This window comes from Aplidium turbinatum, chromosome 1 (assembly GCF_918807975.1).
Source record: "Aplidium turbinatum chromosome 1, kaAplTurb1.1, whole genome shotgun sequence".
NCBI lineage: Eukaryota > Metazoa > Chordata > Ascidiacea > Aplousobranchia > Polyclinidae > Aplidium > Aplidium turbinatum.
The window spans coordinates 58,778,345-58,844,722 of NC_137472.1; the positions used below are offsets into that span (position 1 = coordinate 58,778,345).

At 39.3% G+C, this 66,378-nt stretch overlaps 2 protein-coding genes across 2 annotated transcripts; both read left to right on the forward strand.

Annotated features, from left to right (window-relative positions):
- The first annotated feature begins 2,054 nt into the window (after positions 1-2,054).
- LOC145773827 (uncharacterized) lies at positions 2,055-29,456 on the forward strand. The gene is made up of 6 exons (XM_082584957.1): positions 2,055-2,303; positions 8,191-8,425; positions 15,565-15,893; positions 22,209-22,328; positions 22,759-23,003; positions 28,386-29,456. The coding sequence occupies exons 1-6, from the start codon at positions 2,096-2,098 to the stop codon at positions 28,530-28,532; spliced, it is 1,284 nt and encodes a 427-aa protein (XP_082441083.1). The 5' UTR covers positions 2,055-2,095; the 3' UTR covers positions 28,533-29,456.
- Positions 29,457-37,130: 7,674 nt separating this feature from the next.
- On the forward strand, positions 37,131-57,598 carry LOC145776592 (uncharacterized). The gene is made up of 6 exons (XM_082587828.1): positions 37,131-37,383; positions 45,828-46,062; positions 52,366-52,598; positions 55,476-55,595; positions 56,011-56,255; positions 56,902-57,598. Exons 1-6 carry the CDS (start codon positions 37,179-37,181, stop codon positions 57,013-57,015), a joined length of 1,152 nt encoding a protein of 383 aa, XP_082443954.1. The 5' UTR covers positions 37,131-37,178; the 3' UTR covers positions 57,016-57,598.
- The last annotated feature ends 8,780 nt before the right edge of the window (positions 57,599-66,378 follow it).

Here is a 66,378-nt window from a genome sequence, read left to right on the forward strand (position 1 = left end):
AACTGTAGTGCTTGATCTATGTAGCCTATTCAGAATGTTAGCCTAACCACTTCTGTTACAGATCTTTTCAGTGTTTTTTCGTGTTTCTTCTGCTGTGTTGTTGGTTTTAATTTGATTAATATATTCCGTATGTCGACTATTGTGTTTTCAAGTCTTTAAAATGTTTAGATTAATATTTCTGCACTAAATAAATAAGAATTAGGAAAATTGCGGATCCGGTGGTAACTAATATTGTCCTATGGATCAACATCGCTTTTGCGATCCATTACGCCAAGGTTTGGTGCCTTTTTTCAGATGAAACTATCTAAAAATAATCAGTATAGGTATGCAGGAGCTAACCATGTCAAATGTAATTAAATTTATTTCAAAATAAACATGCAATTGAACGATTTGTTGTATCCACGAGTTTCCCAACTGTGCAATTTAGAATTAGTTATTTTTTTGTAAACCGCGAAATCCTTGCTCTCAATCACGATTTTCGTCGGTATGTTACAAGTTGTTGCAGTTTTCAGCTGAAACTAATTTTTTGTAAAGTAGACGCAAGTAGCTAGAAGCGATTACCCCTAAAATATATATATTAAGAATTAAAGAGTGGGTGAAGAAAAATATTTCGTGTTTATGAAAAAAAAATCGTGGTTAGGGAAATCACTAATAAGTTACTGTAAAATGGTGCTGTCCGGTGGCATAGCAAAAGGATAAGATGATGCTTTCTTTGGCATGTTTCGGATTACTGCATTTTAATGCATTTTCTGAGTAAATTAAGGGCCCCCTAATTTGTGGGCCCTGTGCGATCGCACAGTTTGCACACCCCAAAGACCGGCACTGATGCAGAGACATTGGATTAAAATTTTGCAACAGTTTTCCAAAATAAAGCATGTAGGGGAAGGTTTAGTTAGTTGAGCCAGAAATCGATTTTTCTGCAATAAAAATTTAACGACAAACTTTACCAAAAATCCAAATCCATCATGATAAATTTCAGTCTTATGCGGTTCTTGTGAACATGTTTGTGTTTGCGACTGACCCCGATTTATATCATTTATCGGCATTTTAAAATTGAAATTTAGCCGGCTCAAATGATACCCTAAATTTCACGGTTGAGCCACCCGTTGTTCACGGTTGATCCACTATTATTTCACTTCCAAAAGATATCCCAAAACAGAGCTCAATCTGCATCAAACACAATAAACTCTTCTCTTGAACATCTTGCAAATAAACAATCAAAAAAAGTTTAAACGGTGTATTGTGTCTGGTGTCTTAAAATGAAAGAACAGTGAACACTGAACGAACAGAAATTTATATTTCTGAAAACACTGAGAACCATTGAATAGGAAACTTTGCACGAAGGTGTTTTTACCTTTCTGAAACGATTTTGCGAGGTTTGTGAAGAAAACGAACATTAGCAACCAGTGGCGTTGCTATCGAGAAAAATATAAGGGGGGTAGTGCTAAAAAAATTACCCTCAAACTGGCGCATTACAAAAAAAAACTACTCTTATGGAAGTTTAAGGGGGGCAGTGGACCGCCCCCGGCTAGGACACCAGTTCTACGCATCAATTACAGTACGGTACAACAAAATTAAGGCAATACGTAAGGACCATCGGCTCATAAACTACATTCCTTATGATAAAGGCATGGCTCAACCGTGAACATTGCAAGTGGCTCAACTGTTAACATCGCCGCCATTTTCAAAATTCATGAAAAATTGCCAAGAACCAACTGGCTAATCAAGCAACGAGAACTACTAAAACAAAGAGTAAGTTACCCTCACCTATCCCAGTATTTCCATTAAGACAACGATGAAACATCGTAGGAAAAAATAACACATTTCTTATTTTTCTCAAAACTACTTTTACCTACCATTTTACATTTAACTGCTTCACAATTTTTCTGCTTGTAGAAAATCCCTAAAACTACATGTGCTGATGGACTTCAAGTTTTTCCATATTTTTGTTATGAAACGGTTGACTAATCATGCACGACGTTGCGATAAAACCGGATGGATCAACCGTTACCCGGCTCAACTAACCAAACCTTCCCCTATTCCAATAGGTACCATTTACTAACGGTTAACCAATAGCACAAGAAATCATAAAGGGATGGTTTGTGCTTTCATTAATGCGCTGTTTGTTGCATCTGTGAGTCTGCTATTGCATCATAACGCTCATGGATTTCCATCTGGACCACCTACAGGAGTTTGTGGATCTTTATCTCCTGCAGGACATCTCAGGGCAGGCGCAATTCCACAAAATTTGAATTTTGTTATTTCAGCTCCCGATTCGTTTTCGCCTGGAGAAGAAGTTACAAGTGGGTAGAAATTATTCTATTTTAATAATAACACACGTTAGCAAAATAACTTTTTGTCCTGTTGTTTGGACTACAACAACTGATATCTATGCTAATGTTAGCTGAATCTGACTCCACGATTTTTTCTACGGTAAAGATTTTGATATTTCATGACAAAAACGTACGATAGTTTATGTAGTTGTAATGGAAGGGAGAATTGAGCCATGGTCTTATACTTACCTCAAAACTTTTAACCAGTGTTGTACGTTGACGGCGTCAACTTTTTGTTGACGCTGAGGCTAGCGCCGTCAATTTATTTTTCAGTTGACGGAAGTGATAGCGCCGTCAACTATTTTGCCGATTTTAAGCGTCAAGCGCTAAGCGTCATGTTTTGTTTTCATGGAAAATTTCGTTTCACAATAAGAGTTTCACAATGTATTCTGGCCAGCGCGACTCATCCGAATTACCATTTTTTGCGTTGGTTGGAATGGCTCCCTGGAATACATGCGGAAGAAGTTCGCCAAATGGTGATCACCATGTATTGAGAACGAGGGATCAGAGACAGAAAGCGAAAAATCCATGAATGGCATCGCGGACGTTGAATATACTTTATTTCAAGAGCTCTATGCCCCTGAAAAGAGCGGTGTTGGTGCAGTGGACCTCGTTAAAAGATTTATACATGCTAAACTATCACAGCACGCTTGGAACAGTGATACCTTTCCGACTAAACGTTTTCAACTTGTTTTTGATATACAACACACCAATACCAACCAGCGCTAGTGTGGAACGCATGTTTTCACTTGAAAAGGACAATATGCGCAGGGGCGCCAGAACCGGGGGTGGAGCAGGGGGAGCAGATGCCCCCCTGCCCTCATATTTCTTTGGATGGGGAGGAAAGAGGGAGCAATGGTGCCCTTTTAAGGTGATGTAAGCTACTGCACACTTTGCAATATAACAATTTATGCTATTCGCTTTTAGCCTAATTATAATGTTCTATTTTTGCCTCAAAATAATATTCAAGACACAAAATTCTCCATCACAGTAAGTTATAGCCTATTACATGATTATAAAATAGCATGATGCCCTTCCGTGCCATTGTTCTTTGTATAGTTGATACTTGTATCATTACTCGATAATGAGCTAATAGATGAGCATTATCGCTATATCTTATCTTAAAACTTAAAAAAAAAAATTGGCCTTTCAGCAACAAAAGTGCCCTTATTTCATATTCCTGCCCCTCCAATCAAAAATCGCTTCGGCGCCCCTGAATATGCGTCCCAAACGCAGCAGATTGTCAGACAACCGTTTTAAAATGCTTGTTTTTCTGCAAGGAAATAACTAATAGGCTGAGCAGCTAATTACAATACAGTCTCAAAACATAATACCTGCTCTTTATTTATAGCTATTGTTAGCCTGAACTTGGTTGAAATATTTGCGTTTTATGTGACGCTGGCAAAAAATAGCGCTAGAAATTAGCGCTGACGCTGACGCCGTCAATTTCTTTAAGAGCTTACGCAGTCCTTTACGCCGTAAAGTTTTTAGGCAATTTGCGCTGACGCTGACGCCGTCAAATTATTTCAATGACGCGTACAACACTGCTTTTAACGATAAAAATGTAATCGATCGATTTGACTTGTTCTTGGTTAGCAGCCAGTGGCGTAAGCAAAAGGATGAAACCGTGGCTCAATGTCACTAGATCTTTCATACAAAGTCATCAAATCACACCAACCAACAAAAAAGAACTTGTTTAAGTACGGTACCTAAAATTTTAAACTAATATTTTGATATATTAAAATCATTTTTTTCGTATCAGCTCTAGTTTTCGAGATATGGTGGATATCTGTAACGCTAGATTTCGTTTAGTTTTCACATATCTCATCAAGATAAGGATGAATTCAAACTTTTTTACGACATATCGCGGACTGGGAAGGCTTCTTGTAGAGCTTAATCCCGGCATCAGTTTCGCATATTTGTAGAATCTTTGAATCACTGACACAGGCCGGTCACCGAGATTGACATATTGAAGTCTCTAATTGTTGAAGTATTGTTGCCGGGGAATTATTTAATCCATCAGATGCCGCTGGATGGAGAGCAGTCCTTGACATGCGTTGCTCAAGCGCACACCCTGAGAGTCAAACCATCGCCGCTTGATCTTGAAGCTTCTTCGTTGCAGAAGTCACGTGCTTTTTATCTTTGATCACTCGTGTATTGCTCCCGTTCACAGTCACGGAACAAAACGCAGACATCTTGAGTGGTTCAATCAACACCACATGGCCTGTCTGACTTGCACAAACATCCTACACAACTAAGCCTAGTGTAAGTGGTACCAGTAGGGTACCAGCACGAACCAACGTTAAAAGGCATCAGTGGAACAGGATATTTAAAGAAGGTGATACGCAGGCTCGCAGCGATTGCCTTATTCTAGCGACACTGGGCGGTAGTTTGTAGAGCGTAAACATGCGGTTCGTTTTAAAATTGCAGAAAGTTTTGTAATGCTTCTGGTAGCCTACAGTTAGCAAATGTTACTTAGAGCATATTAAGTCTGTAAACTTGTAACAGTAGATAGCCTATTTATTGAGATTTTGTGCATTTGCAGTTTGTGTATTATTTTGTTATTTTTTGATGTTATTTCGTTGTTGTTGTTCGTTATTTGTGCATTTGCAGTTTGTGTATTATTTTGTTGTTTTGTTTTGGATATGGACAGCTTTGTCTGATGCAAATAAATTATTATTATTATATTATTATAAAATACTTTTTTGGAAAAACAGTTGAAAAGTTACCAGTAAGCTGTTTTTCTTAAAAAAGTCTTTGCAGTATAGGCTAGCTAGATGTACAGCAGTCAGCAAGTAGACTATAGCCTATGGGTAGTTGAATTAACAAGTAACCATAAAGCAGTGGCTCCGAGAGGGGGGGGAAGTCGGGCCAGTTTCCCCCCTAGCAAAATATTGTAAAGGAAAAACGAGTAGTTTTTTGCTTTTGCACTTTTGAGGGGGGCCCATTTTTAGTACTAAAGTAAAAATGTACCAACTAAATAATCAACAAATTCTTAAATGAAGTGCGTAGTTCCAAGTATTTCTCAATCATTGTAAATGTCACTCTCGATGTTTCTCATCAAGAACAAATCATTTTCGTGTTAAGGTGGGCGATGTTGAACAGATTCAAGACGTAAAATCTGAAGCTGAAATGATTTCTGTATCACTGAACGGTTTCGATTGTATTGATAGTGTCAACTTGAAAACTGGTGCTGTCTTAGCTAAGCGGGAACTATTTTTGCTTGACAACTGAACGTTAACTTCAAAATCTGCGTTGGCCAGGCATAGGATGTTGTATCCAACATAAGTTATCTGGGAAAGTTAAAGGTAGGCTATCAGTCCAAGCACGATTAAAGAAAGTAAATTCTGTATATTTTTTGTTTATGGATCATCATCAGTCATCATCTCCGCACTCCGCCTGCAGCAGATTGCGCATCATGAGTTATTTGCTTCCAAGAGTGGCGATTTTGAGCCAGCTCGCCTTGTGTCGCCAAGTTGAGTCCGGTCCATGATTGGATGTTGTCTTGCCATCGTTTTGGTTGTCTGCCACGTTTTCTTTTTTCTTCTACTTTGCCTTCTGTGCAAACTTTGCTGATTCCGAATTGTGATCTTTTAGTGTGGCCGAACAGTTTTAAAACTTTTCATTTTATTAACTTATTGCTGCAATTGGATGTAATTTTGTCATAGTTAAAAGATCTTCTGTTTTCGTGTGGTCAAGTAGCCTTCTGTTGGTCATGCTTCTCATGATGTGATTTTGGAAGGTATAGTGAGTTTTTTCTTTATTTGAGTGTTTTGTTTATGGATGTTGTTGCTTAAATCTAGTTGGAATTCATAATGTTGCCTACAGACTGCGTTGTTGAAATATTTTATCATTTTGGAGTAATTGATTATCTGTAAGCTAGTGGCATCTTTAAAGTTATAGCCCAGTCAGAGGAAAAATTCTGAAAAATCTAAAGAATCTGCTGTCCTATCATCTTGCAAAGAAAATTGATTTCGAGAGGGTAATCAAGGCGTGGTGCAGTCAAAGCCAATGCTTTACAATACCCTTTTGCAATTGAAGCTCTAAAGACGTTTCTTAAATGCATCGAGTTGGAACCAACAAGAGCTTGATCGGAAGCTGAGTCAATGGTAAAGTAGCCTACAACTAGCAGTTTTAAATTTGTGACTGCTTTTCGTTGTGTGGATTACCGAACGGTCCTAAACAAGATTCACTGATGAATTTAATGAAATTAAAGGAAGATGTAATCTAAGTAAGAGAAAGCTGAGAAGAGTATAGGCTACTACTCGCAAGCTAAAGTTGCAGTGGCAATTATAAATTTAAAAGAAAATGATTTTTTTTCCGAGGACAGAACGCTTTTATAACTCCACTTAACTAGCTGAATCATTCGAAGGAAATGTATTCTACCGTAGGCTACATTGCAAAAGATTCGATAGTTGTTGGAATTGGCAAACGTATCAACTAACTCAAACATATCTTCGATGAGTTTGAAGTTCCATGAAAATTTCATCGTATGTCTGTTGTGCATTTGCGGGCATGTGGGACAAGTTTAAACCATTTGTAGGCTACAACAATGACATTTTTCAAGACATTTTGGATGAGTTGGTAGGCTACTTTTGACAGAAAGCCACACAGCAAACTTCACCTGCAAACCACAAGGAACCACCCCATAATCTCTACACAAGGAATCATTGATTGCAACTTTCGAAAGGTTTTTTCAAATAGTTTTGTGATGACTTTTTTGTGTTCCGGTAGCTACCTCCAATTTTGTGATGACTTTTTTGTGTTCCGGTAGCTACCTCACTAAAGCCACGTTCTCAAAGTTGCGCTTTGAGAACGTGGCTTTAGCAATTACTGAAATTTGTAAAGAATTGTTTGCGCTCCGGTAGGCCTATGACTCAAAACCGATTGAAAAACCTAACTAGGCTTATACACGTTGTGCATCAATTCAGACGTCGCAAAATTTTATCATTTGATGCTGTGATCCGTAACTTTGCATTGCAAAAAGTCCAGAAAGGGTTGAATTAAATCAGGGATGTCCAAGGTCTGAAAGTGAGAGCCCTGAAACGTTTTTGTACGTTTTTGTATGGCCCGCGCCTGTTGTTGTACAATGTGTTATTTTGGCCTGCAGACACACAAAAATCATATAAATTCAACTTGCAGTTTTCAGAAAAATTATTGTGGCTGTTGGCCCGCGAAGATTTATTATCAAATCTGGCTCGCGTGGAAAAAAGTTTGGACACTCCTGAATTAAATGCTTGGTTGAACTATTTTCGTTGCCTGTAGGTTATAGGCCTATTGTGTGTTTACCAAGCTTTCTAGACAAAATAGTTAGCCTCAATGGCATTTTTGCTGCAAGTGTAATCCAGTGATTATTATGATTGTTACATTGAAGGAAGTTCTTTTCATGCTGAAGAAAGTAGGCTAATTTCAGCTTAACACGAACATGCAACGCAATATTTGCTAACAAATATTATGGGGCCCATTTTTCGTATTGTTTCCCGACCAGTGCTGAATTCTCTCGGAGGCCCTGACCATAAGCATGTAGTGAATATCCAAGCCTGATGGCTACTAACAGCGCAATGCAGGTTATTATAACAATGTTTGTTAAACTACTATCGGTGCCAATTATCATTTTACAATAAACATAGATTCTTTACGATAAACAAAAGCCCCTTTATTGCCAGACGTCATAAAAGCTTTCGCATCACCTTTTTTAGATATCTCTGCAGTGGAATACCACTTATTAAACCAGGTTGAGGCAAGTGGGGTACCAGTTACACACTAATGCCAATCAGTTACCTCTTCAAAATACTTGTAGGCTACAATTTGTTTCAATCAAAAACCAAACGTTTCTAGAAAAATTACTTTGTTTCAGTACGCATTGGTGGGAATAACCAGCTGCGAGGTCTCATAATGCAAGTACGCCTACAGGCACAACCAAGTGGGCGTTTTGAAGATCTCCCCGATGGCTTCAAAATAATTGGCTGCAGGCAGGGATCACCGGACAGCACAGTTGGTCATTCTAACGGAAGAGACAAAAATACAGCAGAGTCAGCTTTTACCTGGACGGCGCCCGACGTCTGCAGCGGTGGAGGTATTTACGTCATCAGGTAATGCCCTCTGCCTTGACATTCAATAGTCCTACTTGTGAGCCACTAAAATTTTGTACACAGCATTCATTCATCCTTCATTTTCCTTTCCAGACTACATTGGCAATAAGCCTAATTTCAAACGATTTGCTTGCAATAACCAATGCCCTATAAAGCCTAAGCTATTTGTCTTAGATAGCCTACTACTTCGTGTTGTGTATAGGGGAAAGTCGTGACCCCTCGGACAGGAGGAGACCTCGAGACCACTTTTGGATTGCCATGAAATTACAACTATGAAACTAACACCATGAAATTACAACTGGTTCACAATCTTTTTTCGACAGCCGTTTTGAAAACCTAGCGGTCAGCAGCGAAAGGGAGGCTAGATCAAGAAAAGTTATTTTTTGAACAAAAGTAAATTTAATCATTGTAGAGCTGGAAGGTGCAGTTTAAGACATGGTCCAAGAAAAGAAGGGTCTTGTGTGGTGGTTAAAATGTTATTACAAGCCCTTCTTGTTCCATAGAGTCTTTAGAGATGAGATATCTTTTCAGTATTTGCCTGACACAGTTAGTTTTTGCAATGGCTGCTTTTTGGGAATCTTCGGACTTCTGTTCGACGTTTCCCACGCATGGCATATTATGTTACTGGGAGAAAGTTATTAATTTTTTTTTTTTTAATTTAGATATAAAAGGGGTAGAAAATATCTTCGTCAGAAACAAGTTGCAAACGTCAGCGCAGATGTCATCATCACGTCATCAAGCGTCAGCGCAACCGTCATCACAAAATTTCGATTTTTGATGCTGTCAGTATGTTTGGTCTGAACCGATCGATCGACAGTTTCAGATTAGCCTACGTACAATGGTACAAGGAAAGCGGCATGTCCATGGACACAAATCAATTTCGACCAAATTCCAAAAAAAGTCAAGTGTTCAGTGAACATGAAAAAAAATTACTGGCAGAATACTTTATTCAATGCAGTAGGATGTTTTATGGTCTCCAAAAAAGTAGCAAGAAAAATGGCATTCGAGTATGCTTGCGCAAATTCTAAAGCTGTACTTAAATCTTGGCTAGATAACAACATGGCAGGCCGTGATGGGTTTTTATGGTTGCATGGAGAGCAGTCCTACCGTGGCGCTGAAAAAAAACTGTAGCAACCAGCCTTGTTTGCATTTCCTGTTTCAACAAGAGAACTGTGAAGGAGTTCCAAGACAAGCCTGAGTCAGTGAGGGTGTGAACGACTGGATGACCTCACACTCAGGAAAAATATTTTAATTTGATATCTTTCTATATTGTGTAGTCTTGCTTGGGGCAGAGAGCGGCAACTCCAACAAACATCAAGAAAAGATTTTTCTAAACAAGCATTTTCCGTTTGATTGCAACATTTTTACTGACAATGATCGTATTGGCTGAACTGTTACTGATCGCCCTGACCATAGGCGTAGCCAGGGGGGGGCGAAAGGGGCCATGGCCCCCCCCAAATTTTCGAAGTTTGGATTCCGAAGTTGAGCCCTTTGTTGAAAATATAATCAAATTTGTAGAAATTTATAACGTTTTCCAAAACATCTGGCTATTAACACCCCAAGGACTTGTTTTAGACACACAGAAAGACACCAATAAATTTTGCAAATCGTAAATCGCGCAAAATTTACTGGATTTACGTTTCTTTTAACTAATTTGTGGAAGCAATTTCAGAATGGCTTACTCTGTTAGGTTTTTCTGTAGCTGAGTTTTTGGTGTTCTCTAATTTTAGCCGCAGATGTTGCCCGTTCGTGTGTAAGAGCTACCTTTAATAAGTTAATAGCTGTTTATCTGCTAATAAATTTCATACAAATATTACCCTAAAAGTGTTTCCAGAAAGCGCTATAATCCAATATTCAAGTGTAATTTTGCAAAAATTTTCCGGGGGGGCATGCCCCCGGACCCCCCTAGAAAACGCGTGCCTTCGGCACGCTTTAACCCCCACCAGTTTCATTGCTTCCCCTTGCTCAAGCCACCAGGATACGCTACTGCACATCAGGTGCACATACGTGCATGCGCCACTGCACATAAATCAAACACTTTGTCGTTCTCTTCAATTCATCAAATATTTGGCCCCCCCCAAATTTTTTTCCTGGCTACGCCACTGGCCCTGACCCTACAGTTGACATACCGCTGTCTAACGAGAGCAATGTAAATTATCAAAACGAGCCATCAACTTCCGGAATTACACCAGAAAGATTGTGAAGGTACCCAAAAGCTCCACCCTGGAAAACCACCTTTACTCGAAAGAGGAGTAGATGCATAATTGCCATCGATAGCCTGAAAAAGAACAAACGCAAAGCACGAAATCAAATTAAAAACCGTTTCGTTTCGTGAAGAGAAAAGTTGCAAGAGCTCTTCCTATTTTTCTGCGTCAGAGAGTAGTTCTGATAAGAGAGTTCAAAATGGAACTAGTGGACACCGACAGTGATGATGGTTCCGAAAGTGAAGAAGCTGAAAAGACCTCCAAAAGCCAACTACGAATTGTCTGTTACGTGCTTGTTCGTTTTCAGCTTCCAAAGAAAAGTGCTGTTTATTACGTAGGTCAAGTTATTTCTGACGACGCGTCTGATGATTCAGTAAAAGATAGAAGCGAAGATTTATGTGATCGAGAAGTGATTACTAATAATGGCAATGGCAGCACTCCAGAGGAATCTGAAGAATTTACACTTTTACAGTGAATTGTTACAGTGAAGTTTTTGCGTCAGCATGCCAAAGTTCCAGGTTCATTTGTCGAGCCAGGAAAAAGTGTTGCCACATGCCGTTCAGACTCATGGATCGAAGAGGCAGCAATCTGTCATAAAATTTGAGATGCGAATGTCCGTTTCTGTGCTGCGTTGACGTGAAACTTTGATTTCATGTTGTGTAATCAGGCCTGTAGCCAGAGCTCAGTTCCATAAGAATTGCGTGAATGCATGCATGTATATTTCTATAGGGAGACAAAAAATATCAGTGTTGCTTCGCTCCTTGGCTGGCTACGGGCCTGCTGCGTGTAATTTATTTACTGTCATTTACTATTCGTTCGTTAACCAGAAATTTGTTTTGTAAATACAATACTGCTATCCCTAAAGTTGTCCTTTTGTGATGCAACTTTTTTAAGTTCACTTATATTTTATTGCTCAGCTTTCCTCTTGCGGTGTATTAAATCTAAAAAGGAGGAAAGAGTTTTTCGAAACTCTCAAAAGATCAACTCAAGCTTAGCTAGACAATATCCAAGGTCACCTGTCATCATCATCATTGTCAGCCATTGTTGTTCCACTGCAGGATAAAGACCTTCCCTATATCTTTATAATTTTGTCTGTCTTTGCACGTTTGTGTCCAGTGTTTGTCGAATTGGTAGAGTTCGTCTCGCCATCTTGTTTTCTGTTTCCCTCTTTTGCGTTTATTCTCAAGCGGTATCCAGTCAGTAGCTCTTCTTGTCCATCTGTTGTCAGTTAATTGTTCGCATGATATGTCCTGCCCAATTCCACTTTAAACTTTTTATTTTTTGAATGATATCTTTGATTTGTGTTTGTTGTCGTATCCATTTGGCTAGTTTCCTGTCTTTCCATGTAATGCCCAAGAGTACTTTTTCATGTGATCTTTGCGCAGTGCGTAGTTTGAGTGTTAGTGCTTTCGTTAAGTTCCATGTTTCTGATCCGTATGTCATTGTTGAGAGAATGCATTGATTATATACTTTTCTTTTCATTGAGATCGGTAATTTACTTTTAACCCTGTTGGGCCCATTGTATCATATATGCAACATGACGTTAGGGCTCTTCCAGAGCCCCCTTGGATATCGCGAAACTTACTTTTTTTTTTATAAAAGGCTGGTGTCGCTATTGAGCTACAGTTTTTTGTTGAAAACCGATTGGTAGATGTAAGTCACGTGACTTTAGCCGGATTTGTTTTTGGCGCAATTTTGTCTGCTGAAAGTGGTTGAGAAGTACACAAAAGTTGAAGAAGATATCTTGTTTTGTAGGGTAAGTTATTTTGTTGTTTTTGTGCGAAACATGTTCCATTAGAGCTAATAATTCATTGTAAGTTCATTTTAAATAAACATTTTTGATTTTTCTTTATTTTATAAATGTTTGAAATTTGATGTTGCACGGGTGCAACATTGGGCTTTGCATGCCACTGATTCCTGATAATGATGAAGGACAAGTCATTGTTGACATACTGTGTTTATCCGAATTGTTTGATCTGCTGAGCTTGTGCATTGCTTATTCCACACTAAACTTTGTAAAAATAAGCACACAGTTCAAATTTAATCACACCTTACTAGTTGTATGTCTTTGATCAGTTTATAATACGGCTATATTAGGGTTGCCATACCGTCCGGACATGTCCGGAATTTAGTGTTAAATTTTGCGTCCGGGAGAAATTTAAAAAAATGCTCAAATGTCCGGAATTTTATGATGGGCGATTTGGGGGAATTAGAATTTTTTTTTCTAGAAAATTCGCTCAGCCAGCTCATTTTACTGCATCTGCAATCGTACTGTGCAACACTGCCATTTTTTTTACCACGAGGTTGTACGGAATTATGATGTAACAGAGCGTTTTCCTTATCAATGATGTTTACTACTTAGAACTTTCTTGAACTTATTGACCGTTGCGCTGAATCAGAATTGGTTAGATATGGATCACATGCTGCGAAAATTACTAGAACATTCCAACAGTCTATAAAAGCAGGCGATTTCGCACATATAATCAGAGATTTACTTGAAATGTCATAGAGGAGGAAGCCTAGTGAATTTTTGATATAGAATCCTTGACTAATTCTACTGTAATGGCTAATAGTTCGGTAGCGCATATATGGTCTCATGAAAATAGTCATGCACTGTCCGGAATTTTGCTTTTTCAAATATGGTAACCCTAGGCTGTATAGGCTATTGTATTTACACTAATGTTGGAAACCATATCAAATTATTGTAGCCTACTGCAAACTGAATGAACTGATGCCTTGAAAAAAGTGACAAACGCTGGAGCGTGAAAACTAGCTACAGAATACCAAGTTAGTCCAACCCTACTGCTAACCACTTTTGTATTATTTTTTTGATTTGTCTTGATCAATAATTACACCATGGTCCTTAGTCACAAATTTCAATTATTTCGACGTTTATCAGGGTGGTGATGGCACCAGAAGTGAACTCGGACAAGGAGCAGATGTGGTGCTGAAGCTAACGTCAACTTTGTCATGCAACGTAAATCATAAAATCTACGCTGACAATCTGTTTAGTAGCATTCCGCTGATCGAAAAGATGACTGAACGTGGTATGTTCTATTCTGGGACTATTCGAAAAAACAGGCTTCGTGGCTTGACTCTTATGAATGAAGGGGAACTGAAAAAGAAAGGTCGTGGCAGCTACGATCACAGAGTAGAGATATCTAACAACATTTCTGTTGTCAGATGGTTTGACAATAAGCCTGTCACACTTATCTCCTCATTATATGGTGTTGAGCCGATCCTTGAAGCTAGCCACTGGGATAAAAAAGTCAAATCGCACAATCTGTTACCTCTACCAAATGTTGTTGCTGCCTATAACAAATATATGGGTGGGGTTGACTTGCTGGACTCTTTCCTTGCACGTTTCCGCTTCAGGATGGTATCACGTCGGTGGTACATGTATCTTTTTTGGCACTTTTTGATGGTGGGACTAATCAATAGCTGGAATGTCTACCGAAGAGACCATAGATTGCTTGGCTTGCCAAAAAAAGACATGCTCAGTCGACGAAAGTTTCAGGTAAAATACAACAAAGCTATAAATATGTTTTGGATTTGTCAAAGAACTTGCTAGTATTCCACTTTGCTGGGTGTTCATAGGTTACCATGTACAAGTATATGAAGTATGATAACAATAAGTACCTTTCACATTTGCAAGAAATAAGAGCAAAGTTTTGTTGTTTTTAGAGTCATGTTGCTTCAGCCCTTACACTCGCAAATACCACTCCCAGAAACGTTGGTCGGCCTACGAGGTCTGATAATGCAAGCTATGCATCATACACCACCGCAAGAGCACGAAACAGAAGATCAGCACCAGTTGACGACGTCAGAAAAGACGGTTATGCTCACTGGCCGATCAAAGTTGAAAAGCGGGGAAGATGCAAGCATTGTCAAAACATTACGAACACTTTTTGTTCAAAATGCGAGATCCGCTTATGCTTTGTGGAAACCCGAAATTGCTTTTATGATTTTCACAATTGAAAAGTAAAATTTTTGCTATTGCGTTTTGTGGTTTGCATCATTCAGTTCCGATAGGACACTATTTTTGCTTTTCGGATGAAGCTTCATAATCTATCACTAAAGATCATTGGGGAATTTTGACCCAAATACCGATCATCGGAAAAGTTAACAGTCTTTGACAGGGTTTTTCCAAACAAAGAATTTCTATCTACATTCATCTTTGCCACTCCACCATATCAACAATGCTGTCTGCTAATTACCACTCAAGGCCCAATGTATCATATATGCAACATGGCCCAAAACTTGGCCGAAAGGGGTAGCATACCAAAAAAATATGTTTTTGGTTTAAATGAGTCACAAACAAAGTGCTGAACAGCAAAAAAAATTTTTTTGAACATGTTTTCTTAGAGTGGGCCCAACAGGGTTAAATATTGAGCTCGCTCTTCCAAATGCCTGCCAACCAAGTGCAATTCTTCTTTTAAATTCTTCTTCTTTATCAGGTGATGTGGTTACTATTTGGCCAAGGTATGTGTATTTGTTTACGTTTTGGAGACTGGCTCCATCTAACGTCACCTGTAAGCTTATCCAATTAAACTCACCCTCTGAAATATCCGAATTCACACGACGGTTGCGAAGAATTCGGACATTTCAGAGCTAATCATGTTTTTGCATACTGACGCTTATCGCACGGTGAATACTGCTGTTTTTGTTATCATTTTTTTCGCTTATAAATATCCAACGAATTGATAATTGAGCTAGCTTCCCCCAAAAATTGTTAGAAATGCGAGAAATATGAAAGTCGAAAAATTGTCCGACGTGTGACGACTTTCCCCTAATAAGCTACTTGAATTAATTTGCTAAACAGGCCACATTTAGGTTGACATAAAATGTTTCTCACAACTTATGGCAATTTGTTTTTCGTTTGGCATAAAACATCTTTAAATATTTATTTGTCTTTATGGGAACATTTTTTTATAGAGCAACAGTTGTGCAAAGCTTCTACACCTTTCAAGAATCGTTGATGAAAGAAATGATCTGCCGATCAGAACCTGTCATCATGCCACCAACTACAAAAAGTACCATGCCACCAACTACAGAAAGCACCATGGCACCAACTACAGAAAGTACCATGCCACCAACTACACAAAGTACCATGCCACCAACTACAGAAAGCACCATGGCACCAACAACACAAAGTACCATGCCACCAACTACAGAAAGTACCATGACACCAATTTCCAAAGTACCAGCTGGATCAATTTTTCCTCCTTGCGAACATTTAAACGTCACAAGAGTACCAAACGGAAGTAAGTTGTCGTATGTTCTTGTTTTCGTGCAAGTTTTTTTTTAAGCATTGGTTAGGGTAGTTTGCAAATATTCTAAGACTTCATTCGTTTGGGAAACCAGATATCTAGGCTATATATCCGAATAGGTAAATATTTTAACGTGGTGTCACGATTTCTTTCTATCTCTTACCAGGAAAAAGACTTGGAAAGGTTCAATGACGTAGTTTAATGGGTCAAACCGAAAAGCAGTCAATTAAATTCACGGATAGTTCTACTGGTGAAATGATATATAAAAACGCTTGAAGGACTCCAACGAATGGTTCACCACTTCCAACAATTAATCAAAGTAATAGTAAACAGCAATAGATTCCAATGCTTGCGACTATTGATCGAGTTTAACGTGATCCACTCACAGCTTCTCATACGATTCTAATTTCAATCAGAAATTATATTAGCATCAACTTTGCTTTACAGTACTCGTATTCAATACTTCCACTCTCGATCAACAATAATCTTTGCGTCTATTAACAACTGCTACTACTACAATAATGAACTCTCATCACCAACTCATCATAATACAACTCCCATAATAATAATCTCAGAATCTCAGAATTCTCAGAATAAACATTACACAAACTACACCACTATTTATAGTTGGCTGTTCAGTCCAATAACTTCGAGAAGGTTACATCATAAAGAACCATCGTTCGGTCACGTAGCATTTAAAAGGTAAACAACAGAAGCTTATAGAAGGTCACGTAGGGAAAATGATTCCAGAAAACACGTTACATAATACAGATTTCGTCATCAGAGGTTACTTCAGGTCATAACCGACAATAACACAACGCACCAGAATTCCATAATGAAAACAACACGCTTGTTGAAGATACAAAGCAAGCCATCGCGAAGCATTGCACCTTGATTGTGACATACGCCCCCCCTTAGAATATTGTTGCAAACAATATAACAACACAATCAATACAAAACACACCATAAAACAATTAATTACTCAATAATCAGTTCTCATAAGTCTATCGTTGCATGATCTACCAACGATAGCTTTTCTCAAAACAATAGTCACGTTTTCTGCGAAAGTCTCCAACGTCCTCAATGACTTCAGTGCATCGGCGAGCGAGATGACCCATTTTCCTACATCGGAAACATCTCCTCTCCGGACAGTCCTTGGCGAGATGACCTTCTTTGTGACAGTTGTAGCAAGCCTTTTCATCAAAAGAGCAGCTCCTGGCTATGTGTCCAATCTCCCCACATCGGTAGCAGTGGTTGTCACGGCAACGTCTATTTTCCGAATGTCCGCCGTTAGCAACGCATTCCCTGGCGAAGTGTCCGCGTCTACCGCATCTATAGCAAACTCCAAATGGTTGTCGCCCGCCTCTTCTCCTCGGTTCTTCGCGTTCGTAATATCCGTCATCGTGAGATCGTTGCTGAATATCTACAGAACAATCTCGAGCAAAGTGACCATTCTTGCCACAAGAATAACAAATAACTTCAGAATCTCTCTCAAAAACATTTCCGATTATCAGATCAACTAAAGAGTTTTGTAAACATAACGCTTTCACAGTCCCACTACAATACGGAGTTTCGATAGATATCATCGCTAACGGTCCTTGGATTGAAGTGGTATCTATTTTTGTCACATGGCCAGTTTTTCCCGTTAATTGACTGTCTTTAACCAAATCTCTCCTCACTATTATACCAGTAGAACCAGAATCACGTAAAACTTTTACCTTTTTGTCTCCAACTTTTCCATCCACTACTGGCAGGTGATCTTCAGGTATTATTTTTCCGCAAACGTCTTCATCCGGTCTCTCCTCGTCAAGCGTTGGTTTAGGAATCATTAACGCACAACCGCATCGATAAACGTCCGTATCTTCATCTTTTCTAGACTGATTGGATCGGGACAACGACTTGTCCTTGCATTCCTTCGCTTCGTGTCCTTGCCTATTGCAACGATTGCACCACTTCCTCGATTCCTGATGATTTCTGTTAGTCTTCTTCCGGCAGTTAACAGATTTATGACCTAAGCCATTACAATTAAAACAACGTACTTCTCTTGGAACCGCACCTCCTTTAAAATTATTTGTTTGCTCTTCGTCATTATCGCATGACAACGTTTCTTCAGTCGACAACTTCTCATCATGAGCAACTAAGTACTGTTCTGCCACACTGGCTATGTCTTCTAAATTCTTCGGACTTCTTTCCATTAAATAAACAGACAGATCTTTTGAACATGAATCTGTGAATTGTTCCTTAACTATAAGGTTTGCCAATCCGTCCAATGATTGATCGGCCCCCGAAAGTTCAAACCATTTTAACAAAAGGTTTCTTAAACGTTAAATAAATTGACCTGGGCTTTCGTGTTTTTCAGGCTTTGCCTCACGGAATCTTTGACGGTATCCATGCTCGGTAAAATTGTATCGCTTTAACAGAGCTAACTTCAATCTGTCGTAATTCATGGCTTCTTCTTGTGAAAGCCTTGAATATACATCAAGAGCTTGTCCCGATAATAACATGCTTAGCTGGGTAGCCCACGTCGACTTCTCTAATTTGGCTATTGTAGCATATCTTTCAAATCTTAACAAAAAGCTATCCAACTCATCTTTTTCTTCAACAAATGATGGCAAATCTGGACGTCTAACTTGCGCCACAATAACATCTCGAGCATTATCATTACTAGAATTAGATCGCTCACCAATGTCCAGCTTTTGTCTTTCTAATTCAAGTTTTAACTTTTCCAATTCATATTGCGCTCTTCTTTCTTCAGCTTCTACTTCGCGCTGCGCTTGTTTCTCTTCAGCTTCTCGTTGAGCTTGTTTCTCTTCAGCTTCTCGTTGAGCTTGTTTTTCTTCAGCTTCAGCTTCGCGCTGCGCCCGCTTCTCCTCTGCTTCGCGCTGCGCCCGCTTCTCCTCTGCTTCAGCTTCAAGTTGTGCTCGCTTTTCCTCAGCTTCAAGTTGTGCTCGCTTTTCCTCAGCTTCAAATTGTGCTCGCTTTTCCTCAGCTTCAAATTGTGCTCGCTTTTCTTCAGCTTCAAGTTCTGCTTTCCTTATTTCACGAGCAGCTCTTCTATCTTCTCTTTCGTCAGCTTCTCGCTGAGCTTTTTGGTCCATTATCTTGTGATACTCTTCCATCACAAACTGAGACTTCTCATTACCAGTCAGCCCCATTCGTTCAGCCATGCTCCCTAAGTCTTCAATCATCTCATGTTTGACAGTATCCGCCATTTTGACATTAATTTATTATTCAATAAATCTTCGGTATTATTCGGTTTTTCGGTTAAATTCCCGGACGAGCCCCCAGAATGTCACGATTTCTTTCTATCTCTTACCAGGAAAAAGACTTGGAAAGGTTCAATGACGTAGTTTAATGGGTCAAACCGAAAAGCAGTCAATTAAATTCACGGATAGTTCTACTGGTGAAATGATATATAAAAACGCTTGAAGGACTCCAACGAATGGTTCACCACTTCCAACAATTAATCAAAGTAATAGTAAACAGCAATAGATTCCAATGCTTGCGACTATTGATCGAGTTTAACGTGATCCACTCACAGCTTCTCATACGATTCTAATTTCAATCAGAAATTATATTAGCATCAACTTTGCTTTACAGTACTCGTATTCAATACTTCCACTCTCGATCAACAATAATCTTTGCGTCTATTAACAACTGCTACTACTACAATAATGAACTCTCATCACCAACTCATCATAATACAACTCCCATAATAATAATCTCAGAATCTCAGAATTCTCAGAATAAACATTACACAAACTACACCACTATTTATAGTTGGCTGTTCAGTCCAATAACTTCGAGAAGGTTACATCATAAAGAACCATCGTTCGGTCACGTAGCATTTAAAAGGTAAACAACAGAAGCTTATAGAAGGTCACGTAGGGAAAATGATTCCAGAAAACACGTTACATAATACAGATTTCGTCATCAGAGGTTACTTCAGGTCATAACCGACAATAACACAACGCACCAGAATTCCATAATGAAAACAACACGCTTGTTGAAGATACAAAGCAAGCCATCGCGAAGCATTGCACCTTGATTGTGACACGTGGTCATAGATTTAATAAAAAAAAAACAAAAAAAAAAACATGAAGAGTTGGGGGAAAACTAATGTGGTTATCAAAAACAGGACAACAAAAAAAACTCTTATAAATGTTAGTTTCTCGTTTCATTCCCTCATTTTCATAAACCATATTAGTTTTATTTAATCCTTATATTTTTTTGTTGTTAAATTTATGATCATGTTAAAGCTTTTGCCGTCCTGATTATGCTGAGCATGGTAAACTATCGACCTTTTTATTTCATCGGCAAAGTAAACATATATACAATGACGTTAAATTAATTTCCATTTTTGTATATGAAGGTACTGGTACATGGTACCTTTCAGAATACCGTACCAAACAAATTATATGTGGAACTTGAAAATTTAGATAAATATGGGCCAGAATAGAAAAACTGGCTTAACTCTCCTGGGTCTCTAATACTGTGGTAAAAAATAACAAAAGCTGTAAATAGAACTCAATATTGTAAAGTTGTTTGAATTATCTTTTAATTCTAAATTTCAATGTGAGACATTAGGCTACATTCTATCTTGCTTTAAAAAATTATTTCTCAAAACTAATAAATAGTTTACAGCCTAGCCTACTGACATCAAAACTCAGTGGCGTATTCTCCATGCATGTAAGGCATGCACTGCATGCCTTACAATTCTGATGAAATCAGAAATCTTTCAGAAACAACAAATTTTTGCGTAGAAATTGAAAATGTTAATAGCAGAACCACCTCGCTCTCTTAATTTCAATATTCGAAACAGTTATTCGTTTTCAAAATTTGGAAACTTTGCTGACCCTGGCAACTCTGCATGCTGAGACGAGCTCAGCATGCGTTGATAATACAATTTGCCTATTCGCCGCTCTTTTACCGACGCTGTGACGCAAAGGCGACCAAGGCATGCAGATTTGAAATTGCAAGCAAAACAAAAATCACGATCTTGAGACAGGGTTGCCAGATTGGTCTTTTTAACGCCAAATTTCAGAAATTCGGGGTTTTTAAAAAGTGTTTGGCCGGACTATTTTTGTTTAGACGCTTGGTCTTTTTTAATTTTCCGATTGGCATTTGTTTGGCCTTTTTTCTTTTGGTCTTCATAGTTTAAGTCCTTGCGGTTTTCTACTGTAGATAGTATGATATACTTGAAACCTAAGCACAGTACTTTAAAAGATCATCAAGAAAACGAGTCGGGTGTATGCTGAAGGCCATATACCGCTACATAGCGCTTCAACTCCGCTTTCCTGCAATGCAGGATAAAGATATAAAATTAAGACATTGGATTCATGGTGCGTTCCAAACCTCATTTTTTGCAAAACAGCTCAAACAATTATCAGCTAAGTAAGGCTCAGATTGCAAGAAAAGCTATAAAACCTCAAGCAAATTTGCAAAATTTTCCTGGGAGAGCATGCCCCCAGACCCCCCCTACACTGGCTATGGCCCTCCTTCCATTGCATGCCTACGAAAATCAACCAGGATGCGCCACTGTCAGAACTGTAGGTTAGAAGTAAAGTTTATTTTTTAAACAGAAAGACAATAAAACAGTTTGGAACAAACATTTGGTTGCGTTCTCAAAGCAAATAAATAAGCAAAGTTTTGTTTTGCCAGCAGGCTACTTCAGCTCCGTTTCAATTTTGTTTTTTCGGGTTTGATCCCCAAATATAGGCTACTGTGAAAACTGGGGCTTACCATGGCCTACTTAGCTTTACAAACTATACAAAGTTAGGAGGCCGTTATGAGGATAATTCGAACCAGGTAGGCTACCACAAAAAGCCCATGGCTTCCATACAAAACATGTTTAAAAAATGCTTCCGTAAATGGTACCTTCCAGATTAATGCAGAAAAATTAAAAGTTTAATTAACTTACAAACAGTAAAATTTTTAATCGATTAAAAATCATTGACTTCAAACGGAAACTCTTAGTGAAAAATTCAAAAGTCAACCGAGTTCGCTTCCCGACTGCCAACTATATCATCTTTTCTTTCAGCTTTCCATCTAAATAAGGAGCTTCGGATTGAGTAAATAAAGACCTATGTTTTATTTCATAAGAGAATAACACGAAGGAAATAACTTTATTTGCCAATTAAATTCTATAATAGCAAGATAGGCTAATACACTACACAATAAGCTTACATTACATAGCCTACTGTTGATAAACATAGAGCAGGAGTGTTCAAACTATTTCCCAAGCGAGCCAGATTTATTTCATGACAAATTAAGTTATAATTGCCCTTAGCCTACATCATGTGTTTGCAGAGTATACAACCAGCTTTGAAGAAGGGGAAGGATTGAATGGTTGGATCAATCAAAGAGGTTGGAGACAGAACAGTGGTTCAACCCCAACACCAGGAACTGGTCCAGATTCAGCTGCAGATGGTAAAATTATAGACTCTTTGTATTTTCGTCATTTTGGTTTTTTAAGTGTTGAGTTGCCTTTGAAGATTTCCTCTTTCTAAAATAATAGATTTTGAGATTTCTTTTCTTTTAAGTCCACTACTTAAATATGCTCGCTAACAAAGTCTCCTTGTCTTGTTGAATATCTTCTTTTTTATCAATTGCTGAACAATTTTACCTATGTGACCCTATATTTTTAATAAGGATGCTCTTTCCATTTCGGCCGTATTTCTCTGTGTATTCTCTTCGTATCCACCCCACATTCCTCCCTTCCCTCAATGCTTTGTTTCTTATCATAGGCTTCCGCGTTATATTTTTTATATTTTATGTACTGGTAGCATCCTATTCTTTATTCAATCAAGCAGTTAAAATATTAAAATAAATCTTATCAAAAACCTGTTTATGCTTTCAGGTGATAACTATTTGTATTATGAGGCCAATGTCGGCGCTGGAGATAGCCGTCGAGCGATTCTGATAAGCCGAAAAGATCTAAGAGGTTGCTTTTGCTTGTCACTGAAGCAAAATCACAATGTGCGAGACAACACTGGTCATCGCTTTTTGGTAACGGTAGCAGGCAATCCTATCTTTCGAACGATGAGAGGACAAGAAGGGTGGAGACAACTGAAGCTCCAAATTGACTTTCCATCATTTGTTCAGGTAAGAAAGCATCATTTGTTAAGAAAGTATTATTGTTCGGGTAATAAAGCATTTGTAACAATAGATTCCAACGTTGACTTTCGTAGATTGTTTATATCCCTTTCAAGCGGGGTTTGAATCCCATCTGCTGACCATATCTTTCACTAAAGCTCCATTTAGTTTGGCCGATTTGAACCGGTTTGTGCGAACCGCTTCCTAAAAAATAAAACGTTTGCAAAATTGGTTCCTGGCTAACTTTCACGAGTGGCCAATTTTCAAGGTTGCCAGATGTGGCTAATTTTAATCATAGCAATCCGGTTGCTAACTAATTTGAATCCCACCACTGAAGACACATAATGGAACGAATGGCATAACAGTACTATAACGAAGCTACACTAACCTGACATTTGTTTTGTTTGTTTTTCCAATCTTTATCCTCGGACCATATGTGTAGGAGAAGCGTATTTTTAGGGGGTGTGTTATAATATATTGTTTTACGTTATTTCTACGTACTTTGTTTCTGTACTGGTCCTTGTTCTACTGATTACTTCGTTGGCGTGTTTTGTCCTTCTGGCTGTTCTCTATTTTGTGTTGCTTGTTGTTGTGAGCTACCTGCCTTCATTTTTAGTATGTTTTAAGTTGGGGTGGCCGCATTTTAAGTTGGTTAAAACTTTATCAATGAAGTCATCTTTAGTTTCATGACAATTTAACCAACTTAAAGGAAAGGCATCAACTCCCTTTAGCCTTTGTATTTTGTCAGAGAAGCCCGGGTTGTTCGCCTATTACGCTAAGTGGGTTCCGGGCTTCTCTGACAAAATACAAAGGCTAAAGGGAGTTGATGCCTTTCCTTTAAGCAGGTTACAAATAAGCGACTTTCAATTCCTCAAAGAAGCTATTGCTAATGCATCCCTTCAAGCAATTGATGAGAACTCACCGTTTACCGTAGAATGTGACGCATCAGATGTAGCAATATCGGCTACTCTAAATCAAAGTGGGCGACCGGTAGCATTTATGTCTCGGTCATTACAAGGGAGCGAGTTACACTACCCTGCCATGGAAAAGGAGGCTACGAGTATTATTGAAGCCGTAAGAAAATGGTCCCATTTTCTGATTCGAAGGCATTTTACATTAATTACAGACCAAAAATCAGTAGCTTTCATGTTTGACAGCAAGAAGCGGACCAAAGTCAAAAACAATAAAGTGCTATGTTGGCGCCTCGAACTGGCATCCTTTTCTTATACTATTCGTTACCGTCCCGGCAAAGACAATACAGCACCCGACGCTTTATCGAGAGCATTTTGCGCAACGGTACCTGCTCGAAACATTAAAAGTTTGATGGATATTCATAAAGAATTGTGTTGCCCGGGTTTAACTCGTTTGTTGCATTATGTGCGTTCGAAAAATTTGCCTTACTCGACAACTGATGTTAAAAGAATATGTGAATCATGCAATGTATGCGCTGAAGTTAAGCCACGTTTCTTTAAACCCGTCCAGAGTAATTTAATCAAAGCGACTCAGCCCATGGAGAGGCTAAACTTAGATTTTAAGGGCCCCTTACCATCATGTTCTCGTAATATATATGTATTGTGTGTCATTGATGAGTATTCACGATTTCCGTTTTGTTTTCCCTGTGTTGATACGTCGTCTGGCACAGTAATCAAGTGCCTTTCTCAACTGTTTGCAATGTTCGGTACCTGTAGTTTTATTCATACTGATCGAGCCCAAAGTTTCATGTCTAGGGATGTTAAACAATTCTTGTTGGAAAGGGGTGTAGCTGTGAGCCATTCAACACCCTATCACCCGCAAGGCAATTCGCAAGTTGAACGTTACAACGGAGTAATATGGAAGGCGATACAATGTAACCTCAAGTCATTCGGCCTGCCTGTAAGCAAATGGGAAAATGTCCTTCCGAACGCCTTACACGCATTGAGATCGCTACTGTGTACATCAACAAACTCTACCCCGCATGAGCGATTCTTCAACTTCTCTAGACGGTCGTCACACGGGAAGTCCCTTCCTGATTGGTTAAGCACTCCTGGCCCAATCTTACTGAGAAAGTTTAACAGGTCTAGCAAACACGACGATCAAGTCACGAAAGTGTTCTTAACCGAAGCCAACCCATTATATGCTCGGATCAAATACAGCGACGGCCGAGAGTCTAACGTGTCTCTAAGAGACTTAGCCCCACATCCTGCTAATAATACCTCTTACGGGGATATTGTGGATTCTCCTCAATCATCGGACACAGAGGAAAAGTCATTCACACCGAGTGATAGGTTGCCTTGCAGTGGCGCTTCACCGGGAAATAATTTCGATCAAGTCGAAGAAGTTGTTCGCGACCAAGCGATTGACTGCGATCCAGCAATCAATCCGCAATCAACAACGACTGGTGACCTAACCCGATCAAGCCTTTCCAATGAAAATCCAAGAAGATCGTCTAGGTCCACCAAAGGGGTTCCTCCCGTTAGATATGGGGATCCCATTACCTTTTAGAGTGGGTAAATGTTATAATATATTGTTTTACGTTATTTCTACGTACTTTGTTTCTGTACTGGTCCTTGTTCTACTGATTACTTCGTTGGCGTGTTTTGTCCTTCTGGCTGTTCTCTATTTTGTGTTGCTTGTTGTTGTGAGCTACCTGCCTTCATTTTTAGTATGTTTTAAGTTGGGGTGGCCGCATTTTAAGTTGGTTAAAACTTTATCAATAAAGTCATCTTTAGTTTCATGACAGGGTGCAAAAGAAATTCTGGCCAAATATGATACATTGTGCCCGAAAAAGTTTTGCGATGAAATATGTTTCACCTTAAAACATGTCACAATCGTTTTGCACGTAGGTGCAATTAATCTTGACCGCTGACTCTAATAAACATCAAAACACACTTATTTCATGTCTCAGTTTGTCATTGAAACCCAGGAACTCAAATACAACAACATCACACCTGTGATTTCATTCTTACAGCTTCAATCTTGGATCCATTAAAGTTACATTTATCTTGCTGTAGTGCAGTAGCCTACATCTTCAAAGCGTGCAACTTACTCCAATATTGCTACTACTATATGCATGTGAAACTTACAGGAACTGTATAACAGTAATAATTGTCCAATAGCCTGGGTTAGGGGAGAGTGGGGCACAATTGGACAAAAAATAGTAAAATAGAAGTCCCGTCTATATTAAAAGTCTAACAAAATCCAACTTTTGCACAATAACAAAGTATCACACTGTTAACAAAATGAGACAATGAAACAACACTTAGGTAATGCATATTAAATACTACAGTCAATTGAAAAAAATATTGTTTTTGTCCAATTGTGCCCCGGTAATGGGGCACAATTGGACATTTGCAAATATTATCAATGGTTTAGAAACAACAGTTTAAACCAACACAAAAGTAATCAAGAAACTGACAAGGACTCTAATAAATAGATTTTACTTGTTTATTGCAGTAAAATCAGGGACGTTGCCACGGGGGAGGGGGGTATTGGAAAAGCAATTTTACCCCCCCCTAAAATTTTATCTGGTCTCCCAAAATTTTTATTTTTAATGTTATTACAACGTTTAAATGACATTGCGTTGCATGAGACCATGCAATATTAAAAGAACTACTTTTACAGTATGATCTACCATGTGTGTTGCTGTCTAATTGTACCCCAAAATTTGTGTCCAATTGTACCCCACACACCAACATCGATTTAAAGTTGGGCAGGGACAACCTGTTCTAAAAGTCAGGTCAAAGCAAAGGTAATGAAAAGATACTTTACTGTATATGGCTTGAACAGAAAAAGAAAAAATCTAAAAATCTTTACTTTACATAAAGAAATTACGATTAAAACAAAATCCGCTAAAAATACTATACAGGTGCTAAAAGACTTCCCACCGCCAAACTCAATACACGACCAACACAAACTTTTAGAACTTTCATAGTACAACGACTAATGTGAAACTAATTTTTTTGCCAAAGCAGAGACTTCCAGAGGTTCCAATTTTTTCTATAAAATGCGATGTCCAATTGTACCCCATGTCCAATTGTGCCCCACTCTCCCCTACCCTCAGCCAAAACTATAAAAAGCACTTTGCTTGATATATACTTGTAAAAAAAATCTCTAATGCAAGTTTTACGTGATGTTTCTAGTGAAATTGTTGGGTTTAAAAAAAAATTGAACTGCCACAGTTTTGACTAAAAGCTTATCATGAGCCTCTTAATGCTTAAGTATCTATTCGCAAGAAAATTTTAACATACAAGAAAGAAATAGCTTAGTTTTAAATTTGATTTATTGAATGAAAATACATGATAAATCTATAATAAGAAAAACATTCTGAGGAATGAACTAAAAAAAACTAAGCACACAACTCAAAATATAAGCATGTTTCATAAAAAAAAAGCACAGTTGTATTTTTTAAGACATTGTAGCCTACTTGAAAATGAGCATAACTTTTACTGGCATTAACCCTAAATCTTTTACCATAGTCTCGAGTATACATTCCTCAGCCTCACACTCACTGACATTCAGAAGTTGATTCTGAGATACTTTGATGGAGCCTGCGTTAAAATTTACTTCTTTATTATAACTCACAGTCGCACTTACATGTTGTTTACTAGAATGTGCTAGAAATGACAATTTTCTTTGTTTTGGATTGTTGAATCCAAATTGTTGAATTTCTTGCCAATTAACGCATTTTTTAAAATTAAAATGCAGTTTTAATAAGTTCTTTAAAGCAAGAAGCTAAAATGAAATGTAATTTTGATGAATCGACAAAATATCCAAAAAATTTCTGCCCGATTTTTGCAATTTTGCCCGAATTTTCGACAAATCAAAAGCTTGGGGGTGTGATCGCACCCCCTGCACTCCCAGCTCCTACACCTATGCCTCGGACTAACAAAGCCTTGATAGGTTATTCCTGGTAGTTTTGCATACTTGTAGAGACTTTTGACGCAGGGCCGGTTACTGAGATTTGCATAGTGAATTTTTCCGATTGTTGAAGTGTTGTTGCCGGGGAATCATTCCATTCATTAGGTGCCACTGAATAGAGAGCAGTCCCGAAATGCGTTGCTCAAGCGCACACCCCGAGAGTCGAACCAGCGCCACTTGATCTTGAAGCTTCTTCGTTCACGAAGTCACGCGCTAACCAACTGAGCTATCATCACCTGCCCTGCTTTTTTTAGTCTATATAGCAGAGAATTTATTCTTTTACTACTTACGGTTGTCAGTGTTTGTTCGGACTATACCTTGTAGGCTGCATAGCCAAGGGTGCCGGTTCGACACCGCGTAAGAGCATGAGGCGGTGTCTTTTTCAGGACACAAAGGCACACTACTTAAACTCTAGATTTTCAACCACAGGGTGTATGCCTTAGGTGCGACGACCAAGACCGTTCTTTAAAAAGTAATCATCGAAATATGTTTCAGGTGAGAATAATTGAAAGAAGAGGAAGGAATATTTTTGGTGACAGCGCGATTGATGACATTAGAGTGGAACCTGGAAGATGCCAAGAAGTGGAACCAGAGGAAGAAGATGAAGAGGAAGATAATGGAGAAGGAGGAGAAGAAGGTTAAGAGAAAAAGAAAATTGAAGATAAAAAAGAGGAAAAATACAAACTACATTGCAAAAATAAAAAATAAATTTAAAATCTCGCTCATCAGCAGTGATTTGAGTTAGCAATAGTTTTGACGCTGATATCTTGAGAGTTGGCTACGATTGTCTGTGTGTTGAATTTTGTATTTTGTTTCATTAAAAGATTTAAAATTAGTTTCTTATGCTGAAGTGAATGTCTTTTGTTACCAAATCTTTATGTCGTCTATCCCTTTGTATATGAAATCTATGTAAGACTTTTCTACTTTACCTACAACTCATGAGGATTTATAAAAACGAGTCTTCAGAATTGCTAGTGACATTTTTCAGTGCCTTTCGTTAAACAGCACTACAAGAAGCGGGCGTAGGGAGTAATAATGATGCGATTGAGCAGCAGCCTTATATCATGCATGTGGTGATAGACTGCAGAATAGAGTGCCCTCTATGTACGAGTCCGTGATGTGGTCGACGTTGATTAACATGCAGCTATAGGAAATGCTAGTTGCCAACAGTATTTCAATGAGCGGATGTCAGCCATTCACTGCCTAAAAAAGGTCATTTTCTGATCTGCCTTTCAATGTTTATCGATATCTAGGAACGCTCAAAGGTTGTTAATTTGTGAAGAAGATTGTTGTGAAAATTTGCACGTACGGTACTAAATCTGGTATCTTTGCTTGCTAAAACACATGCCTGCCAAAAAAGCGACCATCCGAAGACCAATAATGTATTTTTTTGAAGACACAGTTACTGTATACGACTATACGTAGCCGATATCGTTTAAAATAGCTTATCTACGGTACCCTCGAAATGTCCTTGTTTCAATGCTGAGTTGGTAAGATGATACAAAGGAGGCCCAATGTGTTTTAACATAATTACAGAAAAACTCAATTTACTTGCAAGACATTATGAAACAGCTATTTGCACGGCTCGGTGTTTAGTAAATTCATCTAATTACTTTCTTGTGTCATGTCAGTTTTGAAAAGCTTAAACTCATTAAACCTTGTTTAGCCTTTAGGCCATCTATGTGGGTTTATCTACGCCAAGAACTTGCATCTTAAATTCAAAGCCTTAGGCTTTTTGTTTTTTAACTAGACTGATTAAGACGGCGACGAAATTAGCATTGGTTGGTTTATCAGTGACCGCACTTTACTAAAACCATGATGGAAATTTCAGGGGGTTTTTAACAACGTTTATTCAACGTTGCAAGCGTTAAATCAATGTAACAAGGATTAATTGCGTCAGCAATGAATCTTTCAGCATAGCCCCTTTAGTTCAATGTGCAATGCCAGAAAACATGACACATCACTTCCATTTATGTTCAGTTCGGTTGTTTTTATTTCTGACCATCTTGGTGCTTTCCAGGGGTGTGCAAACCGTGGCCCGCGAGCTTAGACTTTTTAGCTCGCGGAAGGGTTGATATTTTAGAAAATGTGTGGTCGCTAGACGATTTTCATTAATGTCACGTTTGCAGCATTTTGTAAACATTACTTTTTTGTTTAGCAACCGGACAAGTTCAACCAGTGTGAAATCAAGCAAACACATTTAGCAAACATTTACAGACATCCCTTGTAACTTAGTTACATCTCTTGATTGCAGTCACATTTAGTCTGTGGTAGCGGTAGCTTAAACCTATTCGCTCGCACGTAGCGTAAAACTTAAATTAATTTTAAGTCGTCCTCACGCCGAAAAACCAGACAAATATCCGCTGCTGTTTTGCGGTTGAATAGCCTACTTGCGTGCTGTGTGTCAACATTCATCCGCAAAGCATTCCCCTTGTGGTATCCGTTTCCGTGCTCTGTCTGAAGGCGTTATTTGGCTAGCTATGGGTGAGGTAGCTGCGTAGTCATTTATTGCTTGCACAATCGTCACAATATAGTAAACAACAGATATTAAGTTACTATTTGTGGCCAGTGGTAAAACCACTGTTTTATTTGAGAAGTTATGAAGATGTTTTAAGGAGAGTGCTGGAGTTGCAAGTGGGAGGGTCGTAGAAAACAAGGAAGACCTAAGAAAACGTGGAAAAAGCAAGTTGAGGAGGAAAGCAGTAAGGTGGGCTTGACAAGAGAGGACGCGTTAGACAGATTGATGTGGAGGCAGGGTCTGAATGCGATTGTGGCACTTGGAGGTGCATCCGGCCACCCTTGGTAACGGGGACATCACCGGATTAAAACTGGACTGCTACTAGGCTACTTTATGCATGAGAAAAGTGGCAAAATACGACTGTCGAAATCGACTTTCCCAGAGTTTTAGGTACCGGTAGCCTATAGCCTACTTTTTTCCCCGGACTTCTTGTGCTAATCAAGTTGCTTTTTTTAAACAAATAAATGAAGTAAACTTTCCATGATTATTCTGTCCATGCGTAAGCTTGAAACCAAACTTTCACAACAACAGACAATAACCTAGAGTTGACATGGGAAATGGGGATAGTTTTAAGGCTGAGTCTGGAAACTAAAAAAAATGATGTGATTTTAGATTCTTCTTGTGGGTTACCGGTAGCCTACTCATATTGATAGGGATGTGTTGTTTAAAAGCATTAGGTCTACCGTTGCTACCGGACATAAATCGTTTTCTCAAAGACCCTGCACAGTAGGCTACAACTGTAGAGCTATATAACATTAGGGCACTCAGAGGTTCTCGACCTTTTTGTCTTTGAGGACCCCTTTTGGTGCCCCCAAAGGCTAAAGTGGTCACGGATAGGCCATGCCTACCTAAAAAATTATCTGAAATTTTAATATGTTGATTTGGGTCTCCTAACGAAAATAAATGTTTCATAAGTTTCATAAATTTTTTGAAAGTTAATAATTTTTTTGTGATCTATAGGCTATGTTGACAAAGAATTTTTTTCCTTTTTGAAATCACAGTCGTGGCAAAACCAAGAATGCCAATAGGCTGCTGTCTAACGTTTACATTTCTGAATTGAGTAGCTTATTGATTCAATCAAATCTGCTGTATCAAAATGAATTTAATTGAATAATGGCCTACATAACTTAGCCTTATAAAATGATTTAACGCTTTTATAACTTATGAAAGTTGTTTAATTAAGAGACCGAACTTTTCTGCGACGACCTGTAAAATTTCAAACAGCATCATCAGATCCAACACACACTTGGGGAATCACCGAAATACACATATATATATGTATATAAAGCTCAACCAACCAATTTTTAATTGTTGTAATTTATCAATAATAGGCTACTGTAGGGGAACTTTTACGGACCCCTTGCAAAATCCCGGTTAGAGAACCAATGGGCTACCTAGGGTAGGTACATGATTACACTAAAAGGCATAACATAGCTTAACAAGATTTAACAAGCTTGATTTTTATCATATTTATCGAGTCTTCTACAACTCAGCAGTTGTGAACTCAGCACATTGCAGTTGAGCAAGTGACAACTGAGCTCACAACATTTCAGCAAGTGGCTAAAATAGGTAAATGATGAACCTATAAGCAAGTAAAAACGGACAAGCCGATACATTGGCATGTAACAAGTCAACAAATTCATTGTAGCAAGTGATGACCAAGCAAGTCCAATGCTTGACGAAAATTTCATTTGCTGACTTGGCAGTAGCTGAAATGTAGCCTACTTGCTGAATTGAAGCACTTGCTGAGTTGTCGCTTGCCGAGTGGTCCGACTACCATATTTATCACTAAGACATAGGCTACAACTGGTATAATCATTAGCCTATCAAATCCTGCATTTTCTTATTACTCGAATTTTACGTGGAGACCTCACAGCCAAATAGATACAAGCGGCACAGTTGCGTGCAGCTCAGTCGTGTGCTTTTTTTGCCAGCCTTTTTAGCATTTTGCATCTTAGTTCAGGAAATCTCAGGCGTTATTTGTAATGGTTTTATGAATAAATAAACACGAGTTATCCGAGGCTGCAAAACCAGTTTGGCAAAAAAGTTTTTAGTTTATCTCGAGTTGCATGAAAAGTCTGACTTTTCTGATCTTGTTATTTTTGATCATCACGGCAAAAATAAGGCATGCCATAACGTATTCTCTTCAGGTGTTTTGTACGAATTTATAAAAAAGGATTTTATACTATTTGTTTAATTCATTTGGAGTAGTTTCAGGTGAGAAGTTAGATCAGATATAAAAACATCAAACATAACCTACAAAAATTTGAAATCAACAGACTGTGTAGGCTAACTCACGGATATGAGGTTGAGTTAATTCCTTTTTCTTTAGTTTAGTACTTAAAAAAAAAAACTATGCTTTTCCTCTATGTGAATGATGTGATTATATTATTTTATTCAAACCAAGCCTAGGGAATTGGCTACTGAAGTGAGGTAGTTAGGCTATAGCTAAGATATTGTAGCCTACAAAAAGCAGTAGGCCTACAACATAAGGTCGCGCATATTTCTCTATTCTTAAGTAATTCCTAGAAAAATTAAATGAAATCAGCAAGGTTTAGTAATTTTATAATTTAATAATAAAGCTTTCGCCACCTAAAACAGGAACTTCAGTGTCTTGAAAAGCAAGAGAAATTGAAAACAAATTATGTGAATCAATCATATCAACTAAAAGCATAGAAAAATCGTGTAATATATCATTTGATTGTAAACTTTCTAGACCTAAAAAACCACCGAAGAAGTTACTACGGTATCTCATTAAAAAGTCAATCCGTACTTATTTACTGTACAAAAGCGAATTGATAATCCACCAATTGTTCTTAAAGAAGATAACCGCAAAATATAACCTAGGCAACTTGAATCATTTCGTGGCCGTACGAAAAGATTTTGCCGCCATATTTGGCCAGGCATAGAAGAACCACGTGGGTCTTTTGGGCTTAGCCCACCCACTTTTGAAAGCCAAATTTCTTTTAATTTGCAGCGAAAACGGCAAATCAGAGAAGGAGTTCCAAAAAAAGGGGTTCACTGATTTGATACATACCACTGTAGTTTGATTATCTTTGAGTCACTAACTTATTACAATTCTTAGGCAAGCGATCGAGTAAGCTTAGTTAAAGGCAACAGTTAGCAATACCAACAACTAGGGGCGCCGGAACGATTTTTGACTGGGAGGACAGGATTATGAAAAAAGGGAACTTCTTTTACTGAAAGGCTAATTTTTTAAACTTTTAAATAAAATATAGCGATAATGCTCATCCACCAGCTCATTATCGAGTAATGACACGAGTTCGCGTTTTGTCGCTTCTACCTTTTTCTTGACCTTTGCTATGTTGACGTATTGTTTTGATATGATGGTCAGAAATAAAAAAACAACTGAACTGAACTGAACTGAAGTGTCTGGTATACAAAGAACAATGGCACCGAAGGACATCATGCTACGTTATAATGACGTTACCTACTGTGATACAGAATTTTGTGTCGTGAATATTATTTTGTTGCAGAAGTGAAAGATTATAATTAGGCTAAAAGCAAATAGCTGAAATTGTTATCGTATTGCAAAATGTGAAGTAGCTTACATGACCTTAACCCTCTGTCTACCGTGGGGTCCAATGGACCGCAAAACAAATTTTGTTCTGCGATTTCTCAGGACATATAGCAGATGCGATATTGATATACCTTGACTTTTCACAGCTTTGCTTGATCTTTAGGACAATATAATAATTATTGATCTGAAGCAAAAATTGGTAGCCTAGAAAAAAATAATAGCACCTTGTACCGTGGGGTCCAATGGACCCCAAGCCTTCTGCATTCGAAGTAATCTTGTATTACAACAGCACTAAAAGTGTAGTCGACACTATTGACAGAATGGTTAGGAAATACACTTCCAAAAGAATGACGAGAAGATGGCCGATAGCTCTATTTTACAATAGAATCGATGTCACTGCTGTCAATGCTTTGTGATGTGGCATCAATTGCAAGGCCAATATAGCAGCACAGCACTGAAGCATGCATGCATGAAAGAGAAGAAACTTTTAGATCCAACTAGGAAAAGAGCTTGCTGGATTACCAGCTTCGACTTCAATATCAACAAGACATCTAAATCCGCAACAAAATAAAAGACACAGCTGTTGAAGATCAGGCGCTAAAATCAAAGAAGGCTAGATGCTATCTTTGCGAAAGATACAAACTTCAAAAGTGCAGACAATTCTGTGCTACTTGCAAACTCAACGTTTGCCAAGAACATTCGCAATTCATTTGTAATAAATGCGATAATATATAAACTCACAATATTTCTTGTGAACTAATACGTAGGCCTAATATGCGTTTTTTTAGCCAAATCACTCAGTAGTGTGGCCATTGCTCAAGAATAGACCAATTCCGTATCAGTTTGCTTTGTGCAAGGGCTACTGTATGATTTGTTTGTTAAATTTCGAGTATTTTTGATTTTTCTACAGTGTTTATAAGTTATGATTGTTGTTGTCTGTTACGTCCTTTCCTATTGAGCTTTAATTTCACAATCAGAGCTGATTATTTTTCTTCAAAACAAGTACTTTTAAATTTGGGGTCTAATGGACCCCAACGGTAAAACTTGTATATGATTTTTTCGGTAGACAGAGGGTTAAAAGGGCACCATTGCCCCCAGCCCCACCCACCCACAGAAAAATTGAGGGCAGGGGGCGCCCCTGCCAAAAAACCTTTAACCAGGTTGCCTATAGAAAAGTTTGGGTTTTTGGCAACATCATTAAGCAAAAAAATATTTTTTAATTTTAGAAAAAGTGATCTTGATTTTCAAGACCACATATAGGCTCTGAATGGTCTTGATCTTCAAGATAACCGAAACTAGTGATTTTGCCCATCTCTGGGCACAATAGACCTACTGTATATAGCCTGTAGAAATGTTTTAAGTCATCTCAAATTGAAGTGATGATAAAATCTTAGGTAACATCTTGAATTTAAATTATCCTAATCCGGTTAAAATTGAGTTTGTGCTGAAGTGGAGGTTTGATATTGCCAAGACAATAAATTGTCTGTAGCCTATTTCTTATTAAACATAAAAGTGTTAAAGCCGTACATAGCCTAGCCCCGCCGATGGCAGCGCAGTTAGTTGGCCCATGTGTCAAAATTTGTGTAGGCTACTAAGAAACAATAAAATCAAAAACCGGTGGTTTTACTTCTTGGTTGTGTGTTTGAACAACGCGCGGATGTTTGTTTGTCGTATCCAGGCTTTCACCCGGTGGTTGAAGATTTAGATTAAGTGGACGGGAAGGCAAGGAAGCCAATCTTCGTGTCCACCTTCAGGCATGCCTTTAAGTGTCCTGCCACAGACACAGCTGCATGCTCTTGAGCGGTGTCGAACCGGCGCCCTCTCGATTGCCGTTCCAGTGTTCTCACCACTCGGCTATGCAGCCGAACGCGCGGATGAAATAATTAATCAAATGTGGGGCCAGTGTTGTACGCGTCAGTGAAATAAATTGACGGCGTCAGCGTCAGCGCGAATTGCCTAAAAACTTTACGGCATAAAATACTGCGTCAGCTCTTAAAGAAATTGACGGCGTCAACGTCAGCGCTATTTTAGCCAGGGTCTCACAAAACGGAATAGGCTATTTCAACCAAGTTTAGGCTAACAATAGCTATAAAAAGAGAGTAGGTTTTATGTTTTGAGACTGTATTGTAATTAGCTGCTTTAGCTTATTAGTTATTTCCTTGTAGAAACACAAGCATTTCAAGACATTTATCTGACAATCTGCTGCGTTTGAGACGCATAATGTCCTTTCCAAGTGAAAACATGCGTTCCACAGCAGCGCTGAATGATATTGGTGTGTTGTATTTCAAAAACAAGTCTTGAAAACGTTTACTCGGAAAGGTAGGCTATCAATGTTCCAAGCGTGCTGTGATGGCTTAGCATATATAAATCTTTTAACGAGGTCCACTGCACCAACATAGCTTTTTTCAGAGGCATAAAGCTCTTGAAATAAAGTATCTTCAACCTCTGCGATGACATTCATGGATTTTTCGCTTTCTCTCTCTGATCCCTCGTTCTCGATACTGCTCACGCTAATGAGTGATCACCATTTGGCCTCTTCCTCCTCCTGTGAATGTGGTGCCGAGAAACAGACCGCAGACCACATCATCAATGACTGCTCCATGTTCAAGCCACCTAACAGAGTGGAAGGTCTGCGTGTCATGGATGATGAAACCAAAGACTGGCTGCTCTCTACTAGCCTTCCAGTGTAGTCCGGGAACATCGTGAATCTGGGGTGGTAAAAGGATAAACCCTCGGCCCCAGACGCTCACACGACGACCATTTGGCGAACTTCTTCCGCTTGTATTCCAGGTAGCCATTCCAATCAACGCGAAAGCGGGTAATTCGGATGAGTCGTGCTGGCCGGAATACATTGTGAAACTCTCATTGTGAAACGAGATTTTCCATAAAAACAAAAAATGACGCATAGCGCATGACGCTTAAAATCGGCAAAATAATTGACGGCGCTATCACTTCCGTCAACTAGAAAATAAAATGACGACGCTAGCTTCAGCGTCAACAAAAAGTTGACGCCGTCAAAGTACAACACTGTGTAGGTCTATATTCCAATTAACTTGATTAATTGGGTCTGCCAGATTCTCTTGAGAATGTGTCCAGGACTTCTGAATCTGCTCCATGCAGAGATATTGAATTAAATTTTTGCAACAGTTTTTTAAAATAAAGCATGTATTCCCATAGGTAGGCTACCATTTACTAACGGTTAACCAATAGCACAAGAAATCATAAAGGAATGGTTTGTGCTTTCATCAATGCTTTGTTTGTTGCATCTGTAAGTCTGCTATTGCATCATAACGCTCATGGATTTCCAACTGGACCACCCCCATCAGTTTGTGGATCTTTATCTCCATTAGGACATCTCAGGGCAGGCCGTTCACAAAATTTGAATTATGTTATTTCAGCACCCGATTCGTTTTCACCTGGAGAAGAAGTTACAAGTGAGTAGAAATTATTTCATTTTAGTAATAACACACGCTAGCAAAATGTCTTCTTACCTTGTGATTTAAACTACAAGAACTGATCTATGTTAATGTTAAGATGCTGAATCTGACTTCACAATTTTTTCTACGGTATAAGATTTTAATATTTCATAACTATTGTGTTTCTAACTCATTCGACCAGAGTCGTATTGGAGTTCTGTTTTAGTATATAATTGCACAACCAAGATATAGTGTGAAACCTACAAAGTAAGCCCAAAACGAGAAGTGCCAATTATTATGACCACTCATAACGAAAAGGGTGGTTGGCGTCTTCTCCTTGATCGCCTTAATGTTTGTTCTTGATGCGATGACGATTATGGATCCTCGGTCGCAATCGGCGTCGATGGATCCTCGGTCGCAATCGGCGTCGATGGATCCTCGGTCGCAATCAGCGTCGATGAATCCTCGGTCGCAATCGGCGTTGTGGCGTTGATGAATCCTCGGTTGCTATCGATGAATACGTGAAAGTAGTCTCCTCTGGGTCCCCGTCTTCCGGCGAGATGTACCTCGGACGTAGCTGGTCGACGTGGCGTCTCCATATTGAACCTCGAGGGTCCACTCGAACCTGCAAACTCCGACTCCCGTTTCGCTTCACCACGACGGCAGGAACCCAACGAGGACTTCGGCTTTGCCTGGACCCAAAGTATAAAGCGTAACACGGATCACCAACGTCGAAATTAATTGTTTTCCGGTTTTGTTTCCGGGACGGAGGTCTCGTCGACGTTTTCCTGATTTGAGCTGAGGAAGAAAGTAAAATGTATAATTTAGTACGTAATTGGCGGTGCTTTAATAACTCACTGGGAGAGTAACCACTAGCATTAGGCGTACGGCGAAACTGCATCAAGAATTGAGTAGTCGCACTTTTAGGCAGTAACAACGATTTTCTCAGCGCCTGCTTGAAATTGCGCACCAAACGCTCGGCAGCACCATTTGTAGCTGGATGGTATCGTGCTCCAGTGATGCGTATTATCCCCTAGTTTTACAATAATTCTTGAAGTCTTTTGGCTAAGAAAACGTAGTCGCATTGTCTGAGACAATGGAGTGGGGGTATCCAAAATGGGCAAAATCCTGCTCTAAAAGATCAATAGTAGCAGAAGTCGATACGGAAGAAGTTGGGTGAATAGAAGGGTACTTTAATACTATAAGCATCGGTAACAATAAGTCAATTAGAACCTAAACAATTAATAGCGTGATCGACATGAATTCGACTCCAAGGCTTCTCTGGAGCTAACCATGGGTGGATAGGAGCCTTGCTTGGTGCAGCTTGATGCTCACCACATGTAGTACATGTGTAGTACATGTGTAGTACATGTGTAGTACATGTGTAGTACATGTGTAGTACATGTGTAGTACATGTGTAGTACATGTGTAGTACATGTGTAGTACATGTGTAGTACATGTGTAGTACATGTGTAGTACATGTGTAGTACATGTTCGGCAGAGGTCGACAATGTCCGCATCGATATTGGGCCAGTAGACTGCTGTCCTAGCCAGCTGTTTCATGCGCTGCATGCCGAAATGACCTTCGTGTAAAAGTGAAAGAATATCATTGCGGAGTTTAAAAGGAATAACTACTCTAGAACCATATAATAAACAACCATAACATGTTGTTAGAGAATCAGCAACTCTTCTAAACTGTTCGATTGGATCGTTAGCATTTGATTTCGCAGGCCATCCTTCTTGTGTAAAGCGAATGATTTTAGACAAGACTGGATCCTTGGAAGTTTCCTTGCGCAAAATAGAAGAATTGGAATGACTAACCTGCGAATCCAACGTATCAATTACGCAGACAATATCAACATCATCTGCACTTTCCTCCCCATCAAAGATTGTGTCACCGTTGGACTGAAGACGGCTCAAAGCGTTAGCATTTTGGAGATGCGTTGTTTTGCGATACTCTATAGTGGTACGCGTACCACAGGTTGGGAACCCCTGCTCTATAGTATAACTAAACTGACTCAAAAACAATGCCCAGCGTGCTAACCGGTTGGCCGCCAGCGAAGGGGTAGGTTTATCTGGACCAAAAAGTGAAAGCAAAGGCTTATAATCCGTTACCAAAATAAAATTCCTACCGTAGAGGTATTGGTAGAATTTCTTCAAAGCGAAGATGATGGACAAAGCCTCTTTTTGGATTTGGCTGTAGTTTCTTTGAGATTTTGTCAAGATTTTCGACACATTGGCTATTGGCCTCTCGCTTTCGTCCTGGGAGCGGTGAAACAGTGTGGCGCCAATGCCCACGCTTGATGCGTCGCATGCAATTTCTAAAGGAAGCAACGGGTTAAAGTGTACAAAAACATCTTCTGCGGAAAGAAACGTTTTAAATTTGCAAAAGCGCATTTTTCTTTGTGTTCCCATCTCCGAGGAACACCGCTCTTGGTTAAATGATATAACGGTTGCGCTACCGTAGAAGAATCTGGGGGCATAAACTTAGAATAAAATTGAAATTACCCCAGAAAAGAACGTAAGGTGCCAACGTTGGAAGGAGCAGGCATGTTCAGTACAGCATCGACTTTAGGACCCTTTGAAATCCTCTCTTTAGAAAGAACATGGCCTAAGTACTCGACATTTGCCTGGGCAAATCTACATTTTTCCTTCCTACATCTAAGACCTTTCGAAGATAAACGATCGAGTAGTCGTTTAAGGTTCTGGAAATGCTCTTCTGCTTTAGCTCCACTTATCAAAATGTCATCCAGGTAGACTGCTACACCTGGAAGGTCACTAGTTAGATCATCCATTATCTTTTGGAAATGGCCTGGGGCAGAAGAGATGCCACCTTCCGTCCTGGGAGCGGTGAAACAGTGTGGTGCCAATGCCCACGCTTGATGCGTCGCATGCAATTTCTAAAGGAAGCAACGGGTTAAAGTGTACAAAAACATCTTCTGCGGAAAGAAACGTTTTTAATTTTGCAAAAGCGCATTTTTCTTTGTGTTCCCATCTCCAAGGAACACCGCTCTTGGTTAAATGATATAACGGTTGCGCTACCGTAGAAGAATCTGGGGGCATAAACTTAGAATAAATCAATCAATCAATCAATCAATGTTTTATTTGTCAGTAACAGGAACATAGGTACATGTTTGAAATATGCAATATACACAATACAAAAGTTACACAAGTTCCCATACCGACAGGGAGACAACGAGACGACCATACGGTCTATTAGTCAATTGCCACCCTACGGAAATTACGATTTTGCCATTTAAAATAAGCTTACAAGAGAAAAAATAAAATAATTGAAACGTTCCCGCGCTTCAACAACAACATACGCACAAAAAAAACATATTGATGATAACGTAGGCCTAAACACAAAATTCCATGAAGCAAGCAGAGAATAATCAAGTTTCCGAAGAAACTGACAAGTTGGTTTCCATAACATATCACTTACGATGCACTGTAGCTTTGTAAAATTAACGTTTTGATCTCTTTTTTGAAACAATGAAATGATAAGTTTTTTAGCCTACTTGGAACCTCTGACCAGAGCATTGGTCCCAATACCTGCATGGACTTTTTGCCAAATTCTGTATTTGATCTATTTATAAAATAGTTGTTGCTTGTTTGATATCTTGTGTTATGCTGATGAATAGATGAAGCATTTGTAAATAAATCACAATACGTAGACGGATACTCATTCATAGGAACTTTGTACATATAAATATATAAGTGGGGGTCGCGATATCTACGAATTTTTTTAAAAGGGGTCACCAAGACAAAAAGGTTGGGAACCACTGCGTCTACAAGTATGCGAATCTATCAGGAATAACCTATCAAGGCTTTGTCAGTCCGAGAAATAAAATTGAATAAAATTAGAATAAAATTAGAATAAATTAGAATAAAATTGAAATGACCCCAGAAAAGAACGTAAGGTGCCAACGTTGGAAGGAGCAGGCATGTTCAGTACAGCATCGACTTTAGGACCCTTTGAAATCCTCTTTTTAGAAAGAACATGGCCTAAGTACTCGACATTTGCCTGGGCAAATCTACATTTTTCCTTCCTACATCTAAGACATTTCGAAGATAAACGATCGAGTAGTCGTTTAAGGTTCTGGAAATGCTCTTCTGCTTTAGCTCCGCTTATCAAAATGTCATCCAGGTAGTTTCGATTCTTTGGAACAAACCTAATCTGGTTATAAGCATCTGCCAGGTCAATCTTTGTGAATCCATGGCCACCCCTAGTTTACGCATTAAATCTTCTGGAAGAGGCAAAGGGTGCCTGTGAGTTTTAAGTTGTGGATTAACCGTCGAGCAGTGCCGGTCTTTGGGGTGTGCAAACCGTGCGATCGCACAGGGCCCGCAAATTAGGGGGGCCCGCAATTTACTCACAAAATTCAGTAATTTGGCATTTCCAATAGAAAAATTCAACAACGGAATTAGCAACAAGAAAATATAGACTCAATGGGTGCAACCTATTTCGTCTCCTGAACATTTCGTACCCTGAAAAGATTGAGAAAAAAAAACAACAGAGCCGAAGTCGCTGATCGGAGTTGCAGCAAACATTTCAAAATTTCTCTCGATCTTTTCAGGGGACGAAATAGGTCGAAATTTGATTTTGTTACACGATTTCAGGATACGAAATAGGTTGCATCCAGACTCAACATAGAGACATAGCTTTATTTTCAAAAAATGCCGAAGAAAGCATGATGTTATCCTTTTGTTATGCCACCGGACAGCACCATTTTACAGTAATATTCATACCCAAATTTTTGTTGAACATGCTCTCAAAATGCCCCAAATTCAAAGCAAATTTTCAAAATTTTCTGGGGGAGGCCTCCCAGACCCCCACCGCTAGGTGTCGCCTTCCGCTGACCGTAAAACCACCCCCATCCCCTTTCAAAATACCTAGCTACGCTACTGAATTGGATCATTGTCATTGGGGCCCGCAAAGCATATTCTGCACAGGGCCCGAAATACCCTAAGACCGCACTGCGTCGAGGAATAGTCACCACAAACTCTTAATTTGGATTTCTTACCTTCGGTAGAAGCCTTGCGAACTGGTACTACAGGAGTTCCCCAGTCGCAAAAATTGTACAGGTGTCCAGATACCTTTTTCTATGCCGGCGTCATAGGCAAGAGCTAAGTCTTCTTGAATGGCGAAAGGCACTGGTCTGGGCTTTGAAAACACTGGTTTACAATCAGAGTTAAACTCGATCTCTAATTCGTAATCCTGAAGACAACCTAACTCAGGTTTAAATAAGTCTTCGTATTGGTCACATAACTCGGATTTTTGCAAGTTAAAATCTATGTCGTTGTGAGTTGTGACGATGAATAGCATGTAAAGATGAAGAAAAGAACTTATCTACCGAAATATCTAGTGCTTGAATATCATTACGCCCTAATAAGTTAAGTTTAGGGATTTCACATACCATAAATTGAACTGTGGTTGTCTTTCCCGATTTGTTGCAGCTCGCTTCGGCAGTGAAAAATCCAATTTATTATAGGCATCGAGTGCTTACTTGCCGACTGAAAACGTAGCTGCGGAGTCTGCAAGATAAGTTTGCCTAGCTGCGACCAAATTTCAGAAGAGATGAAATTTCCCCCTGTAGCTGTATCAAGTTCCATTAAGACGGAAAAAGACTTAATAAAAATTCGAACCTCGAGTTTAGGAACTTTACTCGACGAATTATGAACAGTATTTACCTCCTGTATGCAGTTGACCTTAGAAGCCACACCGATAGATTTTACTTTGCTTGTTCGCATTAGCACTCACCACTGCAGCTTTCTTGAAAGAATATCGTCTATCGGTGCCTTTAACTTTATGTACCACCGACGGTTCAGTGCCAAACACCGTCTCCTTAGCCACTTTTGCAGCATCTTCAGTTTCTATGGCTATTTTAAGAGCACGTGAAAAAGTAAGACCGTCAGGTTTAATTTTAAAGAGAGCTTTAAGAACTGCTTCGTTTCCTACCGAGCACATAAAACAAGTACGCAAAGCTTCATCTAAAGGATTAGTAATGGAAAAAAAGTCGCATGTGGCAGCGGCTTGCCTTATTCGTGCACCAAATTCTGGAACAGTCTCACCTGGTTTCCGCTTCAAGTTGCTCCAGAAGCGAAATCGTTCACGAATAACGAAGCGCTTAGGGTCGAACTGTGCCTTCATGTAATTCGAAATTTCCTCCATTGTAAGTTCATTGATTGGCTTTGCTGTAGACTCTTGAGCGGCTACATTGAGGATCATCTTGTAGATGCTGGCTGACTGGTTAGTGAGGAAAACTTGAGCCTTCTTATCATCAGGAACGGACTGTGCTTTTACAAATGTGCAAAAACGGGACCAATGATCAGACCAAAGTTCTAAAGTTAAATCAAACTCACAAAATTTAGGAATAGCTTGAGGTACCCGATTTTGGTTTTCCTATTCGCCAGGAATTTTGAGGGCTGAAATTAACTCCTTCAGTTGTTCTTCATGATGACGTTCTTGCTGCCGCATTTATTGTCGCATCTGTTCTTCTTGCTGCTGCCTTTGTTGTCGCATATGTTCTAGCTGCGACTGGATTAATTCCACCACCTTTTCCATCTTGTAAATAATCGTAAAAAAAATAAAACTTGTAGAAATTAAAACTTGTATAGGAACTAAAACTGTACGCTCTGCGTAGCACTGTAGTTTCTCGTTCAGACGTTTAGCATCCCATCCTCGTCGCCGAATAACTCTGTTGTGTTTCTAACTCATTCAACCAGAGTCGTATTGGAGTTCTGTTCTATTATAAAATTGCACAACCAAGATATAGTGTGAAACCTGCAAAGTAAGCCCAAAAACGATAAGTGCCAATTAACAAAAGCAGGCGGATGAATACAAAGCAAAAGAAAAGACCTGGGGGAAACGAAAACAAAAGTACATCGTTTCAATGCAAATAAACTAAAATACATAACAATAACAAAACTGTACGATGGTTTATGTAATTGTAATAGATGGGAGAATTGAGCCATGGTCTTATACGTACGTCAAAACTTTTAACGATAAAAATGTAATCGATTTGACTTGTTCTTGGCTAGCAGCCAGTGGCGTAAACAAAAGGATGAAACGGTGGCTCAATGGCTCAATGTCCACGACTCTTTCATTCATGGTTATCAAATCACACCGATCAACAAAAAAGGAACTTGTTTAAGTACGGTACCTAAAATTTCAGAGTAATTTTTTTGATATATTAAAATCAGTTTTTTCTTATCAGTTTTAATTTTTGAGATATAGTGGATTCTCTGTAACGCTAGATTTTGTTTAGTTTTCGCATATCTCATCAAGATAAGGATGTATTCAAACTTTTTTAAGACATATCATCTGCAGAAAATCAACATAGTTGTATGCTAAACATCACAAAGGCAAGAAATGTGTAAAAATATCATTCCATAAGATGTGTAGGCCTATACACACTTTACACAGTGTACAGTACCAACATTTTATTGTTTTGGGAACTTTTTCTGACATGCAAAGTTCAGATCGACGATAAAAGGTCATCTTCTGATCAAAAACCAATATAATGACAGTTATGCATATTAACACCAAATCAATGAGTCTTAACAACACAGAATAAACGTAACATAACGAAAAATAGACATAATTTGACTTTATATAATGAAGAAAGGCAAAAAAACATAAATTTTCTTGCCGCCTACAATAAATGCGAATTCATGGTTTTTATACTCTACGACCTACGTAGAGTAAAATATTTTGCAATATATGCAGTTATGTAGGCTAAATTGATGAAAACTTCAATTCATTTTAACTAAAAAAATTGTAATAAATGGAGAAAACTGTTTATTTTTAGCTCTGACATCAGGAATTTTTAAATCTGGTATCTCTGTCTAAAATATAAAGTCTGGCAAGCTCTATCGATACCGCCGAGAAAACTAGACAGGTCGATAAGAATACTGAAAATTTTGGGTGTTCATCGGGATTATTATCTTTTCTATCAGTAGCTGAAGATGAATATTTAATCTGCAGTTGATCATTATCATAATGTGCGAAACGTCAGTGAAGCAATGAAACAACACTTATGTTTCTGTTTTACTTTCTCATTTATAAGATGAACGTTGCAACGAATGTTAGAAATGAAGCTTTGATCTGCTGTTTAACCAAAAAGTAAACTTTGTCAGAACAACTCCATCAACAATAATAATTTACTGAAATTTAATACAAGCAGGGGTGCAGCAGCTGCATAAACTATGAGATAAAGTGACCACAAATGACAAATCTTTATCGTCTTACTCCTACCAAGAACCTTTCTATTGTCAGGCGTAATAAAAGCTTTCGTATCTCCTTCTTTAGATATGCCTGCGGTAGAATAGGCTGGGCCTACCACTTATCAAACCAGGCTGTGGCAAATGGAGTACCATTTACCCACAATTGCCAATCAGTTATCTCTTCAAAATACTTTGAATCAAAAGTCAACCTTTCTAGAAAAATTATTCTATTTCAGTACGCATTGGTGGGAATGACCAGCTCAAAGGTCTCATTATGCAAGTTCGCCTACAGGCACGACCAAGTGGGCGTTTTGGAGATCTCCCCGATGGCTTCAAAATAATTGGCTGCAGGCAGGGATCACCGGACAGCACAGTTGGTCATTCTAACGGAAGAGACAAAAATGCAGCAGAGTCAGCTTTTACTTGGACGGCGCCTGACGTCTGTAGCGGTGGAGGTATTTACGTCATCAGGTAATACTATCTCCCTTGACATTCAATAGTCCTACTTGTGAAAGACTAAAACTTGGTAGCCTACACAGCGTTCATTCATCCTTCAATATCCTTTACACTACATTGGCAATAAGCCTGATTTCAAACGATTTTCTTGCAATAACCAATGCCCTATAAAACCTAAGCTATTTGTCTTAGATAAGTACTATTTCGTGTGTATAGGGGAAAGTCGTGACCCCTCGGACAGGAGGAGACCTCGAGACAACTTTTGGATTGCACAATATCATGAAATCACAACTTGTTTACGTGGCCCGTCAGCAGCGAAATGGAAGTTAGATCAAGAAAAGTTATTTTTTGAAAAAAAGTAAAATTAATCTTTGTAGAGTCGGAAGGAGCAGTTTACAGCATGGTCCAAAAAACGAAGCATCTTGTGTGGTGTTTAAAATGTTATTACAAGCCCTTCTTGTTTCATAGATTCTTCAGAGATATCTTTTCAGTATTTGCGTGGCAGAGTTAGTTTTGTTGCAATGGCTGCTATTTGGGCGTTCAGTTTAGTTTATTTTGTTTTGTTGGCGAAAAAGAAAGAAAAAAACAACAATATACAAAAAACACAATAAACACAAATAATTCGCACAACAAGGATCGCAGCGAAAGACCAAAGGTCACCAAAGTCATCTGCCACCCAAACATTTAAACATAGGACCCAAAATTAAGACTTTGGACAAGACTTGGGAGACTTCGGACTTCTGTCCGACGTCTCCCACACATGGCATATTATGTTACTGAGAGAAAGTTATAAATTTTTTTTTTAGTTTTAGATATAAAATGGGTAGAAAATATTTTCGTAAGAAGCAAGTTACTAATGTCAGCGCAGATGCAATGAAATCTGAAACGGAAGAAGTTGTAAAATTTTGATTCGTGATGCTGCCAGTATGTTTGGTCTAAACCGATAGGCACTTTCAGATTACGCACAAAAGTACAAGAAAAGCGGCATGTCCATGGACACAAATCAATTTCGATCAAATTTCAGAAAAATCAAGTGTTCAGTGAACAAGAAAAAAAATTACTGGCAGAATACTTTATCCAATGCAGTAGGATATTTTATGGTCTTCAGAAAAGTAGAATAAAAAAAACATTCGAGTATGCTGGCACAAATTCTAAAGTTGTCCTTAAATCTTGGGTAGATAACGAAATGGCAGGCCGTGATGGGTTCGATGGTTTCATGGAAAGCAATCCTTCCGTGGCGTTGAAAAATCCTGTAGCAACCAGCCTTGCTCGCATTTCCTGTTTCAACAAGAGAACTGTGAAGGAGTTTCAAGACAAGCTTGAGTCAGTAAAGGTGTGAACGACTGGATGATCTTACACCCAGGAAAAACATTTTAATTTATTGTCTTTCTTTATGGTGTAGTCTTACTTGGGGAAGAGCGGCAACTCCAATAAACATCAAGAAAAGATTTTCCTGCACAAGCATTTTCCGTTTGATTGCAGCATTTTCACTGACGATGATCTTATTGGCTGAACTGTTATTGATCGCCCTGACCCTACAGTTGACACACTGCTGTCTAACGAGAGCAACGCAAATCATCAAAGCGAGCCATCAACTTCAGATATTACCCCAGAAAGATTGTGAAAGTACCCAAAAGCTCCATCCCTGGAAAACCACCTCTACTCGAAAGAGGGGTAGATAAATGATTACCATCGATAGCCTGAAAAAGAACAAATGCAAAGCACGAAATCAAATTCAAAACCGTTTCGTTTCGTGAAGAGAAAAGTTGCAAGACCTCTTCCTCTTTTTACTGCGCCAGAGAGTAGTCCTGATATAGATAAAGAGAGTTCAAATAAAACTAGTGGACACCGACAACGATGATGGTTCCAAAAGTGAAGAAGCTGAAAATACCTCCAAAAGCCAACTACAAATTGGCTGTTACTTGCTTGTTCATTTCAGCTCCCAAAGAAAAGTACTGTTTATTACGCAGGTCGAGTTATTTCTGACGACGGGTCTGATGATTCAGAAAAAGATGGAAGCGAAGATTTAGGTGATCGAGAAGTTATTACTAATAATGGCAATGGCAGCACTCGAGATGAATCTGAAAAATTTACACTGTAAATTTTACAGTAAAGGTTTTGCGTCAGCATGTTACTGTAAAGTTCCAGATTCATTTGTCGAGCTAGGAAAAGGTGTTGCCAGATCCTGTTCAGACTCATGGTTCAAAGAGGCAGCAATCTGTCATAAAATTTGAGATGCAAATGTCCGTTTATGTGCTGCGTTGACGTGAAACTTTCATTTTAGGCACATAGCTGGTGCTAAGTGCCATAGGGGACTAACCAATTTCTAGGGTGGGAGAACTAAAAATTACGTGAATGCATGCATGTGTATTTCTAGGGAGACAAAAATTATCAGAGTACCTTCGCTTCTTGGCTGGCTACGGGCCTGCTGCGTGTAATTCGTTTACTTTCATTTGCTTTTCGTTCATTAACCATATATTTGATTTGTAAATACAACCTTCTACCATTCCTGAAGTTCTCCTTTTGTGATGCAACTTTTTAAGTTGCATTACTCATCATCACTTATCACATCACTTTACTGCTCAGCTTTCCTCTTGCGGTGTATTAAATCTAAAAAGTAGGAAACATTTTTTCGAAACTTTCAAAGGATCAACTCAAGCTTAGCTAGACAATGTCCGAGGTCACCTGTAAGCTTCTTCGTCGTATGAGCTGTTCTTCCGGACTATATGTTTGGGCATGATGTCATCAGCCACTCGACAGTCTCGTCATTCAGGGCCTTCAGTCCAAGCGTTCCATGTGGTGGTTGATGGATTGGGCAGTCATGGACGACATGATCTATTGTCTGGTCTGTGGCGCCACACTCGCATCCCGGTGAGGGAGCCAGGCCCCATCTGCACATGTCTGAACGAAAGCGACCGACGTCGGTTCGTAGGCGGTTAAGCCGGACCCACGCAAGTCTTGCGAGGGACATTCCCGGAGGGTGGGGATCGACGTCGGGTAGGAAATCACGGAGTCGGGAGGTGTTGTTTTGCTACTCCATGTTCCATGTGTAGTTCGTCCAGTGTGCCGCACCTATTCCAAGATCTTCAACGTTGTTCAGAAGCTGTCGTGCGGCGGGCAGAAATGGGCGTCTTGATTTCAGTCGCTGCTGTCCTCCAGGTAGGCGCTGGAGTGTACTGTGGAGGAGATGGCCGGGGTCCAGCGCGCGACGAGCAAGGGAAATCATGGCTCCTTTACGGCGAAGCTCAGCAGGTTGGATGCCTGCAAGGATGGGAAGGCAGTCCGTTGGAGTGGGACGCAGGCATCCAGTCACAGTGCGTAGTGCGTCATTGATAGCGGTGTTAATGTGGCGGGTGTGAGAGCTGCGGCACCACACTGGTGCGCAGTACTCGGCGGTAAAATGGACGAGGGCCAAGGTAGCTGTGCGAAGGGTTTTCACATCAGCTCCCCAGCCGGAACCCGCCAGCCACCTCAAAAGTGCAACGCGCGCAGATAGTTTTTTGCGCAGTGACTCCAGGTGTCGTCGGTACGTGAGTAACCTGTCCACTGTCCAGGGTTACGCCGAGGTAGGTGTGTTCGGCGCAGTAGGGGAGGTGTTCGTCATCGGTGGTAACGTTGATCTCACGTTTTTCTTCCTTGTTGTTTAGATGGAAGGCCGCCGACACTGTCTTTGCCTTGCTGAGCTGTAGCTTCCATTTCTGGAGATATGTTGATATAGTTGACATGTGCTGGCTTAGGTTCCTCTCCATTGACTGCCAATCTCCGGCTGGATGCAGGAGAGCCAGATCGTCTGCGTACGCATACTTCCTGGAGATGGTGTCAGGCAGGTCATAGATGTAAGTGTTAAAGAGGAGGGAAGCCAGGACAGAGCCCTGTGTGACGCCGTTCCTGAGTCGACGTAGTCTACTTCGTCGGCCGCTACCGATGGAAAGGGTAAAGCTGCGGTTTTGCACAAGTTCCATAATCATATGGACCATGTGCCTGTCAGGAAGGAGACGGAGTAGTTTGCAGGTAAGGCCGCTGTGCCATACAGTGACGTAGGCAGCCGTGAGATCGACAAACACGGCGCCAGCCTTCTTTTTTGCCGAGAAGCTGTCCTCGATGTCTTGGGTCATCAGAGTAACCTGGTCTACGGTTGATCTTCCGTGGCGAAAGCCGGCTTGTTCCCGAGGGAGCTGACGGTCTATTATCGGTTCGACACGGGCGTAGATAAGTCTCTCGAGTATCTTGAAGGGGATACAGAGCAGAGAGATGGGGCGGTAGCTCTTCGGATCCCCCGGGGGCTCTTTCGGCTTTGGGACTGCAACCACTAGGGCTTTTCTCCAGATTCTTGGGATGCGCAGGTGACGCAAGCAGCAGGAAAGGAAGTCTTTTAACCAGGACCTCATAGAGGGGGCAGCTTGGAGTATTAGTTCCGGGCATAGGTGGTCAAGGCCCGGGGATTTGCCTGGCTTTAGGTGCTGGAGGGCGGAGGCAAATTCTTCTGGGGTAAACTCACCAGAGATGTTGCCCTCGACAGGTGTTGGGACCTTCCAGAGGTCCGTCATTTCTTTGAGGACGGACTTGTCTGATTCACGGTCTCTCGTTCTGTGCACTCCATTTTTCACAAGTTGTGTGGCGATGGCATTTGCTGAAATGGGGCATTGGCGACGAGAGGCACGTGATCTGCCAGTGAGGTTATTGAGTGTACTCCATGCTGTGCGGCTGGAGTGCGTGAAGTCGATTGAGTCTATGGCTTCTGTCCAGCGCTTCTTCCTCTTTGAATCCAATCTTGCCAGAAGGGCTGTTGCTGAGTTGGTGGTGGCGGTGCCCTGGGGGGAACGGAGGAAGTCGCGGTAGAGCCTGTCGCACTCCACATCCCAGCAAGGTATGTAGTTTTTCCGTCGACCTCGCGGGATGGAGTCTTTTGACTCAGATATGATTGCATCACAGAAGTCCTGGTAAGCTTCATCCACTTTGATGGTGTGTGGGGATGGGAGGTACTGCGTAACTTCGTTTGTGAGGAAGCTGTAGTATTCCCAATCGGCCTTTCTGAAGTTCCATCGCTTGACAGGCTTGCTCGGAATAGGTGTGGCAAGCAAGGGGGCCGTGATTAGCGAGGGTCGGTGTTGAGAGCTTGGGAACTTCTCTAGCACACGTCTGTCCGGCTGGCGATCATCGAGGTCATCACTTGCGAAAGCCAGGTCTGAGTTCGTGCCAGTGTTCCAACGACCGGATTGGAAGCTCGGTGCGCCCTTAGGATCGTATAAAAGGGCGAGGTTGTTGTTGGTTGCCCAAGCGGCCAGACTTTCTCCGTCGTTGTTGATGGAGTTGTAGCCCCAGTCATTGTGGTGGCAGTTAAAATCGCCAGCGTAGAGGCTGGGGTGGGGGAACACTTGGATGGCTGTTGATGTTATCCGCGAAGGTGGGGGTTTGTAGACATTGACGATGTTGTAGCCTGCTACATCTACACAAAGCCACTCGATCTCCGATTGAGCTTGGGATTGGTCAACCAAGGACCAGCTCACCCGGTCATGGACAAACGTGGCGAGGCCGTGTTTCCTGCTGCAGGTTGCGCCTGCGAGTGTGAAGTTGGTTATTACCAACTTATCCACAGATGTACAGTGAGTCTCCTGGAGGAGGATGATGAGGGCTTGATGCTTGGTGGCCAGATGCTCGATGATGTTGAGCTTGCTGGCCGTGATGCCCTCGGTGTTCAGCTGCAGTACGGTGGGTCGTCGGTACTTTTCGACAGTGCGAGCACTGCCGTGCCCTGAAAAGGGCATTTCCCTACCCACCCTGCGCTAAACAGTCTCATTAGCTCTTGTTTGACAAGCTTCGTTTCGCATACGTATTTTGTATAATTTCGTATGTTACTGACGGGGGGACCACGTGAAGGTGCTTGTCTTCCTCACCTTGTCTTTCCTAACCTGTAAGCTTATCCGAACTCACCCGACGGTTAAGGAGAATTCAGACATTTCAGAGCCAGACATATTTTTGCATACTGTCTGCTTATCTTACGGTGAATACGGTATCTCCTTCTGTTATTGCTATCATTTATTTTTGCTTATAAATATCCAATAAATTGATAACTGAGCTTTCCTCCGAAAATTGTTAGAAATGCGAGAAATATGAAAAAAGCGAAAAATTGTTTGACGTGTGAGGACTTTCCCCTAATAAGCTACTTGAATTTAGATACGGTACCCTAGATAGTTTGCTAAACAGGCCACATTCAGGTTGACATAAAATGTTTCTCACAACTTATAGTAATTTGTTTTTTGTTTGGCATAAAACATATTTAAATATTTATTCGTCTTTATTGGAACATTTTTTTTATAGAGCAACAGTTGTGCAAAGCTTTAGCACCTTTCAAGAATCGTTGATGAAAGAAATGATCTGCCGGCCAAAACCTGTCATCATGCCACCAACAACAGAAAGCACCATGGCACCAACAACAGAAAGCACCATGGCACCAACAACAGAAAGTACCATGGCACCAATTTCTAAAGTACCAGCTGGATCAATTTTTCTTCCCTGCGAACATTTAAACGTCACAAGAGTACCAAGCGGAAGTAAGTTGTCGTACGTTCTTGTTTTCGTGCAAGTTTCTTTTTAAAGCATTTGTTAGGGTAGTTAGCAAACTTTCTAAGACTTTATTCGTTTGGGAAACCAGATATCTAGGCCAGGGGTGTGCAACGTGCGGCCCGCGGGCCAAATACGGCCCGCGAAGAAAAATTATGTGGCCCGCGAAGATGTGCCAATTTTGAATTCTGTGCGCCCCCCGAAACGTGTTTATAATTTAGTTTAGTCTGGTACGTGTGAACAATTCATTGTGGAGTGGATTATTGCAGATTTCGCACCTTCTGTTAACCATTTTAGAAGTCTCCCACCGGCCACCGCTAATCCATTGTATTTAATTATTTGAAACGTAAAAATGTATGGTCACATAAAAGGCATTATGAACAAAGTACGACTTTGAAAAGCTCACGTACAGACAGGAAATCTTTTCCACTTTCCAACTTTAAGAGACTATGGAATGCATCCTGAGAAGAAAACTGAATTTGCGGACCAACTTGAAAAATTGTTGTATGAATTTTTGGCTCGTTTCAAGGACTTCAAATCTCATGAACATTTGTTTGGTATATTCGCTTCGCCATTCAACACAGACATTAACAAAGCACCAGAAGATATAACTTGAACTGATTGATCTTCAAGAGAAAACGGATTTGAAAGCAAAGTATTTAGAAATGAATCTTGGCTATTTTTACCGAAAGCATTTCAACTAAGATGACTTTCCACATTTGAAAAATCCATGGCTTCAAAAATGGCACTTTTTGGCTCAACGTATTTGTGCGAACATTTTTTTCTAAAACGGGCGTCATGAAATCTCCCTATTAATCGGTTCTGACAGACGAACACTTGGAAAATGGACTTCGAATTGCGATCATTAAAGTAAAGTATAGTATCCATTAAAGTAAATTTGGAAAAAGCCGTCGGGAAAAGAAGCCAGCTGCAAACTTCTCACTGAGCTCGTTTAAAGACGGTGTGACAATAAATTTGAATAGCAGTTTTCTTCAGAAATGTATGCGTCCTAACTTATTATTTCTGGAAGGAGATAACTCCTAATATAAGAATAATATGAATAACAAAAAAATACTCTTTTGTGCCTGCAACTACTAAAAATCATATGTTAAATAAACGTGCGGCCCGTGGTTTCACCTAGTTATTCATATCTGGCCCTCTTGTAATAAAGGTTGCACACCCCTGATCTAGGCTATATATCCGAATAGGTAAATGCTTTAACGTGGCCATAGATTTAATAAAAAAAAACAAAAAAAACATAAAGAGTGGGGGAAAAACTAATGTGGTTATCAAAAACAGGACAACAAAAAAAACTCTTATAAATGCTAGTTTCTCGTTTCATATCCCCGTTTTCATAAACCATATCAATTTTTTTACTCCTTATGTTTGTTTTTTTTGTTAAATCTATGACCATGTTAAAGCTTTTGCCGTCCTGATTATGCTGAGCATGGTAAACAATCGACTTTTTATTTCATCGGCAAAGTAAACATATATACAATGGAACGTTAAATTAATTTCCATTTTTGTGTATGAAGGTATGCATGGTACCCTTCAGATTACCAAACAAATTATATGCCTTAGTTAGCTCCGATAGCTCAGTGGTTTACGCGCCTGGCTCAAGATCACGCGGCGCTGGTTCGACTCTTGGGGTGTGCGCTTGAGCAACGCATTTCAGGACTGCTCTCCATTCAGCGGCACCTAGTGAATGGAAAAATTCCTTGGCAACAACACTTCAACAATCGGAAAACTTCACTCTGTCCATCTCGGTAACCGGCCCTGTGTCAAAAGCCTCTACAAGTATTCGAAACTGCCAGGAATAACCTATAAAGGCTTTGTCAGTCCGAGGATAAAAATTCAAAACCAACCAACCATATGTGCAACTCGAAAATTTAGATAAATATCGGCCAAAGTAGAAAAATTGGCTTAACTCTCCTGGGTTTCTCTTACTGCAGTATTAAATAACAAAAGCTGTAAATAGAACTCAATATTGTAAAGTTGTTTGAATTATCTTTTAATTCTAAATTTCAATGTGAGGCATTACATTCTATCTTGCTTTAAAAAAAATTATTTCTCAAAACTAATAAATAGTTTACTTTACAGCCTAGCCTATTGACATCAGAACTATAGGTTAGAAGTAAAGTTTATTTTTTAAACAGAAAGACAATAAAACAGTTTGGAACAAACATTCGGTTGCGTTCTCAAAGCAAATCAATAAGCAAAGTTTTGTTTTGCCAGCAGGCTACTTCAGCTCCGTTTCAATTTTGTTCTTTCGGGTTTGGTCCCCCAAATAGGCTACTGTGAAAACTGGTGCTTACCATGGCCTATTAAGCTTTACAAACTATACAAAGTTAGAAGACCGTTATGAGGAGAATTTGAACCCGGTACCAAATAGAGCCCCTGGCTCCCATACGAAACATGTTTAAAAAAAATATCTTCATAAAATGCTTCCGAAAATGGTACCTTCAAGATTGCAGAAAAGTTAAAAGTTTAATTACAAAGAATAAAATTTTAAATCGATCGAAAAGCATTGACTTCAAATGTAAACTCTTAGTGAAAAAAGGAAAAGTCAACCGAGTTCGCTTCCCTACTGCATACTATACACCATCCTTTCTTTCAGCTTTCCATCTAAATATGAAGCTTCGGATTGAGTAAAGACCTATGTTTTATTTTAAAAGAGAAAAAAAATAACTTTATTTGCCAATTAAATTCTATGATAATAAGGTAGGCTACACAATAAGCTTACATTACAATAACATAGCCTACTAATACTATCGATAAACATAAAGCAAGAGTGTGCATACTATTTCCCAAGCGAGCAAGATTTTTTCATGACAAATTATAGTTGCCCTTACTTTATGTGCTTGCAGAGTATACAACAAGCTTTGAAGAAGGGGAAGGATTGAATGGTTGGATCGATCAAAGAGGTTGGAGACAGAACAGTGGTTCAACCCCAACACCAGGAACTGGTCCAGATTCAGCTGCAAATGGTAAAATTATAGACTCTTTGTATTTTCGTCATTTTGGTTTTATCCCAAGGTGTGGAGTTGCCTTTGAAGATTTCCTCTTTCTAAAATAATAAATTATGAGATTTATTTTCTTTTAAGTCCACCACTTAAATATGCTCGCTAACAAAGTCTCATGGATCTTTGTCTTGTTGAATGTCTTATTTTTTATAAATCGCTGAACAATTTTACCTATGTCACCCTGTATTTTTTTTAATATGCTAAGATTCTCTTCCACATCCACCCCACATTATTCTCTTCCCCCAATGCTTTGTTTCTTATCATAGGCTTCCGCGTTATATTTTTTATATTTTATGTACCGGTAGCATCCTATTCTTTATTCAATCAAGCAGTTAAAATATTAAAATAAATCTTATCAAAAACCTGTTTATGCTTTCAGGTGATAACTATTTGTATTATGAGGCCAATGTCGGCGCTGGAGATAGCCGTCGAGCGCTTCTGATAAGCCGAAAAGATCTAAGAGGTTGCTTTTGCTTGTCACTGAAGCAAAATCACAATGTGCGAGACAACACTGGTCATCGCTTTTTGGTAACGGTAGCAGGCAATCCTATCTTTCGAACGATGAGAGGACAAGAAGGATGGAGACAACTTAAGTTCCAAATTGACTTTCCATCGTTTGTTCAGGTAAGAATGCATCATTTGTTTGCGTAAGAAAGTATTATTTTTTCAGGTAATAAAGCATTTGTATCAGTAGATTCCAACGTTGGCTTTCGTAGATTGTTTATCCCTTTCAAGCGGGTTTGACTCCCATCTGCTGACCATATCTTTCACTAAAGCTCTATTTAGTTAGGCCGGTTAGAATCGGTTTGTGCGAACCGTTTCTAAAAAAATAAAACTTTTGCAGAATCGGTTCATGGCTAACTTCCACGATTGGCCAATTTTCAAGGTTGCCAGATGTGGCTAATTTTAATCATAGCGAACCGGGTGCTATTTAGATTGGATTCCACCACAGAAGACATATGATGGAACGCATGGCATAGCATCACTATAACGAAGCTACACTGGCATTTCATCACCTGCGCTGCCTTCTATTGAGTCTATGTATAGCAGAGAGTTTGTTCTTTTACTACTTCAGGTTGTCAGTGTTCGGACTATACCTTGTAGGCTGCACAGCAGAGGATGCCGATTCGACACCGCGTAAGAGCATGAGGCGGTGTCTTTGTCAAGACACAAAGGCATAATAGTTAAACTCTAGATTTTCAACCACAGGGTTAGGTCTTAGATGCGACGACCAAGACCGTTCTACAGTAATCATCGAAGTATGTTTCAGGTGAGAATAATTGAAAGAAGAGGAAGGAATATTTTTGGTGACAGCGCCATTGATGACATTAGAGTGGAACCTGGAAGATGTCGAGAAGTGGAACCAGAGGAAGAAGATGAATAGGAAGATAATGTAGAAGGAGAAGAAGAAGAAGAAGGTTAAGAGAAAACAGAAAATTGAAAATAAAAATGAGGAAAAATGCAAACTACATTGCAAAAATAAAAAATAAATTTAAAATCTTGCTCATCAGCAGTGATTTGAGTTAGCAATAATTTTGACGCCGAAAACAGTTTTTCTGCTGTTTTTCAAATCTGCTTGATGAAGTCTCGCTCGCTGTTGGCCTAAGGCTTACTAACTCAATGCATAGGCTATCTTATGAGAGGCACGTTTGTCATACGGCATTTTACCGTCGGTTTGTAAGCATAGAAAACCTAATGGTTGAATTATCCTACATATAGAAAAGAATGTATAGCCTAATGTAAAAGTGATATAATTTGTTTAAAAAATAGAAACACTTTTTCTGCAACTTAAAAATGGCCGAAAAGAATGGATTGTAGACCTAATGTAAATAAAACAAAAAAACAATTTGTCATTTAGCATCACCTGATATAACTGCATCTTTATATTTTTGCTTTGGTTATGCTTATTATGTGGAGACGCAGTATTCAAACATTGCTATTGAAAAAAAAAATCTGCTGTAAGTTAATTTAAAGATCTTATCTTTATCGAATTCACAACTCCCTGATCGCATTTAAGTTTCAATGCATCAAGTATCAACTTGAGGTAGGCCAAGTGTTGCAAAAAATAGGCTACTTAGCAAAAATAGTCTATTAACCGAAAAAAACAATTGCCTACAATTTCAGTCAGACTTTTAGTCCGTGGCAAGCCTTGAAGTAGAACCAGTTAGACATCGCATGTGATACAAGATTTGGCAAATCTAGATGATCTCTCACTTGGATCCACCAATGCACTCAGCCTTGCTAAAAATTGTAAATATTTTCGTTGAAAATAACAAGAACGTTTGGAAGAAGAGAGAGGGAAAACTAACCAGACACTTCTGCTGGCCATTGTCATTAATTGCGGTTCATTCATTCATAGCTTGTCACGCTAGTGTCGGTGCCAGGTAAGAGCATTGTTTGTGATGTTTTTGAGGTCGTTGTCATCACATGAAGGGCTAAGGGGGCAGTTGGTGAGGATGTGCTTCATCGTCTGATTGTCTAGGCCGCAGTCACATGTAGGGTCAGGAGTCATCTTCCATCGGAAAAGGTTGCTTTTATTTCTCCCGACGCCGCAGCGGGCTCTATTTAGGTAGCACCACTCTCTTCTTTCAAGGGTGGGAGTTTGTTGAAGACTTTCGGAAGGACTTGGGATGGCAGGATGTTGTATCCTATCGGGCTCAGAGGTCCACATTTCTAATCGTGCAGCTGCCGCGCTTGTGTGTTCCAATGGGTCGACTTTGATGAAGCTCTTGCGTGACTTGAGTCTTGTTGGAATACGTTTGTGTTCATAGAGAGGGTGGCGTTGGTCGGATATTTGTTTTACTCTTTCCTTTTTTGTAGCGACTTCTCTTCGGATATGAGGTTGAGCTATAGTTGCTAAGTTATAGAGGTCGGAGATTGGTGTTGGACGTAGTGTGCCAGTTGTGATTCTGCATGCTTGGTTTAATTCGGAGTCAATTACTTTAGTGTGGCTTGACCTAGCCCATACTGGAGCGGTAATGTAATTAAGGTAACATTAATTGCGGTAATGTCGGCTTTTTGGAAGCCAAGGCTTTTCTGTCGCTTTATTTGATCTGAAGTCTACAATGCTGCCATCATCCGCCCCGTTAGCTCAGTAGTTACGGCTCAAGATCAAGCGGGGCTGGTTCGACTCTCGGGGTGTACGCTTGAGCAACGCATTTCAGGACTGCTCTCCATTCAGCGGCACCTAGTGAATGGAATAATTCCCGGGAAACAACACTTCAGTAATCGGAAAACGTCACTCTGTCCATCTCGGTAACCGGCCCTGCATCAAGAGTCTCTACAAGTATGTTAAACTAACAGGAATAACCTATCAAGGCTTTATCAGTCCGAGAAGAAATATTCAAAACCAACCAACCAACCTAGCCATGCGCCCGAAACATTTACTTTATGTGTCGGAATTTGGTTACCCTTAAAATAAAATCTTCTACAGTATTGCAAGCCTGAGAGGATTACTTTTGCATGAACGACTTCGAGATTGTCGTTATATGGTCCCCCACCGTTAGCTCAGTGGTTACGCACCCGGCTCAAGATAACACCGGGCGCATGTTCGACTCTCGGGGTCTGCGCTTGAGCAACGCATTTCAGGACTGCTCTTCATTCAGCGGCACATAGTGAATGGAATAAATCCCCGGAAACAACACTTCAACAATCGGAAAAACTTCACTCTGTCAATCTATCTTGGTAATGGGCCCTGTGTTACGAGCCTCTACAAATATGAAATAACCTACACCAGAAATAACCAATCAAGGCTTTGTCAGTCCGAGGATAAAGATTCAAAACCAACCAACGAACCATTATGACTTGTGGCTGGTCGATATTTGAAAATTCACAAACACCAGATATTGTCGGAATTTGGATCTCAAGATCTCAAGCCGAATATCGCTATCTGTTTACCCCAAGAAACTGTTTATCATGGTCCGATAGCTCAGTGGTTACGCGCCTGGCTCAAGATCACGCGGCGCATGTTCGATTCTCGGGGTGTGCGCTTGAGCAACGCATTTTAGAACTGCTCTCCATTCAGCGGCACCTAGTGAATGGAATAATTCACCGGCAACAACACTTCAACAATCGGAAAACTTCACTCTGTCGATCTCGGTGACCGGCCCTGCGTCAAGACTTAAGAGCCTCTACAAGTATGCGAAACTACCAGGAATGACCTATCTAGGTTTTGTCAGTCCGAGGATAAAGATTCACAACTAAACCAAACCAAGAAAGGCGATCTTTTCGCCAAATACACCAAGAGGGTACTAGAGAGTAACTAATGTTTGGTTTCAAGATCTCCTCGGACTGAGAAAGTTTTTTTGAGAGGTATTAGTCCTGGTAGTTTCGCATACTTGTAGAAGCTTTGAACTATTGACGCAGGGCCGGAAACCAAGATTGACAGAGTGAAGTTTTGGATTGTTGTTGTTGTTGTAAGTGAATTATTCCACCCACTTGGCGCCGCTGAATGGAAGGGCTGCCCTACGCGCTGCTCAAGCGCACATCCCGACAGTCGAACCAGAGCTGCTTGGTTTTGAGGTTCTTCATGAAGGAAGTCGGTTGATTAACCAATTAATGAGTGGACTAATAGCACAAGAATAGTCATTGAGACTGGCAAAGGCAGATTTCAGTTTGTTGTGAATTGTACCTTCCACTAGGTGCTGCTAAACGGAGACGTTGCTTAAAATGTGTTGCTCAAGCGCACACTTCACAAGTTGAATTATTGTTGCTTCATCTTGTCCAAATTACAAAGATGAGTGTCGGAGCTAACATGGCTGACTCGCGGTTGAAATGATTCGACGCCCTGATGTAGTATTTATTCATTCTCACCTGTTTCAATTGGCCAAACGACAGACCTGTGGGAAAAGTAAGAAGACACAGTAGAGAGGAAAATTTAATTTTTTTTCTGCTGCTGTTATGCAGCTATAACATATAGTTTTTATTATTTATTAGGTAGGCTAATTCAGTCTTCGTAATGAAGCATTGCTATATTATGTATCATGGGCTTATAGTAAGGTAGGCTCATGCATTACGCCTGCCCTATAATGAGGTAGGTAGCATACATGTATGCGATCGGCACAACTATAACAACACCTAAAAGGTGAAAGTTAGAACAACAAAAGTTGATGTTTTGATTTGAATACTGTAGTGTGAAGAGTTGTGTAACCGAATAAGTGGTAATGCACTCGATCCTGCACAGCTCCAGGCGATAAACTGAAAAATATAAACAAACAAGTAAAGACGCATTGTTGCTGTGCATTGTAACATGACTTTTCTTATGACGTAGCTACCAAAAGCACCGTTCAATCAATTTAAATTTAACAACATATTGCCTGTTCAGGGAACAGTTTGGCAAGTCTATCAGAAGTCAGAACTATGCAATTTTATATCAACACTCGAAAGAATACGACCAGTTAGAAAGTAATTTGATACGACAGCCTATCCAGCCAGGTTCGTGAGCTTATAAATATTTTTAAAAACATCCAAGACCAAGGAAGTTTACATACGAAAGGAAAGTTCAGACATTTTTAAACTAATGTCATTATATTATAAGATCTAATTTATGAAACGTGTCTTATACTTAGTTAACTAAAAAAAAAGTCTGCGTTGGGGTCTACATCGGCACAAAGTTGAGCACACCTGTGGTCTAGCAAAATAGGAGCTTTGTTTCTGTTTTACAGGCTGTGATACGATAGCATCTTTTCGATTTGTTTAGAAGCGGCTTTGAATAGCATTGAGGATTATGACGTAAACAGACAAACAAGCACGAAATTTATTTTGGATTAAACTGAAATAAAATTTATTGTGAAAAATCTTGAATTTATCATACAGTGACATTATATGGTTCTGGGCGGCCGATTGTAGCATGAGTTGACAGCGAATGATGTAGTGCTACATTGGAATCAACTAGTTCTGAAATGGATGAAAGTTAAACCTGTAAACAGGGTTACATTATAGGGATATTTGATTTATTCTGTATATTCTATTTATAGCCACAGCATCTGCATCATAATTGCTGACGGTGTGCGATGTAAAGCATTTACATGCATTGGACACAAAATTTTAGTAACACTCCTGCCTGGGACCGAACGCAATTATAGCCTACGCAAAAAAGGAGTAGCATTTTAACCAGTTTACTAGCTACTGTTGGCTACCAGGTTGCTTTAATTACAACATCTGCTTTTTATTTCACGGTTTCACGTTTACAGTTAAAGCAGGAAATTGAAAGTTAATTAAAGACAAGAAGTGAGAAAATGTCAAATACTGTGTAAGGTATGTCGCTTGGTAATTACCGGTATTATCAATAATAGAAGTAGATTAAAATTTCATGACACTGATGAGGTTGTAGAAGCACTTGTGAACGCTGTAGAAGTTATTGAAAGAGATCATGTAATAACCGCATTGAAACAATTATGGCCTTTATAACTTTGATAGTGGCTCATCAATGTTTCTAAAACAATCGTACTTGAACTGTGTTTTCACATTTCTTCACAATTCAATAACAGTTTTGAATTAATCTGTTGAAGAGTTACATGAAAGCAAAACGTTGGTTTCTCATTTTTTGTTTCATGTTGAATAAATGACTAGTTTAGACAAACGTGTTCAGGTGTGAAACCTTTAATTTCAGCAAAACTTTACAAGTTGTTGTTTTGAAATATTGTTTGCTAAACCTTTGAATTAATTTGTCTACTACAAGGTGTGGTATATTTGGCTTGAATCTTTTAATGATCTTGTTGGGGAATACCAGCAGAGTTGTTAGCTCAGTCAACTTTGAAAGATGTTGACAAAATGTTTCAAGTTCTGGTTTACGTTTTTTATTTTACATTTTTTGAAAACTGAAGTTAGGCTATTGGATTTTTCATCGGTCTCGACTTCTTTCTTCGATTTCGGCAAGTAGAATTGTTTTCATGATCTTTTTTTTTTCAACAGTGTTGAAATTGTTCGATGTTTTTTGGATCTCGAAGATCCGTAGATTATAAAAAACGAAACAAAAAAATTAACTTTGTCTTTAGTCTAGGGGGTGTGGCTATGTCCTAAGTTGTTAGGTTGTTTTGTTGTCATTTTGAAACAGACAAAGGTGGACGGAGAAACTTATAAATGCCACAACCGGTTGGCCACGTATTGAGCGGAATATTCAAGTGTGGTCAAGTCGCAGCTAATGCTTCCTTGAAATGAGCATTTCAATGTCATAAAAACCAATGTCCGGGACAAAAGTCCCCGCAAGTTTGTTTTTGAGTTTGTGACTACTTTTCAAACGTGTTGTTGCACCATAAGAAAAATTAATTTTCACAACCTACATCTATCAGAAGTACTGTGCAGTTTTTGTCTTTTCCTGTTTATAGATTTAATTAACCATTGTATTTTATTCAGATGTAGTTAAGTTGTATGTATGTTATTCCTGAAGAGGACATCTTGTGATGTCGAAAACGTTCGATATTGAATTGTTGCGTAGTTTTGTGTTTTTGTAAATATAATAATCTTTAAATATGCTAAACTTGATAACGTTGCTCGGCTTCGTATGCCTATGGTTCTACATCCATTAGTTGTGGTTAGCAATGTAAAAATAACATTATGGTGATAAAGAAAAGGAAATTCTTTCTAGCCGACAACAATATTAGACTGACTATTATTACTAGCAGACAAATACGAAAGCAATAATTGTAATCGCTTCTCACATATCTCGACAAGCACCCTATTGCTTGCGCAACAACACATTGGCCAGGAAAACCAGTTTTAGTGTCACCTGCCACCAGCTTCAGTAAACCTATAACTAAAGTACATTCCTTTCTCAACTATGACGTAACGCGAAAGGATTTTTACTAAAATAAATAAAACTTATTACCTACAAAACTTATTGGTAATTGAATATAACTACTTCATAATAGCTTCTTTATGTTGAAAAAGCGAAAAATAATAGAAATTGATAAATTCTTTAAAGTTACCGGAGTGTTCATTATTTTTCAAAATAGGTTTGCAATATTTTATGCCGAAAAAGTTAAAAGCAAACTTTAAAAAGCGGCTTGCATAAAAAGCAGATTTTTCCAAGAAAACATTGACGCCATGTTACGTAGGCCTATAAAAATTAACTCAATCAGCTGACAGAATAATGTCACCCGTTTCCAAGCTTTCCAATGACAGCGTTGCAAGGTGCAATTATCTCACACTGCAAAATCCGTCATTTTTATATTGACCCAACGTCTGCATTTAGTACAATGACTGCGTTTAGTGTATTAGGTTTAGAAAAAAATTAGGCTGTAAGGCACCAAAGCTTCAACTAGGGTTGGCAGTTTCAAACAAGCAAAAGTTATAAGAAAAAATAGAGAATGTCTAGTTAGTGCCCGAAAAAGCAACACATTGATATGGAACATGAGGTGCTTGCCCTCCAGTAAAACAAAATGGACAAATTTTGTCTTGTTTTTGGTCTTTCTGTTGCGTAACTTTAACATTCATTATTTTCACACATTGCATTGAATCAAATTTAACAAATTAAAGATTCCTGTAAAGTTGGAGTTTTAACAAGTTTGAATTGAAAATGAAACAATTTTTTTAATTTTTTCTTTCCTGACAAAAGTAGGATTCCGATATCATTTATTTATATGTTTTTAGCCAAGTCTTATGCACCGTAGTTTTGTATTCGATTACATAACCTTTCAGTAAATTTTCGAACACTTGTTTGAGGTATCCCTACCTTTCCTCATAGTAATCAAGGCCTATTTTATGTCATACCTTTCAACGCGTATGCCCTTATACCAGTGCTCTTCAACCGGGTATACTGTATACCCAAGTGTATACCAGATCAAAACTAGGGTATACAGCTGGAGAAGGGTATACGAAGGGTATACAGCTTAGATCTGTGATAGTGGAAGTCACAACAGAGGTACGGTGGCTATCGCAAGGGAAAGTTCTTTCTCGTGTGTTTGAACTTCGCGAACAATTAGGGGCATTTTACACTGAACACGGAGACCCAAGGGCTTCCAAGTTTCGTGAAATATTCTGGATTGCGAAATTAGCATACTTGGCTTAGATTTTTGATCGTTTGAACCAAGTGAACATCAGACTTCAAGGAAGAGGGGGTGATATATTTCGGTCAACTAGCAAGATCAATGAGCTGAAGATGAAAATTGCACTCTGGAAAGAGAATGCTTTGTCGAGGAACTTCAATGACTTTCCTGTATTACCGGTAAGTCAATACATGAAAGAGTCTAGCTAGGAGTTTGAGGACGTTTTTATTGAAGATAACTTGTCTGCCCTTATTGTTGGTCACCTGGAATTACTTGCCGACAATTTGACTACGTACTTTCCTGAAGATAACGACCAATGTCTGGAAGCAGAATGTTGGGTTTCTCTTCTTGAATTTCCCGAATACAAAAATCTCGCGCAAAAAGCCATTGATGTCTTGGTGCAGATGCCTACCACTTATTTGTGTGAAGAAGGATTTTCCAGTCTTGCTGAAATCAAGTCAAACAAACGAAACTCGATATTTGACATTGATTCTTTAATGCGGGGAGGAATAGAGAAAGAGCTAACACCACTTTATGTCCAACTTGCCGAAACAATGCAACAACAAGCTAGCCATTAAATCTTCAATTTTGACGTTTTTTACACTTTTGCATGCGTAGTTTCTTGTGCCCAGTTCAAGACTACTATAATCACTTTAACAAACAATTAATGAATTATTAGTTTTTTTTTGCTTTCTGTGCACAATTAAACATCGCTATTTGTGAGGTATACGAAGTTATTAAAAATTGAAAAAATGTGTACCACGGACAAAAAGGTTGAAGAGCACTGCCTTATACCACTTAATTTGCTCGTTAGGTTGATGACATGTCATTGAGCGACAAAAAGATCTGAAAAGAATACGTGTTTTTTCTTAGATATTTTTTGAAGGTGTGTTACGTGACTTAGACTTAGTATTTTTCTTTTTGACGTGACATGTGTTATCTTAATTTTGTTTTGAATTTAAATCTTTTTTAAATTTTGATTCAACCAAAAAGATTACTTTGAACAACGCAAAAAACACATTATATTGATGCAATTTTTAATTCTTTGATAGAATCTGACTTGAGAGCCAACTTAGACCTGCCAGAGTCAAAAATACCTCCCCTCGGACACTTAGCTGGTTTAAAAAAAAACAGACATCTGCCAGCATAGAACTTAAACATTTTAGAATGAACACGGTTAGAGTATGGCATTCTATTGCTTGCCTATAGTCAATTATGATTCATAAAGGTATATGCTGTGTAAAGGTTAACTGTTGCCCCAGGAGGGAGACAGGAAAGAAATGAAAGAGAGTGGCAAGGCTTGACAATTCAAAACAGGTTAGCGACTGCCTCTGTCTTGAACGAGTTAATTGCCGGCTAACCTCACGTTCTCAGAATAGAAACATTTTACAGGCCGCGCCCACAAATGAAAAGTGCCTGATGAACAAAAACATGTGGTTGTTTCTTCGATGAAGGAAATGTAGTTGCAAACTTCAGACGAGTTAGAAAATGTGACAAGAAGGAAACTTACAAAGCATGTCAGTGAATTCTCTCTAATTCTATTTTTTCCTGATGGATTTAAGTAGTTTTTCAATACATTTGAAGCTATTTTTAGTCTAGGAGAAACGTAACACAAAGTTTAGATAAAGAACAGTTAAGGATTTAGTGGCTAAGATCAGCATTGGTCGTGTCAACACAGGTGTAGAACAGACTTGATTAATTTGGCGACAAATATGTCACCTCAAGTCGTTAATTAGAATGTAGGTTTATTTCAAATCATGATT

Coding starts and splice junctions, on each gene's coding strand:
- LOC145773827 (XM_082584957.1), top strand. CDS start 2,096: ATGGTTTGTGCTTTCATTAATGCGCTGTTTGTTGCATCTGTGAGTCTG. Junction 8,426..15,564: donor GGAGGTATTTACGTCATCAG/GTAATGCCCTCT, acceptor ATTTTTTTATAG/AGCAACAGTTGTGCAAAGCT. Junction 22,329..22,758: donor TCCAGATTCAGCTGCAGATG/GTAAAATTATAG, acceptor TTATGCTTTCAG/GTGATAACTATTTGTATTAT.
- LOC145776592 (XM_082587828.1), top strand. CDS start 37,179: ATGGTTTGTGCTTTCATCAATGCTTTGTTTGTTGCATCTGTAAGTCTG. Junction 37,384..45,827: donor ACCTGGAGAAGAAGTTACAA/GTGAGTAGAAAT, acceptor ATTCTATTTCAG/TACGCATTGGTGGGAATGAC. Junction 52,599..55,475: donor CACAAGAGTACCAAGCGGAA/GTAAGTTGTCGT, acceptor ATGTGCTTGCAG/AGTATACAACAAGCTTTGAA.